Genomic DNA, 72,089 nt, shown 5'->3' with positions numbered 1-72,089 from the left:
ACGAAAGAGGAACAACACGGGTAAACTCTAGTCTTAAATATTCACTATAACATGGAGGGGTTATTTATCACCCAATTTTTTTTTTTAAATGTAGCTATAAACTTCGTGTTGATCCAATTCAAAATTAGGTCTCTTCAATTCCCCTAATTATGAATATTTATAGGTTGATTTAGACATGCCCCTCCAAGCTTTGGTGAATATTCGAGATACACCATGTTTTCAAATTGATGACATGCCCCTTGACTTCGGTCTTCTTGATAGATTTTTATACAATAACCTAAATTCCCTCATCTTCAACAAATCAGTGATCTTCAAGTTCTTCAATCTCTTGAGTAAATCAATTTTCTAGAGATAATTTCTGACCAATTTCACCTCGAGATGCACGATGCTGTCACTCTTGCTGATTGTCCTAATACCATCATGATACAGGAACCTATATGAATATGGACCATTCTCAAATCAACCTCCAAACTCTCTCTTCTAATAAGCGGGCACGTGTTGAGGCTCAATCTAACTTTACTCACTCTATTGTCGTACCACCGAATACTACACCTTTCTCTGGCGTGGCTTCAAATGCTCGGCCTTATAACACTCCTCACTCTATTGTCGTACCACCGATTACTACACCTTTCCCTGGCGAGGCTTCAAATGCTCGACCTAACGCTCCTCACTCTATTGTTGTACCACCGATTACTACACCTTTCTCTGGTGAGGCGTCAAATGCTCAACCTAACGCTCCTCACTCTATTGTCGTACCACCGATTACTGCACCTTTCTCTAGTGAGGCTTCAAATGCTCTATTTCTCCCAGCGATCACCCGTGGCTGGGTAATTAAATGTTTGCCTTTTCTAGTTCTCTATTTTATTTTGAGAGATTCTATTGGCAAACTAACTTTTACTTATAACACACCAATCCTTTTGATACTAGACAATGGTTTGGTTTATACATAGATTGGCGCGTTATAAGCAATAGTTGGTGTGTTAATAGAAGCTTTTTTTGGGCTCTCTTGATTCCTTTGGTTTTTACCCCCCTAGGAACTAGACTATGTAAGGGAATGCAATGCTCGGCTGATTTCTCTGAGGGAGGAGTATGTTACGTACGCACAAAAAGCTAGTTTATTACAGACTTCTTGGGTGAAGTACGCAAACTTCTATGTTGACAAATTTAATAAAGCTGAAGTTGAAAGAAAAGAAGCTATGTTATACTTTAAGTATCGAGAGGAGCAACATCAGGAAGAAAAATCACTCCTTCAACGGCTAATGGAGCATAATCGCAAGGAATTTCAAGCAGCACAAGCCCGAATCAATGAGGCTGCTGAGGCTGCTATCGAAAGGGTTAGGCAGGAGTGTAATGCTGAAGCTTGTCAAGCAGTCAATATGTTGCAGGCATTGTCACAAAAAACTTAATTTTTTTAAAGTCTCATTTAAAACACGTTTTATAATTCCAACAATTAAAAAAAAATCGTTAGGTTACGTTTTTTATGTTTTAATTTTTTTTTTTGACGTATTAGGAACAATTTCAAATGCAAATGGATGAGGCAATTCATGCAGCCCATGAAGAGGCTGCACGCGCAATTCATGCTGCCAATGAAGAAGCCAAACATGCAATTCATGAAGCAAGAGAAGAAGCTAAACGCCTTTATAGTACTAATGAAGCTGCCCATCCTCAAGTTCAACCTGAAGGTCATTTTGATAGCTTTTTCCCAAGACTTCATCACACACTTACATTTATGAAAAATGCTCGTTTGTCTCGGCTCATCATAGTTTATTTTCTCTTTCAGGCAACAATGATGAAGCAACGCTCAATCCTCCCATGAACATGCCAGTGGAAGATGCCAACGTTGTTGCAGCTACCGAGGAAGTTGAAGTCTCCGAGACTTCCAAAGCCTAGACTTTTTTCTCTCTATCATTCCTTTTGATTTTCTGCATTTTAAGTGTGGTTTTTTTTTTTTTTTCTGTGTGTGTGGGGTTACATTTGAACACCAAAGTCCTTCCTTCTGAGAGGGCAAACAATTTGCACTAAAGTCCTTCCTTCTGAGAGGGCAACTTTAATGTTTTTCTGGTACTATTATTCTAGTTTGATTATGCTATTATGAGCTTGCTTGATTTAATTTTTCATTAACTAAAATTCGAGAATTTTGTTACTTTGCCAAGACATGTCATGGGGCCTAATGCCCGTCTTTGAATGATGGCTAGATACCTTGGTCTTCTGGCTTTTCGAAAGGATTATAGGTCATGACCTTTGTAGAACTTGATTGGGATCTTTTGATTCTTTGACATTTACCATGGATGAGGGTACATATTATTCATTTACAATTTTTCGTAGGGTACCTTAGCATATACATACCTTAACTTAGTAGATACGTCTATCCCAATTACCATCATGGCATCTTAGTCAATGCCTTGACTAAAAATGACAGGATTTACCATCCTCTTATCAATTACCTCCAAGGCATCTTAGTACGTTTCTTGACTAAGGATGAAGGGATCTCCGACTGAGCAACAAATTTAATCCAACAAATATAACAATTTATATATTCGTTGAAAATATATTTTCAAATTGAAAGTGTTTCCATCGGTGATGTATAATGTCCCCATGTATATACTTACATATATAATGTCCTTCCCAAATTGTCCCCGTAATTTTTTGTTTTTAAGCTCTTGTGGATTCTAAAATGCCTTTCAAAGTAATATGTACCCCAATTTAAAGCTTATTTCCTTTAAACATGTTGTATTACTTCTGTATTGTTGATGGTATAATGCCAACCTCATTACCTCACTAGTGCTTCTTGTCTCCTTAATCCTTCATACAAATCCAACTAGCCCCCCTTCTGAAACCCATTTGTGTTTGATCCCATTACATAAGATATTATTGTGAGGATCACTTTTGCATGCCTATGGCATTTGTTGCACTTTCTCGTGAGTTTCTGTGTTTTTCGTTTGTATCAATTGGCTTGCATGTAAGGCCAAAAGTACCATTGTAAGTCTTTCCTCCAAAGTGGTTTTTGCACTCCCCATTTGCGTATCATCTTATATTTTTTTACGTTTCCTCATGCCATAAACACTTTAGATATGACCCGCTAAATGAATTTCTATAATGTAGTTCTCCATCCACTAGGACATACTTGATAGTTTGTTTTTTTTAGTTTCCTTGCTTGGATTGCATCTTCTGATAACATTATGTTGTGGAGAAAAGCTTGTACAGAGGATTGACTTAGCTGGTTAGTCATAATTTCAACATTCTAGTGTTGCTTAATAGAGGGTCTTGTCTATAATTCCTAGAGTCCTACTTCTACTTCAGCTTACCACTCCTTTAGTGCCTCATCCTTCCATTATGGAACTCCATATTTTATTAGGAAATTTACTAATGATTCTACCAATATTTTCCCTCTTATATACTGCCACCCGTGGCTATTCCGAATGTTATACTTTGCAAACTTTACCACCCATTTTGTCATGCTTTCTAATCTCTCCACCCTTCCAAAATTGACGTCAACGGGTATTAGTAACTACCTAAACTACATTGAATACCTACTTTTAAATCTATCAAGGCTTTAAGGATGAAATATATTGGCCTTTCATTCTTTTCCTTCATCAAGAGTATGTACCACATTGAGTTAATCGAATAGTCAAGAGTGGTCTAAATGGAGCCCTACTTCTTCATTTTCATTCGATTCAAAAGGTATTGATGGTTTCATGAGGTACTCTTTTAGTGAGAAAAATGTTGCCTCACACTCCAAGTCCCAACATAAGTTGTATTTTTTCGGCAATAAATTCAAAAGTGGTTTTCAATTATCAGATGCGCACTTGAAACATGAACTCATTCAAGTCAACAATTAATCTCCGGGTTAGTTTAAGCACTTTTATTCTTTTCATTGGAGGATCCATGTCGAGCAAGCCCTTGATAAAATCTAGATTTGCCTCTAAACCTCTTTCTGTAACCAAGTATCCAAGAAATTTCCTTGTCGTAACTCTGAATGCACACATCTTAGAAGCTAATGTTATTTAGTTTTCCTACATTAATCTTTCAAACACTCATTCCAAATTTCTTATGTGACCATCCAAAATTTTAGACTTCTCACCATTATATCATTTATGTATACCTACACCTTCTACCCAAATAGATCTCAAATACATTTTAATCACTAGCCTCTGGTAAGTTGCTCCGTCACCATTTAGTCCAAACATCGTGATGATCTATTATAAATATAGTCATTGCATGGTTGTTTGAGGATATATATAACATGAGCATCCTCTTTGGGGTTAGAGGGGTAAAAGACAAAATATAATAAAGTTGGAAGAATATTATTAAAAATCTGGGGGTTAAGGGGACGAAAGAGAAAAATTAATAAAGTTGGAGAGGTATAATTAAAAAAGGGAAAAAAATAGCAAAGACAATAAATTTGGAAAAGGGTAAAAGAAGAAAGAGAATAATGTTAGGGGTATTTTTAGAAAAAAAAAAGGAAGAAAAGAAATGAGTGGGATCCACTGTTATATTTTAAGACAAATGAGTAGGACCCACAAAGAAGCGAGACCAATCGAGTTATAAGTTTATGGATTATTAATTTGGAGAGTAATGAGTGGGAACAAAATGCGATAAAGGAGTGGGAGCCATTGAACTATAGTTTCTTGAGATAAATTAATGAGTAGGAACACAATGCGACAAAGGAGTGTGACCCTTCGAACTACAACTTTGTGAGAGAAATTAATGAGTGGGAATACAATGCGACAAAGGAGTATGGCCCATCGAATTACCATTTTGTTAGAGAAATTAATGAGTGGGAACACAACGCGACAAAGGAGTGGGACCCATCGAGTTACAATGTTGTCGGGTAGAAATCATGAGACAAATGAATGGGTATACAACGTGACAAAAGAGTGGGACCCATCGAACTACAATTTGTAGAGGATAAACATCCCCAACGACTATAATTTTGGAGTGGCCATATTACTCCATCGTTATTCATTTCTTCTTAATCCCCTTGATCAAATCAAGATTTGCTTCTATCCCCCTTTTTGTAACCAAGTATCCAAGAAATTTCCTTGTCGAGACTTTGAATGCATACATCTTAGATCTAATCGTATTCGGTTTTCCTACATTAATCTTTCAAACACTCCTTCCAAATCTCTTATGTGGCCTTCCAAAATTTTAGACTTCTCACCATTATAATATATGTGTACCTACACCTTTTACCTAAATAAATCTCAAAATATTTTCATCACTAGCCTAAGTTGCTCCGTCACCATTTAGTCCAAACATCGTGACATCATAACAATATAACCGATGATCTAATATAAACATAGTCATTGCATGGTAAGGATAAACGTCCCCTCCAACTACAATTTTGGAGTGGGGTCCACATTACTCCCTTGTTATTCATTTCCTCTTCAATCCCTTAATAAAATCTAGATTTGCCTCTATCCCCCTTTCTGTAACCAAGTATCCTATAAATTTCCTTGTCAAGACTTTGAATGCACATATCTTAGGATCTAATCTTATCCGGTTTTCCTACATTAATATTTTAAACACTCCTTCCAAATCTTTTATGTGGCCTTACAAAATTTTAGACTTCTCACTATTTATATCATTTATGTATACCTACACATTTTACACAAATAGATATCAAAATATGTTCATCACTAGCCTCTGGTTAGTTGTTCCATCACAATTTAGTCCAAACATCATGACATCATGACATCATAACAATATAACCCATGATCTATTATAAACATATTCATTGTATGGTTGCTCGAGGATATATAGGATGAAAGTCCCTTTCAAGTTGGTGTGTCATTTTTTTAATAATGTTAGGGAAGATGCTCTTTTGGTGCAAAATGTAAAAATCGATCGATTTAAAAATAAGACAATCAGGTTAGCCCTAGCTTCACGAGAGGCTATTGACGAGGAAGTTGATAGGTTGGTAAAAGTTTAGAAGGTATAGTACCCTGATTGGATAAGGATTATCATGGCAGTCCCAAATATTATTGGAAATGCAATAGTTTGCATTTATTTCATGAATCTCAATAGACGTGATTTATGATCACTTTTAGCTTGAGATGCCTAATGCAATTGTCCCCTTTTGCCGATTGATGATTTAAGAACCGATGTGGTAAAACTTCAATGCCAAAGTTAAAATTTCAATCTAATGTCAATTGGAATCATAGAATGATATATTGTCCTTTTTATTGATTATTGATGTAAGAGTCATTATGTTTTATTACATAGATTATAGTGTCACGAGCATCCTCTTTGGGGTTAGAGGGGTAAAGAGAAAAATTAATAAAGTTGGACAGATATTATTAAAAATCTTGGGTTTAAAGGGGTGAAAGAGGAAAATTAATAAAGTTGAAGATGTATTATTAAGAAAGAATAAAAAAGGGAAGACAATAAATTTGGAAGGGTAATTTTAGAAAAGGGTAGAAGAAGAAAGAGAATAATGTTAGGGTATTTTTTTTAAAAGGAAGAAGAGAAATGAGTGGGACACACTATATTTTAAGACAAATGAGTTGGGCCTACAAAGAAGTGGGACCCATTGAGCTGCAGTTTCATGGGATATAAATCTTGAGAGAAATAAGTGGAAACGCAACATGACAAAGGAGTGTGACCCATTAGACTACAATTTCATGAGAGAAATTAATGAGTGAGAACACAATGCGACAAAGGAGTATGACACATCGAACTGCAACTTTGTGAGAGAAAGTAATGAGTGGGAACCCAACGAACAAAGAAGTGGGACCCATCGAACTATAGTTTTTTGAGAGAAATTGATGAGTAAGAACACAACGTGACAAATGAGTGGGACCCATCGAGCAACAATGTTGTGGGGTAGAAATTATGAGACAAATGAATGGGAATACAACGTGACAAAATAATGGTACCCATCGTACTACAATTTGTGGAGGATAAACGTCTCCTTATATTACAATTTTGGAGTGTGGACCACATTACTCCCTCGTTATTCATTTCTACTTCATCCCCTTGATCAAATCTAGATTCTATCCCCTTTTTTGTAACCAAGTATCAAAAAAATTTCCTTATCGTGACTCTGAATGCACACATCTTAGGATCTAATCTTATTCGGTTTCCCTACATTAATCTTTCAAACACTCCTTCCAAATCTCTTGTGTGGTCTTCCAAAATTTTAAACTTATCACTATTATATCATTTATGTATACCTACACATTTTACACAAATAGATTTCAAAATATTTTCATCACTGGTCTCTAGTAGGTTGCTCTACATTTTAGTCCAAACATCTAGATATCGTAACAATATAACCCATGATCTATTATAAACATTGTCATTGCATGGTTGTTCGAGGATATATAGGATAGGCATCCCTCTCAAGTTGGCGTGTCATTGTCCTAATAATGTTAAGGAAGATGCTCTTTTGGTGTAAAATGTAAAATCCGATCAATTTAAATATAAGACAATGAGGTTAGTTGATGTCGTCGTTATCTACTTAAAAATTAATATTTTTATATTTTTCTTAGCTTGTGGGCAAGTAAGGGGATCAAACCCAAGAGAAAGGGAAGATGTTACCAAGTTAACAAAATGAAGTTAATTTAAATTACAAATTTAAATTCTATTTTTGTATTTTTGTGAAACAAAATGGAGAGTAAATATTACTAGAAATTAAAGTAATAGAAATGAAATTTATACTAAGAAGATAAGAGAAATAAAGTCATTAGTGATTAGAGTAACCTAGAATTAGCAAATAAACTTAAATTTAAATATATCATCCTTTGCAGTCAACCTCAAGGGCTTGGTGTGAGCTCCTTGGGTTGAAAGATATGACATGAAGCTTGGAATAAAACTATAATTAAGGTTTTTTCACTAACTAATGTGTAAAGTCCCTACCACCAAATATCTAGATTAAACATGTTCTATCTTAATCTTATCTAAGCATAAGACATCTATGTCAAACATATGAGAAATAGAGATTCATCTAAAGCTTTGATACATTGGAGTTAGATAAAATCTTGAAGAGAACCCCATAAATAATATGAAGAACACGGAAGGATAAAGAAATAAACACATAATTAACGCTTGCTCCTAGGCTTCTTCCTCTCACTAATGGAGGGAGTCTAGCCTATGGTCATCGCAAGGATACAAGAAAAAATAATAAAAACAACACTTGTATTCATGTGATAACCGATATACATTATCTCCTTCTTGAGAAATTACAAAAGTTGCTGAAATAAAATCTAATTAAAATATAAAAAAATATAGAGAAAATGTCAAAGGAATTGGGGGAAGAAAAAAGAAGGAACAAAAACCCAAGTACTCTTATCTAATTGGGAAAATGATCTATTTATAGACTTGAGGTGGTCTGAAAAGGATTTAAAAATAGCCATCATTACTCTTATATATAATCTCACGTGCGAAGCAATCTATAAAATTTCTAGGACAATCCATTCGAGGTGGACTGCACCACATTGCTCTTTGACTACGCCACAATGATCTGTATAGTGAACACACGTGATCAATTTTTTGATAATTACATTTATTTTGTGCAATTAAACTTAAGCATGAAATGTGATAAATTGAGGCTTAACATAATTATTTATCTAATCTAATGAAATAAGGATGAAAATCGAGATAAATATCTGGGAAAAGTGCAGATAAAACATTGATTTCACGAGAGGCTATTAACAAGAAAGTTGATAGGTTGTTAAAAGTTTAAAAGGTGTAGTACCCCAATTGGATAAGGATTATCATAGTAGTCCCAAATATTAATGGAAATGCAATAGTTTGCATTTACTGCATTAATCTCAATAGACGTCATTTATGATTACTTACATATTAGTGAGACCCACAAATAAATGGGACCCATCAAGCTGCAATTTCATTGAGTATAAATCTGGAAAGAAATGAGCGGGAACACAATGCAAGAATGGAGTGGGACCCATTGAACTATAGTTTCATAAAAGAAATTAATGAGTGGGAACACAATGCGACAAAGGAGTGCGACCCATCTTACTACAGTTTTGTGAGAGAAATTAATGAGTAGAAACACAATGCGACAAAAGAGTGGGACCCATCGAGCTACAATATTGTGAGGTAGAAATCATGAAATAAGTGAATGGGAACACAACGTAACAAAAAAGTGGGACCCATCGAGCTACAATTTTGGAGTGGGGTCCACAGAACTCCCTCGTTATTCATTTCCTCTTTATCCCCTTGATCAAATCAAGATTTGCCTCTATCACCCTTTCTGTAACCAAGTATCCAAGAAATTTCCTTGTCGTGACTCTTAATGCACACATCTTAGGATCTAATCTTATTCTGTTTTCTTACATTAATCATTCAAAAACTCCTTCCAAATCTCTTATGTAGCCTTCCAAAATATTAGACTTCTCACCATTATATCGTTTATGCATACCTACACCTTTTACCCAAATAGGTCTCAAAATATGTTCATCACTAGCCTCTGGTATGTTGCTTTGTCACCATTTAGTCCAAACATCGTGACATCGTAACAATATTACCCATGATCTATTATAAACATAGCCATTGCATGGTTGTTCAAAGATATATAGGATGAGCATCTCTCTCAAGTTGTTGTGGCATTGTCTTAATAATGTTAGGGAAGATGTTCTTTTGGTGCAAAATGTAAAACCCAATCGATTTGAACATAAGTAAATGTAATTAGCTCTGGCTTCACGAAACATAGGCTATTAAAAGTTTAGAAGGTGCAGTACCCTGATTGGATGAGGATTATCATGGCAGTCCCAGATATAAAAAGAAATGCAATAGTTTACATTTACTTTATGAATCTCAATAGGCGTGATTTATGACCACTTAAGCTTGAGATGCATAATGCTGTTGTCCCCTTTTGTTGATTGCTGATCTAAGAATCGATGTGGTAAAACTTCAATGCCAAAGTTAAATTCTCAATCTAATGTCAATTGGAATCATATAATGCTATATTGTCCCTTTTGTTGATTCTTGATCCCAGAAGCGTTTATGTTTTATTTCATAGATTAGAGTGGCACGAGCATCCTCGTTGAGGTTAGTTGGGTTAAAGAGAAAAAATAATAAAGTTGGAAGGATGTTATTAAAAGTCTTGGGATTAAGGGGATGAAAGAGGAAAATTATTATAGTTGGAGTAGTGGTGTTAATAAGAAAGAAAGAAAAAGAGGGAAACCAATAAATTTGGAAGGGTAATTTTGAAAATGGTAGAAGAAGAAAGAGAATAATGTAATGGGTATTTTTGGAAAAAAGGGATGAAAAGAAATGAGTAGGACCTATTGTTATATTTTATGACAAATGAGTGGGACCCACAAAGAAGTTGGACCCGTCAAGCTATAATTTTACGAGGTATAAATTTGTAGAGAAATGAGTAGGAACATAATACGACAACTGAGTGGGACCAATCGAACTACAGTTTTGTGAGAGAAATTAATGAATGGGAACACAACGTGACAAATGAGTGTAACCTATCGAACTATAGCTCTGTGAGATAAATTAATGAGTAGAAACACAACTCTACAAGGAGTTTGACCCATCGAACTACGGTTTTGTACAAGAAATTAATGATTGAGAACACAACGCAACAAAAGAGTGGGAACCCCATTGAGTAACAATGTTGTGGGGTGGAAATCATGAGATAAATGAATGGGAATACAATGTGACAAAAGAGTGGGACCCATCGAACTACAATTTATAGAGGATAAACATCCCCTCCAACTATAATTTTGGTGTGAGGTCCACATTACTTCCTCTTTATTCATTTCCTCTTCATCCTCTTGATAAAATCTAGATTTGTCTCTATCCCCCTTTCTGTAACTAAATATCCAAGAAATTTTATTGTCATGCCTCTAAATGTACACATCTTAGGATCTAATCTTATTTGGTTTTCTTATATTAATCTTTCAAACACTCCTTCGAAATCTCTTATGTGGCTTTCCAAAATTTTAGACATCTCACAATTATATCATTTATGTATACCTACACCTTTTACCCAAATATATCTCAAAATATTTTCGTCACTAGCCTCTGGTAAGTTGTTCCATCACCACTTAGTCCAAACATCGTGACATCCTAACAATATAACCCATGATCTGTTATAAACATAGTCATTGCATGGTTGTAAGAGGACATATAGGATGAGCATCCCTCTCAAGTTGGTGTGTCGTCGTCTTAATAATGTTAGGGAAGATGCACTTTTAATGCAAAATGTAAAACTTGATCGATTTAAATATAAGACAATGTGGTTAGCTTTGACTTCATGAGAGGATATTAACGAGGAATTTGATAGGTTGTTAAAAGTTTAAAAGGTGTAGTACCCCGATTGGATAAAGATTACCATGGCAGTCCCAAATATTAATGGAAATGCAATAGTTTGCATTTACTTCATGAATCTTAATGGACGTGATTTATGATTACTTACAGCTTCAGATGCATAATGCTATTATCGCCTTTTGTTGAATGCTGATCTAAGAACTGGTGCGGTAAGCCTTCAATTCCAAAGTTAAATTCTCAATCTAATGTTAATTGGAATCATATAATGCTATATTGTCCCATTTGTTGATTATTGATCCAAGAATTATTATGTTTTATTACATAGATTAGAGTGGTACGAGCATCCTCTTTGGGGTTATAGGGGTAAAAAAGAAAAAAATAATAAAGTTGGAAGGATATTATTTAAAATATTGGGTTTAAGGGGGTAAAAGAGAAAATTAATAAAGTTGGAGAGCTATTATCAAAAAAGAAAAGAAAAGAGGGAAGTCAATAAATTTGGAATGGTAATCTTGGAAAAGGGTAAAAGAAGAAAGAGAATAATGTTAAGGGTATTTTTGGAAAAAATGGAAAAAAAAAGAAACGAGTGGGACCCACAAGAAGTGAAACCTATTGAGTTGCAGTTTCATTGGGTATACACTGGAGAGAAATTAATGAGTGGGAACACAACACGACAAAGGTGTGAGATTGTAAATATCCCATTTTGTGCATGTGCCTAATTCGATAATTCGTCTCCCGGTTGCGGTAGATTCCTAATGATGAGTGCAAAGAACTCGAAGACTTGAGAGCACTGTCTGCGATCTTTCTATTTCTAGTCCCTCCATGTCCCTTACTTGTTACGACCCGATATAGAAAATTACACATGTTTATGATCACTACACCTTACACCTGATTTAGCAAGTACGTACATTTAGGTTTACTACATATTTCGATAACTTAGAGACATCATGATGTAGGAAAATGTGACCTCAAGATTTAAAAATAATCACGTTGGGATTGAAAGAAACCTCACGCCAAAATTCATAAACAATTTGTAAAAATCAACAAAATGATAAAAATATCCCTCATGAATTTCGAACCTTCGAAAAATCTTAAAAGTACCTTCATGGCATTTAGAATATGATTTCGAGTATAATGGGATCTAAATCAACAAAAATGAAAAAAATTATGAGAAATCATAAAAATAATTGAAACACCCCTTAATGTCCGACTTTTACCTAGAGACCTTGATTATTAGGAAAACATAATATAAAAAAATTGAAAATTGAAAATTTCTTGACTAATCAAAATTAAATAAAAATAAAAATTTAACCGACCAATAAAAATTCAAAAGCAAATTAAAAGTTAATTGACTAATTAAAATTAAAACTCAAAATCAAATTAAAATTTAATCAACCAATAAAATTCAAATTAAAATTAAAATTCAATTGAATAATTAAAAATCAAACAAAATAAAATCGACCAATCAAGATTTAAAATGAAATTAAATCAACCATTCAGAATTAAAAATAAAATTAACATTGACCAATCAAATTAAAATTAAGACTTAATTGATGGAGGACTAACAAGCTACAAGCAACGTGGGATCGTCACTCCCATTCTCCTAAAAGAAACATGGGAAAGAGGAGAAGAAAAAAGAAAGAAAAAGAAAGAAGAGAAAATCGGCTTGGATGTTCCAATCTAAAATTAAAAAAGAGGAATCGAAAATAGAAAGAAAAAAAATAGAAACTAGAAAAGTTTATAAGGGGCTAGATCAGTGGAAATAATGGGGCAAAAAGGAAACAAAAAGGAGATCGATAAATCAACAAGATAACATAGCCATTGGTTTTTTTGGCTTTTCTTCTTTTAAACGAAGGAATAACAACTCCACCTTCTTCTTCCTTGAAACATCAAAATAGCTCAATAACATCATCTTCAATGTCTTCTTCTTCTTCAAAATATCAGCATTGCGACATCGGTGTTTAGATCTCCTTCTCTTTAATATAACGATAAACAACAATGTGGTTGATCTCGAATGCCATAGGAGTAGTGCCTTTGTTTTGTTTTTTTTTCTTCTCTCTCTTCTCTTAAACACCCTACAACTCAACCATGCCTCTTCTCTTCTCTTAAGACCCTCATAACACAATCATTACCATCCATTTTCTCATTTCTCTTGAATGTCCCATAACAAATCCATTGTTGTTATTTCTTTTTCTTTCTTGAATAATGTTCACCACACATTTTTCTTTCTTTTCTTGAGCCACTCAATAGCCACACAGCGAGACCATCTATATTTTTTCCTTTTTTCTTGAGCCACCCAACAGTTGCAGTTATCACATCAGCTCTTCCACGGTAGCCATATCTCCAATTTTTGCCTTCTCCACAATACTCACAACACAGTCATTGGGTTCTTTCTTCTTCTATTCAACATCTAGCGTCATCTCAAGTAGCGCTTGAAGGAAAGCATCATAATCATCGTCCCTTCATGAAGGTGAGTCTCATCATGTTTTGTTCAATTTTGTTCTATTTTTTTCCTTCTTCCTCTTCATGATTTATTTTTACTTTTTTATTTATTTATCATTCTATACTTCATTGACGTTTTCTATTAGCCTTGGATTGTGTTCATTGCATAGCTTATGATTCTCATATCTCTCATTTTATTTCTTATATTAATAGGGTTAAGGGGTGTTTTGTTTGTGCAATTTCGTGATTACCATGCTTGAGTTAATATTATTATGCTAATAGAATTTTTATTTTGTTTATCCAAATTATTTTAGCAATTATGCATGTTTAGGGATAAATAATGATTCAGGTTAATGATTGAAGGGTTATTTGTTAGATTAAGAAGCGTTCACAATTTAACCATTAAGTTGGATGCTAATTACATATGAAGATTTTTTTTAATTTAAAGATTTCTAATACATGAGCTATTGATTAGTTTGGTAAGTATTGTTAATTTTCAATTTGGTAAACATGCTAATATGAGATTTTTCCAATTTAGAAGTTTTGTATGCATTACTACTTTGTCAATTTAATGTGGACTTTATTGATTTGGAAATCATGCATGCAATCATATTTCTTCAATTTTGAAATCATATAATGATTGGAAAAACTTTAGTCGAAGAATTTGTTTAGTAAATCCTGTATGAATTAATGATGATTGGATCCTAGTTTGACTTTAACCTTTGCATGTTGACCGTAGGATAATTTTGGATCATAATAGAGACCAATCATCTCGATCGGACTGGTCGGTGCCTAACACCTTCCGAAATCCATAATCTAACCCCTACCCATTTCTCTTACCCATAGATCAATCCAGACCAACTTTAGACTTATTTTTGGTTCCTGAACCTAAACTAGGTAACGACTCCCAATTTTCAAAAAATCCCCTAATTTACCATTCAGACTCATTTTTTCCATTTAGTAAAAAAGGGTCAAGGCGATTTCAGTGGCGACTCCATTGAGAATTTTAGGGTCAAACTTGACCCGATCCAAGACTATCCTTAGGTTGACTTTTTACTTGAGTCAACTCAATTGACTCAAAAGACGCTTAGATTAGGTTAGATTTTGCCATTTCTTTCATTGGTATGTGTTTGGATGTGGTTGATGATGGATTATTGCATATGATTAGTTTTGATGGATGTATGTGACTTGTATGGTTGGATATTTTTGAAAAATGCCCCGGGTGCACCCAACCCTATTTTCACACACCACTAGAACGTTTAATTTATGATGTATTGTACACTTGCATGTCCTTTAAAACCAATATGGTACTAGTACGTGACCCGCTCTCCTCGTGGGATGAGACGTCATTCATAAAAATTACAACTCTAATCACCTTTATGATATATTAAATTGAGGTATCAGTACCATTTGATCAGGTGACCCTAAAAGGTATATCGATACACTCACACTGGAACAACCTAGGTCTTTATCCTATTATAAGCCGCATAGTCACATATATTGATTGCCAACGTAGTACTAGGATATAGTCGGCCTTTGCCCTAGTATCATACCTATACGGTATATCAAACCAAGTCACCACGTACTATCTGATTGGGTACGTTCAAGAGGTACATAGATGTATTTGGATAAGGGTGGCCAGATATTGCATTACTTGTAGTAAACTTAGAGTCTAGGAACCTTCCTATAGATCTCAAAATATTTTCATCACAAGCCTTTAGGAAGTTGCTCCATTACCATTTAGTCAAAATATCGTGACATCATAACAATATAACCCATGATTTATTATAAACATAGTCATTGCATGGTTGTTCATGGATATATAGGATGAACATCCCTCTCAAGCTAGTGTGTCATCGTCTTAATAATGTTAGGGAAGATCCTCTTTTGGTGCAAAATGTAAAACCCAATCGATTTAAACATAAGACAATGACGTTAACTATGCTTCACAAGAGGCTATTAATGAGGAAGTTAATAGGTTGTTAATTGTTTAGAAGGTGTAGTACCTTGATTGGATAAGGATTATCATGGCAATCATAAATATTAATGGAAATGCAATAGTTTGCTTTTACTTCACGAATCTTAATAGACATGAATTATGATCAATTACAACTTGAAATGCATAATGTTATTGTCCCCTTTTGCTGATTGCTAATCTAGGAACCAATGTGGTAAAACTTCAATTCCAAAGTTAAATTCTCAATCTAATGTCAATTGGAATCATATAATGCTAGATTGTCCCTTTTGTTGATTATTGATCCAAGAACCATTGTGTTTTATTATATAGATTAGAGTGGCACGAGCATCCTCTTTGGGGTTAGAAGGGTAAAAGAGAAAAAATAATAAAGTTGGATAGATATTATTAAAAATCTTGGGTTTAAAGGGGTGAAAGAGGAAAATTTATAAAGTTTGAGAGGTATTATCAAGAAAAAGAGAAAATTAGGGAAAACAATAAATTTGGAAGGGTAATTTTGGAAAAGGGTAGAATAAGAAAGAAAATAATGTTAGAGGTATTTTTCAAAAAAAAAAAAAAAAAAAAGAATAGAAATGAGTGGGACCTACTGTAATATTTTAAGACAAATGAGTGGTACCCATCGAGTTGCTGTTTCATTGGGTATAAATTTGAAGAAAAATGAGTGGGAACACAATGCGACAAAAGAGTGTGACCCATAGGACTACAATTTTGTGTGAGAAATTAATGAGTAGGAACACAACATGACAAAAGAGTGTGACCCATAGAACTACAGCTTTGTGAGAGAAATTAATGAGTGGGAACACAATGCGACAAAGGAGTGTGACTAAATGAAATACAATTTTGTGAGAGAAAATAATGAGTGGGAACACAATGCGACAAATGAGTGAGACCCATCGAGCAATAATGTTTTGGGGTAGAAATTATGAGACAAATGAATGGCAACACAATGTAACAAAAGAGTAGGATCCATCGAACTACAATTTGTAGAAGATAAATGTCCCCTCCAACTACAATTTTGATGTGGGGTCCACATTACTTCCTCGCTATTAATTTCCTCTTCATCCCTTTGATCGAATCTAGATTTGCCTCTATCCCCCTTTCTATTACCAAGTATCCAAGAAATTTTCTTGTTGTGACTCTGAATGCACACATCTTAGGATCTAATCTTATTTGATTTTATTAATCTTTCAAACACTTCTTCGAAATCTCTTATGTGGCCTTCCAAAAATTTAGACATCTCGCAATTATATCATTTATGTATACCTACATCTTTTACCCAGATAGATCTCAAAATATTTTCCTCACTAGCCTCTGGTAAGTTGCTACGTCACCATTTAGTCCAAACATCGTGACATCATAACAATATAACCCATCATCTGTTATAAACATAGTCATTGCATAGTTGTTCGAGGATATGTAGGATGAGCATCCCTCTCAAGTCGGTGTGTCATCGTCTTAATAATGTTAGGGAAGATGCTATTTTGGTACAAAATGTAAAACTCAATTGATGTAAATATAAGACAATGAGGTTAGCTCTAGCTTCATGAGAGGTTATTAATGAGGAATTTAATAGGTTATTAAAAGTTTAGAAGGCATAGTACCCCGATTGGATAAGAATTATCATGACTGTCCCAAATATTAATGGAAATGCAATAGTTTGCTTTTACTTCATAAATCTTAATAGACGTGATTTATGATCACTTATAGCTTGAGATGCATAATACTATTGTCCCCTTTTGCTGATTGTTGATCTAAGAACCGATGTGGTAAAACTTCAATCCCAAAGTTACATTCTCAATCAAATGTCAATTGGAATCATATAATTCCATACTGTCCCTTTTATTGATTATTGATCCAAGAACCATTGTATTTTATTACATAGATTAGAGTGTAACGAGCATCCTCTTTGGGGTTAGAGGGGTAAAAGAGAAAAAATAATAAAGTTGGAAGGATATTATTAAAAATCTTGGGTTAAGGGGGAAAGGGGTAAATTAAAAAAGTTGAAGAGGTCTTATTAAGATAGAGAAAAAAAGGGAAGACAATAAATTTGGAAGATTAATTTTGAAAAAGGGTAGAAGAAGAATGAGAATAATGTTGGGGTATTTTTGGAAAAAAAAAGAAGAAGAGAAATGAGTGGGACCCACAAAGAAGTGGGACCCATTGAGTTGCAGTTTAATGAGGTATTAATTCAGAGAAAAATGAGTAGGAACACAACGCGACAAAGGAGTGGGACCCATCGAGTAACAATATTGTGGAGTAGAAATCATGACAAATGAATGGAACACAACGTGACAAACGACTGGGACCCATCGAAGCACAATTTATGGAGGATAAACGTCCCCTCCAACTACAATTTTGGAGTGGGGTCCACATTACTCCCTCGTTATTCATTTCCTCTTCATCTCATTCAACGTTATTCTTTCCTTTCCTCGATCCTCCTCTTTTTTTTTTCAATAATACCCCTCTAACTTTACTACATTCCTTTTTTACCTCATTCAAGCTACTATATTGTCTTTCCTCATCTTCCTCTTTCTTAATAATACCTCTCCAACATTAGTATTTTACTTTTTATCCCCTCAACCTCAAATAATTTTAATAATACCCCTCTAACGTTATTATGTTTCTTTTTTACCCCTTTAACCTTAAAGAGGATGCTCTGCCGTAGGCATGATTGAACTCTAGTGTGTGTGTGTGTGTGTGTGTGTATCTATATATATATATTGCTTATTGTGGATATCCCCACCCTTCTTGTGAGGCTTGTCCCTACACGCCAGTGGTTGAGTCAAGGGTTAACCAAATCTTGAAGGTTGCCCCCAAGGAATTCATTGCTTTGTGGGATTTCGAACACTTGACCTACCCTTCCAATCAAGGCTCGGCTTGCCACTAAGCCAACGCTTTGGGGTTATATATGTGCGCTCCTTCTTTTATTGCCTAAATTCACATTTTCCTTTCCATAAAATCAATGATTATGCATTAACTAGGGAAATTCCCATTATTGATGTTGGGAGATTGATAATCCCAAAATTCTATTTGATGGTCCTAATGCATTCCCATTTTATGCTCACACAATTTTAAGCTATTAAATCACTTATTCATTCCATTATCTTCAATTTCATTTTATTAACTTTGTTTTCAACCTCTTTTAGAAACCCATGACTTTTGTCCCCCAAATCTTGGATAAATGCACATCTCTAAATACTTTGAAAAACTACATTCAATACCTATTTTCGAAGATCGGAGAAATTTGTTGGTATTTATTGTGAAGATCTAATAAGAATTAAGAGCATGCTTACCAATTGGTACATGCCTACCTTGGGGAGATAAGATCGTAATGTGAAGATCTTAGTGATGGGTTTAGGGACCAAAACAAACAAAATTGAATAAATGGGTCGACGATCGTTAAGTAGGGGAGTCATCTTTAGATAGTGCTTTATTTCATTAAATTGCTTGGACTTCCAAAAGCCAATTAACAAACAAAATGGAAAACAAATCCCTCACACAATTTAAAATAATTGAAAAGAAATCATTCTTATAGTTTGATAAATACCATTACTTAGTAACTATGCAATTAAATCATCTAAACTAAGATAAGGGTCCTAAGATACTCTGATTAGCCCATGGTGGGGGAGGGATGGAAATAATCCAGATCAAAATAGAACCTAATTGCATTTGTTTCACAAAAATTTGAATTCAGGATTTATATAAATAGGGAGCGTTCGGAGGCCTTAAAGAGAGCCAAACATTTTTCAATATATGGGCTACAAGTTTCATAATAGGACTATTTTTTGTGAGGATGATTTCTATGGTGAGGAGATCATCCTCACAAAAAATCAGCCTCTTCTGAAACTTCTAACCCATATATTGACAAATGTTTGGCTCTCTTTAGGTTCTCTGACTGCTTCCCATATATATATAATTTTATTTAAAGCAAGTCTTTTTCATTTTTTTTAAGTTGTGCTGGACTGACATTAAAATTGACATCGATTCACACTTGCTTACGTGGATGTATGTATGGAACATAAATACTTTTCATCGTATCGATGTTAATAGTTGGCATCTTCTTGATCCTTATACTGAAAGAATGGTGGAGGTTTGTGAGCTCGTGAAAAATCAAAGAATCCCTAGGTCTTATGTATGGAGGATAAAACTGTTTGTACACTGACTTCAAATGGCAGTTTTACCTCTAAAAGTGTTTTTTTGGCAATTAGAGGATATGCATTAAATCTGAATTGGAGTTCCACGGTTTAGAGCAAACCAGGGGTATCTAGGTACTTTTTATTTCATGGCTAGTGGTGAACAGGAAGATTGCTAGCTACTGTTGATGTTCTTAAAAAATGTGGATTTCATATTGTATCAAGTTGTAGCTTTTGTTTGAAGAACTTGGAAACAATTGGCCAAGTCTTCTTCGAGTGCGAATTTAGTAGTTGGATTTGGATTAGCTGCATGCTTAAGAAAATTTGGTGTAATTCGCCATAGTGGGGGGAATTTTCTTATGGAAACTCGGGTTATCCAAGGTTTATCCTTCCCTAATAGAGCCATCCGAGAGCTGCTGAATCTTTGTTTTAATGCAATAATTTACATGATTTGGAAAGAGAGGAACAAGAGAATGTTTCAGGGATTTACTTCATCGAAAATGGAGGTTTTAAAACAAATTGAAGAGAGTATGCAAGGTGTGTTTAATGGCCTAAACTTTCTTACGGATGGGCCTACTATTTGTTTATCGTTCTTTATGAATTGGAATTGGCATTGTAACTTTGAACTTTCAAAGGCGAAGCACCTTTTTTGGAAATATCCAGACGAGGGAATCCTAAAGATCAATACTGATGGATCATTAAACTCTAATGGTGGTGGACTGGATTTTATTGCAAGAAATTCTTTAGGAGAACTTAAATTTGCAGGTTGGAGTAATGCAGATCAAAGAGATATTATCTCGATAGAGCTGGATGCGATTCTTGTATCGCTAACTCTTGTGCTTACTTTAGATTCATTATACGCAATCCAATACGCTAAAATGGAGATTGAACCATCTTGGAAATACTTGGAAGTGATCAAAGAAATTCAAAATGTGGCAAATGCTTTCGTGACTTGTGATTTTGATTTTGGCATGAAACTAATAGAGCGGCGGATTTCCTTGCAAAATTGGGATCCTTTGCGGAGAGATTTTTTTTTTTTTTTTTTGTAACCGAGGATGCTTTTTGCATGCCCCAGGAATTAGCGAGAATCATGATCAAAGATTTATGTTGTAATAACTCTCGTTCAGCTCTTGTTATCAGGGTGGGGCCTTTTAACCCCAGCTTATCAATAAAAAAATAAAAAAAATCATTTTCCTTTTTTTCTAGTTTGCTTACTTTATTAAAAGGGTCGAACTATTTGTACACACCAAAAATACTATACATACCCATTTACTCAACATACACACCTAAAATGTAAAAATTCTCAACGCACACACTTAATTAAATGAGATTCTCAATGCATACACCCCAAGAACTACCAAATGAAATAAATGTTTATTTCTTATTCACCCACCCACCGAACCAATCTCGTCTTCTTTTCCTGCCTCTCTTTCTCTCTCTCTCTCTCTCACACACACACACGTCTTCTTCTTCTTTGCATTTAAAAAGGTTTCCAACGAGGGTTTTAAGCTTTGATCTTACTTGTTTCTCATACCGTAACACCTTTAATCGAGTTGAAGCTATTCACATGAGAATGTTTGTTTTGCAAGTATCTTCCAAATCTGTTTTGTAATGTTCGATAAGTACCAGATCTTTTTAGTAATATTCGGTAGATATTTATTAAATTTGCTAAAATAAGTTCGATCTAAACTTACCGAACAAAACCTGTCAAATTTTTTTGAGTTCTTCGATTCAAAATCGTCATTCTAAATGTTTTGATAATGATTTTTCCATTTTCCTTGATGATTAAATGAAAGAAAAAACAACAACAATAACACAACAACAAAAAACAAATAAATAAGATAGCTTAAAATAATAAAAAAAATCCTAAAACCTAATCGTCATTGATTCTAACTCTCATAAAACTTAAAAAGAGCTGAATATGAAGAGAGAGAGAGAGAGAGAGAGAGAGAGAGAGAGAGAGAGAGAGAGAGAGAAATCAAGTTTTTGTTCGATATGTTATGGTGTGTGCATTGAGAATTTAAAAAAAGTAAAAATGTAAATTTTATATTGTCTAATATTTTTTGACGCCTCCCCCCCCCCCTTTCTGACATACTTCCCATCACAAAATCATAGATAATTTGTCTCGGGATACGGATACTCATAAATATTTTTCTGGTGTATCTCGAGGCAACTAATCTACGATTCTGTGATGGGGGTGTAGGGGCCGTCATATTATCACGACTCTTTTATATTTTACATTTTAAGGTCATGTGGATAGAGTATTTTTGGTGTGTGCAAATAGTTGCACCCTTATTAAAAATTAAAAATAAGTAAAACATAAAGGAGAGAGAGTAAACCCTCTCTTTTTTTCGGGGGGGAGGGAGCTGTTTGGAAGAAATTTTGTAAAACTTTGCAAAAAAATAAATAAATAAGTTTTTGAGGTGCTTGATTCCAACAACGTAAAGTGGGGTGGCATGCAAAGCAATGTATTTTCCAGTACGCTTAGTCTTCTTTCCGAAGACTGTAACAAGGTACGATCCTCCCCATCTCTCTCTCTCTCTCACACACACACACATACACACAAAGAGTGCTCTGGGTTTGGATCTCTCTATCTTTCTGAGCTTTCCTTTTTTTTCATCAATGACAGAGACTCTCATTGAGAAAAGTGGGTATGATTTTCAAAATCTCGATTGTTATGAATTTTTATTTTTTTCAATCCATCTTTCTTGAACTTGTTTATGTGTCTCTGACACACACACACACACACACAGAGTCTGGGTTTGCATCTCTCTATCTTTCTGAGCTTTCTTTTCTTGCATTAATGATCAATGGCAGAGATTCTCATTGAGAAAAGTGGGTATGATTTTCAAAATCTCGATTGATATTAAATTAAATTATTTTTTCAGTCCATTTATACGTTAGGGGAGCGAGTTCATTGATCTCATAACCTGTATTTAATAAAATCATTTTTAATAAATGTGAAATGCCTTAAAATATTCCAATGGAGTAATTTTGACGATATTCCCTCTTTCTGAAAGATTTCTTTGAGGTGTGATTCAACTTATACATCACCAACTCGAGTGTTCATGGAACCAATACCAAATCAACAAAGAAAATGTTTTATTCAAAACGTATTCTGATTTTTATTTTTACATCTTGATACTTGATTAGGTCGCCATCTTGGTTTTGTGGTGGAGGACATAATTGGCTTCCTGATTGCTCATATCGAACATAAGGTAAGTGCTTACTTCGACTATTTTTTGCGATCTTTCCATCCCCTAAAATCTTTCTATTTTGCATTTAATTATGAAAAAATTGGCCAATAAAATTAGAGGGTTCAGGGTAAAATGGGGAAGATATAATGGGTTGACCTAAACTCAGCCTGTTTTTTTTTTTTTTCATGAAATTTCATACATTCTTCTTATTTTTCACTTTTATTTTATTTTAATTTTTTTCTTTATTCTTTATTCTTTTTTGCATGAACATACCAAACATCAATTCTAGAAAATGAAGCCAACACTAAATTATCCATAATTTTTTCTCTTTTATTTTATAGTTTGCAAATCAAACACTGACATTAATATGAGACATGGGTTAGCTCTAGGATCGTGGGTTCTTATGATTCTCATTTAAGAGATTTTTGTGCCAAAAAACAATTAGATTAGACAACAAAGAATTTTTTTTTTTTTTCAAACTGAAATTGAAAGATAATCCCTCTCCATCTTTTAGTGAATATTTGAGATACATCCGTGTTTTCAAACTGCTAACATGCCCTCCCTTGACCTAGGAACCTCTAGCAAAAAAGCCCTTGATTTTTCTCTAAAAAATTTGTCATCTTCATGATCTTCCAATTTATATGGTAAATTATTTTTAATCGATACTCAACTTTATATTCAATCCATCGCTCTCGCGTTAATCCTTTGTAGAAAATCCTTATTTTTTTCTATTCAAAATTCCACCATCTTCTAATTCCCCAAAATAACAATTGTCTGCCACGAGACATTTTGTGGTACAACTGTTTCTTTCGATATAATGGCGTGATTTCAAAATTTGGTCCCCTGCCTCTCATAGATATAGAGTTGACTGATTTAAGATGATCATATATAGTATGTGAATGTTAAAGTCCAATTTTTCAAGGGATGTTAACATTTTTCGAAACTTTCATTATTTTTAAATATCCTTGAAATGAATTTATTAATTTGTATTTTACAGTATAAAAAAAAAAAGAGTAAGGGATGTTTTGGTAATCATACAATATTTTTATTTTTGTAAATATTAAAAAAATTAATGATATTTTTGTAAAGGGTGGGTTTCCATTGGCTCAATAAATATGACCCAAGATCTTGACCGTGTAAACACAAAATCCAACGATTGAGATTTTATGCGTATCTCAATAATACATATCTTGTTGACACTTATCTTGAGTATAAATTTAAACCATTTGATACCTGTGTTATATGGTCAAGATTTTGTGTCATATCTTGAGTCATATTTATGGAGCCAATGGAAGCCAACCTTTTGTAAAATATTTATTGTATACGAATTAAAATATCACTAGATTTTGTATTAAAAATTAATAATAAATTCATTTTAAAGATATATTTGAAAAAAATGAAATTGTGGAGACAAGGTTTGTTAACACCAAATTTTCTTTCTAAAATATCTCACAATACATTTGAAGTTACTAATTATTAAGATATTTTTTATGAAAATAAATAAAATTTCAAGCATGTTAGTTAATTTTATGAAAGTGCATAACTACCCTCTAATATTCAATAATATAATGAGCCATGAGTGAATTTTTTAAAACTAAAAGACTTTAGACATCACTATCTTTTAAATAAATATCAAATTTTAAATCTAAAGTGTATTTTTCGTGGGTGGAGTGATCTTGTAAAAAAGTGCAAGACTTTAGACATCGTTTTATGTTTGATCTTTAAACATCGGTTTTGGAAAAATCAGTGTCTAAAAATTCACAATTTACACACAGTTTTTCATCCAAAGAATAGACATTACTTTTTGTTATTGACATCATTTAAGAAGTGATGTCTATAGTCTTTTTTTCTAGTATTATCAAATTATAAACTATGATAATAAATAAATAAATATATATATATATATATATATATATCTTACATAAATCCTAATTTGGATTGGTGTCTGCGCATGCATCCTGCTAGAATAAATAAATGATTTTATTTTTGAGCATTTACTAATCCACATATAATAAAAATAATAGCTAAATATAAATTTAAAAAAATATATTAAAACTAACTTTAACGACTTGACTTGTCCGAAATACCAGATTTGAAAACTCTATTTCCTTAAAATCTTTGCTTAACTGCAACCTTATAATAGAACTCCACTTATTCCATCTACATTCTTAATCAAATTAACTCACTTCTTGAACTATTTTATCTTTTCCTTATTTATTTTATTAAATAAGTATTTGGGTATTTTTATTAAAATGAATAAAATCGAACCGATTAGGGCCGGGTCTAAAATAGAATGGAACCAATAGGAACCATAACTTTTAGGTTCTATCCAATGGGTACCCGAAACCGATTTATTTTATCATTTTTTTATACTATAGATGATTAATGCATATTGTATAAAGTTCTTCAAGTTTTCATATAAATTATCTATTTAAAATGAGCCATCTCTTCCAAAAATTTATTACATAATAGAATGTGACCGTATAGGGACTAGTTCTATCCTAGAAGGGTGGGGGGTTTGCAATATCCAAAAAAGAAAAAATCAAACATAATAAAAAACTACAAAATTAAATATATTATAAATGAAATATGGTTTGAAAACCATACTTCCTTCAAAAACTTTTTTTTAACAACCACCTTACAATAGAAATGCTTTTGAACTGTCCACGGTCCTAAACAAACTCATTTTTTCCTTATTTATCTCTTTATTTCCATAATATGGGAACAACCTCTTCATGTTTTTGGTGCTCAAATCTCTTTTATTCCCAAACTCGACTAAAAAATAGTACCACTTTTACTATTTCATACCTTCTCCACAACTTTTGTAGGACTCCATATGTTTCGTGTTGATTGAATCAAACTGAGAGATAAAGGAATCCCTTTTCTTTCATCTTCTTCTACATATACAAATAACTTGAAACAAAACTTCGAAGCCATGAAATCAAAGCTGAATGTGACTGTTAGTAGTGAAGCTCATGTCAAAGAAGAGTATTATTGTCTAGGAATTAGTAGAGATTTCATGGGTATTACTTTTTCTATATCAAGTATTTGCAAACACTTAAGACTTTGTTTGGTTATAAAGTAAGAAATAAAAAGTAACTCTCGAAGAAAGTAACTTTTAGAAAGTAGAAAGTATATTCATTTTGTTTTTAAAAAAATTAGTATGCATATTCTTAAAAGTAATTTTTCTTAAGAGCCCATTTGGATACACATAAAAAAGTAAATTTTTTTTTTTTGAAAATTAAAAAGTTAATAAACTTGTTTGTATTTATTTTAGATAATTACTTTTAAAACGTAGAATTCTTTAGTTTTAAAAAGCAAAAGAAAATTACTTTCTATTTTTTTAAAGTAACTTTCTCTCAAAGTATTTTTCCTATTTACTTTCTATTTTCTATTTTCTATTTTCTATTCAAACGTACTCTAAATTAATCAAAACAAACTTTTAACTGTAAAAAAAAAAAATTTATCTATATCCAAATGGACTCTTACTAGTCTCATTAATATGTTTTCAAAATTGTAATCAAGGCAAATTTTTTCCAAAGTATAACTTTGTACATACTGCAAAGTTTTCCTTGCCAAACTTTATAGGATTGTAGTTTTTTTGCAGCTTACCAATACGACTTAAATGGGTCGGATACGGGCCGGATATGAGTGTGTCCATATCCATATCTGAATTTGTTTATATTATCTGAATTCATATCCGGATCTGAATCTGATTCGGAACATACTAGCTAAGACCATATCCGAACCATTCTACTTTTATTAAAATCATATCCGGATTCAATCTAACCGAATTTGTTGATTCAGGTCGATCAAGTTGGATAATATCAAACCATTTAAGATTATTTTAAATAAAATTATTAAAATGTGATTAAATGGTGATTTGAACTCAAAACCTCTTCATTTTAAATAGAGGCCTTGACCACTACACCAAACCATTGGTAGTTGATGAAAGATAATTTAAAAAAATATATGAATAAATCTTACAAAGTAATATATCATTTGGATCTTGGCGGATATAGCGATGAAACCGGATCTGACTCGGGTCAGGGGATATCAACCCATATCCAAACCATATTTTAATTCGGATATACTTGACAAAACAAAACCCACTAAATTCGGATTCGGATTACTTGGATTTCGGATAAAATCCGTACCATTTTAAGCTCTACTTACCATGCCATACCATACCATTAATGCCATATTAATAGTGAATTTAATAGATATAATTGAAAAGATATTGCCAAACTTCTCCATTTTTGGTAATTCATTCATTTTTTGCAAAATTTTATAAATACCATTGCTTAAGGTACAATTGTATGAGTTGGGGTGGTGAAAGCTTAGTGTGAATTCATTGGTAGGGGGAAATTTTGAAGGAGTCAACCCGCATCAAATTTTGATAGAACCCTTGGTTTATTATGACATGTGGCTCCTTCTCGTTCCAATGAATAGTTGAGATATCCCTATGTTCTCGAAATAGTGATATGACCTAGGACCTCAGTCTTCTCTTATAGACAAATAGAAAATGACCTAAAAACACTTGATTTTTTCCCAAGAAGATGATGATGAGGGCACACGATCATTTTTTATGTCCATAAGATAACCAAGGTCAAGGATGATGTATCATAGGTTTGAAACATACGGAGGCATCAAATATTCTCGAAATGTTGAGGGTCTAAGGGGCCACGGGTCATGCATAAAAGAGGGTTCTACCAAAACTTTGAAGCAGGCTGACCACTTCAAAGTCACGCCTCATTTGTATGCAAGGGGAGCGAGTTCATTGATATCATTACTTGTACTCAATGCACAATTTAGGTAAAATCGCTTGTAATAAATGTATAATGTATTGAAATATTCAAATGCGTGATTTTCGGGATATACTCCCCTTTTGAAAGATTTTGTCATAATTATATTGAGGTGTACTTCAACAGTTAAACTTATAAATCACCAACTTGATTGTCCATGAACCAACACCAAATCAACAAAGAAGTTGTTTTATTCGAAACATATTCTGATTTTTTTCCGTCTTGATACTTGATTAGGTCATCATCTTGGTTCTTTGGTGGAGGAGATAATTGGCTTCTTGAGTAAGAATTAGGGGTACATTGGCGTGTGCTCATCTTGAACAAAGGGTTAGTGCTTACTTTCACTATCTTCTGCGATCTTTCTTTTTCTCATCTCTTGAATTGGCTTTGTAGAAAAATAAGGAAAAAAAATGGTTTTCGATCCCCTAAAACCATAATTTTGCATTTGATCTATTGAGAAAAAAAAAAAACTAGCTGATAATAATTGACGGGGTTCAATTGACCCACACTCGGCCTATTTACTTTTCATTCGTTAAAATTCATATATTCTTCATCTTTTCCACCATCACCACCTCTATGCACTATGTGAAAACTAAAAATTTTGACAAGAAAATTTGACAAGCCAAGGCCCACAAATTTAAGAAACCAAATTTTGACGGCCCATGGCCATTGAAATTTTTTATGATCTCCAATTTGATGGCTTAGAACCATCAAATTTCTCCCATCCTTCATTAATTTGACGGTTTTGGTCCGTTGAAAAAAAAAAGTTGACAGTAAAATTTTTGACGCCTTGGTATGTTGAATTTTATGAAATTCGACAACATTGGGCCATCAAATATAGGCTTTTTTATGTAGTGATTAGAACATCTATCTCTTTTATTTTTCTTTTACTATTTCTTTGTTCCTTTTCACATGAAACATACCAAACATCAATTATTGGAAAATGTTAACCTCTAGGTAAAGGCTCTCCATCAACATTACTGTTTGGATGATAGGGATTTGTAAGAAAAATGTATCCCTAGGAAAATGTGTATTAATTCCGGTAAGATTGGAGCTCATCTTGAGGAAATTTGTCGCTCAAATCCTATTGGTCATGTTGATGGAGAGCCGAAAAATGTATCCCTAAGAAAAGTGATTAATCCAGATAAGATTGAAACTAATCTCAAGGAAATTTGTGTTTTTCCTCTTCAACCATATGTTGAGGTTAGAAAAGTTCATTTTAGAAAGGAAAATACAAGCTTCACCAAAAGAGGATTTTTTTTCCCCGAAGGGTATGTTTGATTGCATGGAAAGTGATTTTCCATGGAATTTGAAATCCATGGAAAAAATAGTTGTGGAAAATAGGTAGGGCTGGAAAATCAAATTCTATTGTTTGATTTTACTTGGATAAAATCATGGAAAAAATATGAGAAAAAAGAAGAAGAGGAGGAGGGGGAGAGGAAGAAGAAGATGAGGAGGAAGAGGGAGGGGGGAGGATGTGGCGACGGCGGCACAGGTGACGGCGAGGGTGGCTGCGACGGAGACGGTGGTTGCGGAGGCAATGACTATGGTAGCAGTGACGGCGACAGTGGAGGTAAGTGAGGAAGAAGATGGGAGAACGTGGTGGTGATGGTGGTGACAGTGGCGGCGACGGAGGTAAGTGATGAAGAAGATGATGAGGAAGATCGGGGGAGAACGTGGTGGTGGTGGCGAAGGAGGTGGAGAGAGAGAGAGAGAAGGTAGCCGAAAATGATGATAACGGAGACGACGATGGCGACGGTGACGAAGGCAACGACGATGACAACGAGGTTAGTGTAATGGTGGTGGTGATGGTGGTAGGGAAGAAGAAGATATGAGTGGGGAAGAATTGGGGATGGAAAATATGGGTGGATTTCACTTTCCCACCCATATGGGTGGGAAAGTGAAATCCATGTTTTTGTGGACTTTTTGATTAGAGTGGAAAATGAATTTTCATTTTCATGTGCAATCAAACACTTGAAAAATGTCATTTTCCATGGAAATTGATTTTCCACCCTATTTTCCATGTGCAATCAAACATACCCTAAGTAAAAAGGGATTAATGGTTATTGAGGTGAAAGTGGGTTCAACGAGGTTTGAACCTAGGTCATGGGATCAACTCTCCTCAAGCTTTTACCACTTAGCTAAATGGCAGCTTCACCCTCACCAATGAGTTGAGACTTTACATCAACATGATCATTGGGATGGTAGGGATTCCTAAGAAAAATGTGTCCCTAGGGAAAAAAGTATTTATCCCAAGAAGATTGGAACTAATCTCAAAGAAAGTGCCACAACTATGGGTTAAGGTTAAGGAAGTCTTGGAAAATTTGGGTTGAAGCTCTCTATCAATATGATCGTTGAGATTTGAGGACAAAAGTAGATTTCTTAGAGATTGGTAACTAAGGAAACACATTTTTCTAGGTGTATACACCCAACTTGAATGGGCCCCACTTGAAACAGCTTAAAAAATGTATTTTTATTAAAAAAAATCGTCAACGGACTTGAGAGCCAAAATATTCAAAAAATGCTTGTTTTTTTTCAAATAATAACCTAAGTCCTTCTTGCTTAGCCCATAGGCTAAAAGTGGACCATCTCCCATCATAAATCTTTACCCCTTATACCTTCACCTCCTTACTTCTCAAGCCGACTCAATTCTACACATACCCTAACCTAATCAAGTTCAACCCAATTCATAAACCCAATAGATTTAAACCAATTCTAATGCAACTCAACCATTACTCAATACCCAAGCCCAATAGTCAAATCCATAAAACTCAAGCCAAGGACATTCTCTCAACACATGCTTTAAATTTACTTCACCACCCTATCCTATTTCTTACCCCCATCATATCCCTTAAATCACTTTACCACCCTATTCTACTCTATCCCTTACTTTACATCTAACCTACCTTCCACATGTCATTCTCACAACCAATCTCTCAAAATCCTAAGACAAATTCCATTCATACTCTCATATAATTGAAAATTTCAAAAGGAAAATAAAATAAAATAAATGTTATTTCCATTTGTTTTTAGGGTTGAACTCTTTTATCCCTAAAAATTATCCTCCAACTTTATATGAATCCCCTTTTCTCACAAATCCAAAAAAATGCTCTCAAGTTATCTCTATCAAATTCTCATCTAAAAACATACTCTCAACCTAAAATCTCTACTCACATCAATTCTTTCTTTTCTTCTCCAAAAATTTAAGAAAAATATATCATCGAAAACAAAAATGCCAAGATTTCAAGAAAAAGAAGAAAAATAAGTCACAGCTTCAAGGTAGGTCTATGAAATAATTTCCCCTCTCCCCCTTTCCATCTCATTCTCTTTCTCCTAACATTTTCCTTTCACTTCTTCATTTTTGAATATTTTGAAGGTCTACCTCTATAAAAATGTAAATGCTTGTGGTCTAATTACAATAGGGTACATATCTTAATGAGGTGACCCCCACAAGTTAGGTCCAAAATCAATATCCCTTAAAATTTAAGGGTACAAAATTTCATTTTCAATATTTTTTTTTTATAGATTTTCTAAAAAATGAAAAATGACCAAGTCATAAGTTACCATCCAACGTGAAGGAAATAGGGTGCCTAATACCTTTCTTATTTCTTAAATGGACTTCTTACCTAGATCTTAAGTAAGCTAGTGCCAAATCCATATAAAAGTCACTACAAAAAAAATGATTTTTCAAAATTATCTTTCGAATGCCCATTCACACCCTACTCTAAAAAATGATTACGACAACTCCAAATCCAAGTAGAGATTGAGTTTTCAATGAAAAATCCATGTCTACACTATGGATAAATTTCTCTTGAGAATCTCTAACATCCCAACAGTCACGTTGATGGAGAGGCTAACATTTTTTAATTGTCCATGATTTTTTCTCTTTATTTTATTTTATATATTTTTTTTTTCAAATGAAGCATTAACATTAATATGATCCATTAGTTAGGCCAAGGATCATGGGTTCTTATGATTCTTGTTTAAGAGATCTTTTGTTCCAAAAACAAACTCCATTTGACAACAATTTTTTCTCCCAAGGTCCAAGATAAGCATAAGGTCCCTTTCCATTCTCTTAAGCATGTTGTCCATAGGATAGTTTAAAACTCATCGAATCAAATTGAAACTTGGTTGAAACAATTTGACTCATTGGATTTCAAGGTGATTTGGCCCCAAAACTTATGGAATCAACTCATTAAGTCAACTCGTAAAATCACCGAATCAGCTTGTCTATTCTACCAAGTTTGCTAGAATGGCATCAGGGTTAGGTTAGAAACTCGATCGAGTTGTGTGGAGAACAAAAATAAATATTTTTATTTAATTCAAAACATTAAATTTTACTTTAAACTATTTATAAAATTTAATATATTTTTGTTTGATGACTCAACTAAATCAATTCACTAGTAGTCGACTTGACTCAAGTCAAGTCCAACTTTCAAGGTTTAAAACTACGATTTATACTACTTTTGGTATTATTGGCAAGAGCATTGCAAGATATTACTTAAATTATTTTTGTTGATAAAACTATAGATTACTTTATTGTAACAAACTTATTATATACCACTTATCCATCCTTCTTAAGATGTAGTTAATTTATTTTGCTTGTATTTCTCAAAAATAATTTTCTAAGCATCCTTCTTAATGTTTAATGTAGGCAACTTATCCTCTTAGTCACCTATACAATCCTAATCAAATCCACTCCTTGAACCACTAGCTTTTTTTCCTTATTTATCTCACTTAATAATTGACAGGGTTTTTCTGATTAAAATGAGTAAAATTGCAAATGTTCTATGAACATATTAGTTAATTATTGAAATTACAAAAATATATTTTTAATCTTCAATATTACAGTGAGATTACCAAATACTCTTCACTACATTAAATTATAAGCTATGTTATAAAATTAGATGATTTATTTATGAATCTTAAAATAATTATATAATAAATTTAATCTTACTTGAAATTTGAGTAATACATATGCATTTGCACATGCCACAAATCATTTAAAATAAAAAAAAAAGGGATTTTCTAACTGAGCAACTACTAACTCATACATGACCCTCGAACAATCCATTCATGATAAAAACAAAAATAGAGGTTCATTCTCTATTTTCGAAACTGGATAACCTCTTGACTTACCCATTTGCATGTTGGAACACGACCATAAAGACTAATTCCATTTCACAAGGGTGAGGGAAAATCCCGCAATTTTAACATAATAATAATAAAATGAGTCGGCATGGGGGATAACTATTAATTATATTTTTGTTGCATGGCTCATATACCATTCATTTTGCAGATCTGACGGCTTCGACAATGTTATAAAAAATAATGAAAAAGTGGACGACATCGAGGTCGCATTATAAAAAATATTGTAACAAATAGTTATCTCCCAGTTGAAGCATCAATTTAGTTAAGTGATAGTTCCCACATCTTAGGTTCAAACCTCATTGAACTCAACTTCATCTACTAACCACTAACCCTATACCTATTATTAAAAGAAAATAAAAAATAAAAAAATAATTACTTCCTTTGAACGCAATAGTTTAACTGCTTAATGCCTACATTCATTATGGAACTTTACTTCTTTCTTATTTATTTCTTTTTTTTTTTTTTTTACTTATAACGGCAACAAACTCTCATGCGTTTGGCGCCCAAATCTCTTTTATTCCCAAAATCGAATCAAAAACAGTACTTCTGCTACTTCACATAATCACTAAACAGCTTTTCTAGGGTTTCATACATTTCGTGCCTATTGAATCAAACACAGATAAAGTAATCCTATTTCGTTCACCTTCTTCTACAATGGCTGCTTCTACAGATTCAAATCCCCGGAAACGGAGTTTCGAAGTTATGGAATCGAAGCCGATTTTGGCTGTTAGTGGAGATGATCATGCCAAGGGGGAAGAGTTGTCGGAGTTCCCGAAGAACTTCGATCCCAGAAGGTTTTGATTTCGATTTTTTTTTTTTTTTTTTTTAATTTCTTTTGGTTTGAGTTGATACTCTCTAGTTTTGTCTATGAATTTATATTTTCCCCTTTTGTGTGTGTGATTTTAGTTATCAAAAGAAGATTTTTGAAGTTGCATGCAAAAAGAACACAATTGCAGTGTTGGATACTGGTGCTGGAAAGACGATGATCGCTGTTATGTTGATCATGGAAGTAGGGCTTAGTTTGAAGATCAATGGAGATAAAAAGTTGATTATTTTCCTTGCTCCAACGGTTCATTTAGTTAATCAGGTAAAATAACATGGATTTTGAATTTGATTTTTACCATTAAGTGCACTTTAGAACCGGAAAGATTGAATTTTTCCTTCGAACTTTCTCTCTCTCTCTCTCTGTTATTGTTTTGCGGAAAGATAATTTTTTTTTTAGTAAAATATTCGATTTATGTTTTCTGGAAAAACTGTGTTTTTTTACTAGTTGAGAATGTTGGATGTGGATGGCAGCGATTTGAAGTGGTAAAGGTCCACAAAATAATTTTTTGGTGATTTTAAGTTTGTTTTCAGGAATTTTAGTAAATATTATATTTATTTTTTCTGGAAAAATTGATTTTTTTAAAACTAGTTGGGAATGTTGGTTATGGATGGCAGCAATTTGAAGAGATAAAGGTCCACACAAATTTTTTGGGTGATTTTAAGTTTGTTTTCATGAAATTTTAGTAAAGTATCATATTTGTTTCTGGAGGAATTGATTTTTTTTTTTTTAATACTTATTAAAAATGTTGGTTATGGATGGCAGCAATTTGAAGTGATAAAGGTCCACACAAATTTTTGGGTGATTTTAAGTTTGTTTTCAAAATTTTAGTAAATGTTAGATTTTTTTCTGTAAAAATTGTTTTTTTTAACTACTTGAGAATGTTGGTTATGGTTGGCAGCAATTTGAAGTGATAAAGGCTCACACAAATTTTAAAGTGGAAGAGTATTATGGAGCCAAGGGAATCGATGAATGGGATCTTAACTGCTGGGAAAGAGAAATAAGTCAACATGAAGTATTTTTTTTTCTCCTTTCAAGATTTACATCTATAAATTACACATACATCGTATATTTTGATTCTATATGAGAAGTTCATCATTGCAAGGTAGAGTCTTTTTCTAACTATCTAAGGTGAGATAATCGAATCTTCTTGTGCTGTTCTATTCCATAGCCAACCCTAAATTTTCTGGATAAGGTTTTGATTACGACGATATCGATTCGTCTTCAATTTTCTCTCACTGCGTGGTCTTCTTAGGGTCTTCAACCTGCAATGTAGTGGTCTTTCTCCCTAACACATTTGTTATATTTGTTGTACATGGCTAAACCATCCCAATGACCCCTTTTATTTTATCACATACTAGAGGTACCCTTTGATGTGTTCATTTCTAGTTTTTTTTTTTTTTTTTTCCTTTCTTTCATTGTCTTACTACGCATATTTATATGTTGATGTGCACTCATTCTTTATATATTTTTCTCGATTGCCCAATATTCTAATCCATAAAGCATAATTGGTCATTTTGTTGTCTTGTAAAATTTACCTAGCTCTAGTTTCAATAAAAACATCCTCCTCGATGTCTCCCTCCTTATAAGCAAACCGAGAACTGAAATGATTGTTTTGAGATATGTCCTTGCCCTCGATCTAAATTGCCATCTGATCTTTATGCACATCCTTGCTCAAGTTGCACTTAGTTCAACCTATTTTGGTCTGACTTATTTTATCATGAATCTTTCATTGATTAAATGACAGTTTATTGGGATGATTAGCTAAATAGGCATTTTGAATTGAACCATCCAAGAGTTCATGTTTACTTGTTCTTTTTCCCTTAGATTCAATGTGGATAATTCTTAAAATGTATGCTATTGCTGATGATGAAATGTATCTCAACAATGACTATTAAAATTCTTTATTATTAACAATATTATACAGGTACTGGTGATGACCCCCCAGATATTGTTGGATGCATTAAGGAAGGCATTCTTGAATCTAGATATGATATGTCTAATGGTGTTTGATGAGTGCCATCGTGCCACCGGAAACCATCCGTATACAAAAATAATGAAGGTAGAAGTCTCATTGGAGGCTGAATACTCTTTCACATACTATGATGAACGATATCTCGGTCTACTCGTTTCTTTCTCTCAATCATTTCTTTCCTTTTTTTTTACTGGTTAGATGTGATCGTATTTTAGTTTTTCTTTTGGTATAGGAATTCTATCATAAGGCTGGAAACAAGCCAAAGGTTTTTGGAATGACAGCATCCCCTGTGATTAGAAAAGGTAAGATTCTCCTCTAAATAATTTAGATTGATTATATTTATAACTTTTTATTCTCTTATTAATTTTCATCATCATAGCCTTAGCCCTAATATATGGGATTGACTGCACAAATCTTCCATTAAAGCAGTCTTCTTCAGATCTTTCTTCCATTGTGGTTATTTTCAGATTATTAGAATGTAACAATCATGCTGTTCTGGATATGAAGTTTCATTTTTCTCAATTTGCATAGTTTTGTTTGCTTTTTAATATGAGATCTCAGATAAACAAAATGGAACCTCTATGAAAATCTCCTTTTTTGTGCCAAGTTGTATGTCAAGGAGTTGCATTCTTATATCAGTATTAGTAAGCCCGATAAAAATAAAAGTAGGGCACATGTCATTATTGTGGGCTGCCATGTAGTTGTACACTTTTAAAGATGTTAAATTGAGACCTGATTTTTTGCCTATTATTCATTCACTTGTTTCCCCAACTTTGTAGTTGCAAGTTTAAGCTTTCCTTTGGCTTTAAGAGAGTTTGTCTAAGGGAACTGGAAGTAATTGGCATCAGAAAAATCATTTCCATATTATGACATTCAGCTCCTTCTCCCATAGATTAATGCTCGAAAAATCATTTCCATATTATGACATTCATTCTAATGTTTCCCATCTTAGTTTGGGATCTGCATTTTCACTGCACTTGCTTTTCATCCATTGATTTTATATTTTCTAGTCTAGCAGCCACTTGGTATTTGTTTTTGCTATAAGTTAATACTCGTTTTCTTTAATGTGGATCTACATATCAGGTGTCTCATCAGCCATGGATTGTGAGGACCAAATATCAACCCTTGAAAGCATCTTAGATTCCAAGGTCAGTTTTTTTCCGAAATGTGTTTGTGTGTTTTGAAACTTACTAATTAGTAATCATTCTTGATTTGGGGTTTGATTGAAGGAATTTTGCTCCTCCATTCAATTATACCCAGAGCCTCCCCTTGAGTCAAGAATGATTACTAAATACCAAGGTTCAATTTTGATTTAAAGGAGTGAAGCTTGTTTTATTTTATTTGTTTAGTTAATAACTGAAAAATCCTAACTCTGGGTCAGTGAGAATCACAACTTTCTTCGAAAAAACACTTATCCATATATATCCATGATGATTTCGATATCTAACAAAACGATCAATATAAACATAAATATCTTAGCTTTTATAATGAGAGAAGGTTGATGCAAACCTATATTAAGAAAAAAACTTAATTATAAAAGTACTTTCGAGTAAATCTACCTATAATAATATAATTTAAACTAATTTTTTAAAATTCTCTAACAAAATGTCAAAGAGCAATAACTCATAATTTTGAGGGGTCTTTACCCTAGCAGCACATTTAAATTACCTTTAAGTAACACAACATGTTATAAATCTAGACTATTTATTTGAAATTTCTAAAACAATCTAATTTTTGAAATTCATGTGCAAATGCACATGCCAACAACTAATATAATGTAGTCATATTATGAATTATTATTAAATTGTTGTTTTATATAATCTGCCCCTGTTTGTGTGCTTTAAACTTCTTTCATGAATCATAAGTCCCTATTATATGCTTCTTCAGATCTATACCGTTGAGGACAGAACCGAACTGGAAATATTTATTCCCTCTGCTGAAGAAATCAAAAGATACTATGACCCTAACTTGTTTCTTCATGAAGATTTGAAAACGAAGTTGGAATCTTCGTGGTCTAAGGTTATCCTAATTCTCTTTTTGATATATTTTTTTCCTTGTTAGTTTTACTTTTGGTTTGTAAATTTTGTTTTGACATAAGAAAGATATTCTGATATGATTCTTTTGCCTGAACAGTTTGATACTGCATTGGTAGATCTGCAAAAGTCATTGCCAAGTCAATATAAAGATACAGATGAAACATTTAAGGCTTTGAGAAAGAAATTGTCCAAGTATCATGAGAAGATATTACATTGCCTAGATAATCTAGGGTTTATATGTGCTCATGAGGTATGCCTTCATATATTTTAGCTCCATGAAGAATTATATTGCATGGTAGAAGTCTTAGGTTTATTATTAAATTTCTTTATATTGTACGATTCTATTTAGAATTGCATTGTTGATTATGCTCAAAATGATGTTTTTTAAGCCTTAATAGGCAACATATTTTAAGGGGTTTCCTACAGGGAAATTCTACGCATAAGGAGAACATCCTAGGATCAAAATGCTCTATGGAGCATCTATCTTGGATCCACTAACAACATTTTAGATCTCACAAAAATAGCTGGAGTAAATATTATCAAATATCGGGATCTGTGGTGATTGTATCATTTTAAAAATCTGTGGTACTCTGAAGCTACATGCATGGCCCTCCTGACATAGTTTTAAAGACTGATTTTTGGGATTGACTGGTTGTTGCTAATCCTGATTTATATGGGCCGATTCTTGTTTGAACCGATGAGCCAATTCCTCCCGAACTGGTTCTAATCAATTCAACAACCATATTGGCAAAACTAACTTATATTTCAAGTGTAACTAGTTTTTTCCTGCTAAAACCATTGTCATAAAATTCGATAAATTTTTCCAAAAAATTGGCATAGGGACCAACTGATTATTTGTGAATCGACAAACTAATCGTCGATTTTCCAATTAATCCCCCACCCACCCCAGATATAATGGCTAAGACTTTTTCATTTTAAAAATTCCCCCCAATTCTAAACCCCGCCTTTCTTCATCTACTGTATCTTCTTCTTGTTCATTGTCTTATTGCAACCTCGATTTTCCCTAAAAATCCATCATCTTCAACCTTCATTCTTCTTCTTCCAAAGTTTTAAACACTCTCTTATTCTTTCATTTCTAAAAGAACTTTGATTTTTCCCTAAAAAAACCTGTCTTCAACCTCTAGGGCAAAATTTTTACCCTTCTCAAGATTCTATGTTCTTCAACCTTCAAATTTGAAGAGCGAGATAGTTTTTTTTAGGGAGGTTGAAGATCATGGGTTTTTGGAAAGAAACCCAAAGACATGAAGTACCAACTTAGCTAGGTTGGTAAGATGTGTGGATTGTTGTTCCCACATCCTAGGTTCAAATCCCCTAGAACCCAACTTTGCCTGCTAACCTTTGATCTTTTATCTATAGAAAAAAGACATTACTTGTATAATCCCTTAAAATTTCCGAAAATTGTTACCAGATTTATTTGAATCAAATCCAACTGACCCCCACCGAGTAATTGCCAAATCTGAACTTTGTTCCTATGGTTAAAACTGGATTACTACATGCCACAATAATAAAAATCTCACTTTTATATTTAATAACAGAAATTTAAAATCTTAAAATAATTTAAATTCACAAAAAACTTCAAATCCTGTTAGAACCTGGTGACTCAGCTGAGCTTAGAAAAAAATCGGCCAAGTTGGTGGGGAGGGGGGGTCTGATTTTATATTGGGAATTTGCTAGGCACCAGACTGATCTCCATTACGACTCGACAGAGTCAAATTGAGATCGATCAAGTCTTGAACTCATGCCTGTGATTGGATAGTTGGAAAACAATCTAAATCCTAGTTAATATATTTCCTTTAACATGGGGCCCATAGGCCTGCTGTATGGTCAAGTGCTATAAGCCATGCTGTTTATTCCTTGCTTAAGGCATGGTAGGGGCATGAGATACTAGAACAATATAATTAGAATGATAGTCAACTCTGCCCTATAATTCATATGAGCATCATAACTTTACCCTTTACTAAACCATGACATATGTACAATTGGTTACATTACTGTTCTCATCAATTGCTTTTTGAAATCAATTGTTTATCTCTTCTTTTTGGGCTTCTCTCACTTGGTTTTGATTTCTAAAATTATATAATTTTATTTACTTGCTTTGTAGGCTGCTAAAGTCTGTATAGAGACTGTTCGTTTTGCAAATAACACAGAGGAATGCGAATTGTATAGATCAAGTTTTGTGCAGTGCAGATATTTTGTTGAAGAAGTTTTACACATACTCGAAGAATCATTGCCACTTGGTATGATGACAATCGATTTCTATCTTGATTTGCATTTATGAAGTTTATCAAAGTTGAACTAGTTACTACATATTGTGTCCTCATATATATATTTATATATTTTGGGTGTGTATGAGTTAGCATACAATGCTTTGATTCTCTTTATTCTGTTTTGATTCCTTGTTGATATATCATTTTATTGTTTATTGCCAATCAACATAGTATTTATTTTCTATAGTTCCTTTTACATGCTATTTTTTTTTTTTTTTTTGGGGGGGGGGGGGGGGGAGGGGGTTGCAAATCATCATGCTTTTCCCATCCTATCCCAGTAACTGCCCCAGAATCATGGAATATGTCCTTTCATTATGATGTAGAACATCTTGAATTGGAATTTCTTGAAAAGGAAGATAGAAAGATGGCGTGCTTTTTGTACATAACATAAGACATAATTAGGTGAAGATCCAAAGCTAGTTGTCAAGTAGATCGATTTGCTTGTTATTCTTTTTTTGATAAATATAAATTATATAAATTGAAAGGCAAACGGAAGGCTGAGGTAGCCCCCAAACAACAAGACAAGAAAACAACAAGAAAAGAGAAAGAAAGCAAAAGAACACGTCCTACTTGGGACTACAAACCACACATGTTATCCCAATTAAAAACAAAGTCTTGGAAACACACTCCCTCAAATTCTCTATTCAGTTTAGACCAAAGGAAGAGCAAACCCAAGATCTCCAAAATCACAATGTGAGACGAGCTCTCCTTGCTATGAAAAATCCTGTTATTGCGTTCTCTCCAAAGACCCCAAGCAATTGCGAACGGCAGGATAGCCCATAGAAGCTTCTTTCTAGAATCAAATATATTTAAACTCCATCGGATCCATATTTCCGAAACCAATATTTTGGGTCAGCTGTTTATAGGAATGTTTATGCTAATGACTGATATGTCTGGCTATCATCATAAAATCCTTATTTGAAAATTTTGGGGTCAGATAAATGAGTCTTGTTCCTTAGTTCAGTTATATATAAAAAATTCTTTTGGTTTTGTATTTTCTCTTACCTTTAGGGAAGTTAGGCTTCTTGTTTTTATTATGTGCAAAATATGGTATGTGCATTGAAGATGTTTGCAATAAGGAGGTATGTTAGGCTTCTACTTTCTTGATACCATCGTTGTTGCAGTGTTGTGCAAAATATCGTTGTTACTTTTCATGATTGGTCAAGTCATACTTTTACCTGATAGTTTAGTTGTTTACGGCAGTAAACAGATTTGAAATCATGATCAGAAGCTTTTTTTCCTTCTCGATGCTCTATTATACAAATCATTTTTCTAGTTGATTCGCTATTGGCTTTGCAATCGTTCTTCCCTACTAAAACTTATCTTTTGCCATCTTTTCAGGCTATGAAGATCTTTTCGAAATAGGATTTGATCATTTAGAGGCAATTAAAAAGGGTTATATTTCTCCTAAACTATACGAACTCATTCAGATATTTCAATCGCTTGGGTAAGCAACTACTACGCTAGCCCACCCACCTCCTGACTTCTAGCGTCATCTAAGTTGCTGTATTCTTACACTTTTTTTCTGGCTTCAGCAAGTCCAAGAGTGTGCTTTGCCTCATTTTTGTTGAGAGAATCATAGCGGCAAAAGTAATTGAAAGATTCATGGGGAAGGTAAAATATTTATCTCATTTTACGGTTTCATATTTGACCGGAGGGAATGCATCAGTAGACGCACTAAAACCGAAAATGCAAAAGAAGACTTTGGATTCATTTCGCTGTGGAAAGGTATCTGACATAATATTATACTAATTTGAAGTTCTAGCTGTAGTTTTAATTTTTCTCTTTCTAAAGAATAAAACATGTTATTTAGGTAAACCTGTTATTCACTACTGATGTGGCTGAAGAGGGAATTCATGTACCGAACTGCTCCTGTGTGATACGTTTTGACCTGCCTAAAACAGTTCGTAGTTATGTCCAGTCTCGGGGGCGAGCTCGACAAAATGATTCCCAATATGTCCTTATGCTTGAAAGGTATGATCCTATGGATATTTTGTTTCATAATTCATATCAGACTAAGAAGTGTTCTTTTACACCATATTCATTATTTCTTTGATGTTTTGCATCTGTAGCTTAGTTTCACGTTCCTGTTCAGTTGTCAATTGAATATCTTTCTGCTTGATAGTTATTATTTCCATCCTTCTTTGATCCATTTTGTTTTGATGGAGACGAGTTTATTGAAACTAGGAGGAAGCATGTGCATTACACGCTTTGTGTATGTTGTGGAATTGTCCTCATATCCAGTCACCAAGACAGAATATGGTTTTAAAATGGAAAGGGAAAACTTCGGAAAATGGGAAAGAAACAAGGAAAAAAACAATATTAATATATACATATATATTAAAAATTACGAAAACATATATTCATAACTTAGACATTTGTTCTAAGTTTACAATAAATTTTTGAGCAAAAAATTATTATCGAATATCTATGTATGATAACATGTTTCCACACATAATTATACATTATATGATGATAACAAACAAGTTCTACCGATCAATGTATCTTTTGAGCAAAATACACACTACGGAAAAAACTAAAAAAATTATAACATCAAGCCATTATCATCAAATACTACATTTAAAAATAAACCAAAGAACAAACAACCATAAGGCTATAGAAATTAACCATATAGGCCTACAAAACATGGGTTATTTTTTGTATAAAAAAACATAAAAAACACATTTAACACGTAAAAGTCGTGTTTAAAACATAAAAACGTGTTTTATTTATTTATTTTAAAGTCGACTTTTTTTTTATTGTTTTAATAGTTAGAGGTACAAAACACATTTTAAACGAGAGTTTAAAGAAAAAACGGAGTTTTTTTTTTGTTACTATGGCCATGGGTTGATCTGTTTTATTGGCTGTGTGTGCTCAATACTTGGTTTGGATCACTTTAGATATTTTGAACCATGGGTTTTATCCTTTCTAATTCATGCCCCTTTTGTGGAAGGTATTCCCAGCCAATGGGCTCAATTTGGATATGTGGGGACCATTAATGGATTCTAGGGTTTTTTTTTTGGTGGTTGTTATTTATGAGAAATGTAGGGAACTTTCTACAATTTTGATGTTTACGTACAAACTAGGGGATTCTGAAACCTAGTAAACAATTTGGGGACAAAAAGATATGGACTTCTTCAAGTTAACATAGACTTTATCTTGTCTTTTGAGGTCGTATAATGGGTCTCTGAATTAGGACTGTAGATTAAACTATCATCAAAATAAACCATCCCTGGTTTGTTTTATGAAAAGAAGAAAACTTTTGGCAAGGAGCAACTAACTGTCTAACCCTCAAAGGATTTTCGGAAAGAAGAAAACTAGGGAAAGGAAATGGCAGTATAAAAAATATCCAAATACCAGATTTTTTGTGATAATGCTTTGATGATGATTCATGCCTAATAAGGAGGAACTAATACACTAAGGTGAAGTCTAGAAAAAGTACCTTTTTTTTTTTTTTCTCTAGCTTAAGCTATCTGTCCCATATATTTATGAAGTTTAATGAGCCAGTCCAGCCCAGGTAATGTAACCATACAGACATATAGACTTTCATATTCTTTTTGCAATGCAATTTTGGGTTTTAAAGTGCATTAGTCTTTGGAGCTCCTCTGTTGGTATAATTTTATGTACTAAGAAATTGGTGCCAAAGATATTATAAAACGACAAGGGGTTATTTCTTATCAAAAAGTCATTATTGTTAGTTTGTCAGGAACTCCTTATGTTGCTTTGCCTAGAATGCTTTGTATCCTTCTTAGCTAAAAGGAAATTTGTACCATTGCTCTACCTCAAAGCAATTTTCTCTGGGAAGACTTGGTCCCATAGAGGCATAGCACATGCATATTTACCTAAAGTACACCTATTGTTCTGACAATTCCGTAAATTAAACATCATTGAATGTAGGTTGACTCTATGATGTTAACTTGATGAAACTTTTATTAGTTTTTTCCCCAATTAACTATGACAGGAGTCATGTCTAGATATGTGTTCGATCGTGCATTACATTTGGGCCTCTCTGGATATCTCACATGTTTGTACTATATTTTTGTAAAAATAGTTGGTTGAACCTCCAATATCCTTATTCATATTAATAGACATTTTGTATATGATGGTGATCCATATGAACTATTTGCACTCTTCATATTTTTTGCAGCTAATTATACTCTTATATACAGGGGAAATAACAAACATAGGAATATGTTACATGACATTATCCAAAGTGTGCATTCTATGACATATACAACGTCAAATAGAGACCCAGATGCTTGCATTTCTAAGTTATGTTGTATCGAGGAAAAAAATGCCTATTTTGTGGAGTCCACTGGAGCATCAGTTACTGCAGATTCTAGTGTTAGTTTAATTTACAGATATTGTGAAAAGCTCCCTGGAGACAAGTACGAGTTTTTCTTCCCATGTCAACTTTTCAGTTTATAGTTACTTCTGTCTTTTCATTAATAATTTTTTGTTGTTAGACCCTTTTTGTCCAGTACATTCAGGACCTAACCATTCAACATTTTCTGTAGGTACTTCACTCCAAAACCAGATTTTCAGTGGCCATTGTCTGAAGGGTCTTACGAGTGTGTATTGACCTTACCTCCGAATGCGGCATTTCAAAGAATCGTGGGCCCTATTACAAGAAGTCTTCACCTATCAAAGCAGCTTGTGTGTTTGGAGGCCTGTAAGAAACTTCATGAGTTGGGGGCTCTCGACGATCATCTTCTTCCTTTCATTGAAGAGCCTTTGGAAAATGATATCGTCGGGAAAACTAAAGATTCTGCTTCTGGTGCAGGTAGGGGGTCATTATTGTGTTTTTAGTAAAACAAATGTTGTTTTAGACAAATTAATTTAAGCTATTGGCGTATTTGGAGTTATCATGCTTAGCTATTCACTTTGTTTAGAGTCACTCCTATCACTCATTTCTACAATAATTGGAATCGTGATCGCCTTGTTTGGAAGTCTATTTCTTGTAGCATATCAGCATATAGTGTTCATCATTCTGTGGACCTTCTCAACCCAAGAATTTTTGCATCTTGGCATGAAACCCTTGAGTGAAAGCCTCCTTGAACAAACATATGCAATAAACTTAGACTCCTGGATTGAAACTAAATTTCTCCTCGTTCCATACTTCCAGTTGTGGATGATTTTCATGGAACTCTTCTGAAGTAAGCACTTGTTCAAAGAGATGATTGGCATGATATTGATGAAGAGCTTCTAAAGAAATCCACTTATTCACATAAATGGTTGGCTTGTTCTGCTTCACAAAAGTCCTACATTGGATCACATCTCAATTCTCAATAACACATTTGTGGGTTCTTTAATAGCTAAATTCTTCAATAATGTAGGATATTTGTTGAGTTCAAGCTTATGATGATGTTGGTGAATTTTATAAAGTACTTGAAACAATTATTGCGTGCTATAACAATGGCGCCTATTCTAAGAATATATTGCTACTGATGAAGTGTTCATGCCAAACGGTAACACTTGGGAATTTGGGCTACATTGCTATAACTTGTTGTATAATTTAGGACAAAAGAAAAATAATGCTGAAATTGTTATTGGTGGGTTAATGATGTTCATATGGATGCATCTCACTTCGTATTTAGTTTGATGGATGGCTATGTGGGTGTTTCTCATTTTGCTTTTTGTTTGTGCCCTCCAAATAACATGCACTGAATTCTACTTGTTATTTTGGGTGCTTGAAGGAACAACAAAAAGAAAGGAACTACATGGGTCAATTGCTGTTCGTGCTTTATCTGGAGATTGGGGAGACAAGACTGATGGAGTCACTTTACATGCATATAAGATAGATTTCTCTTGTGAACTGGTTGAGGAGTACTATTCTGGATTTGTTCTTTTGATTGAGGCAAAACTTGATGATGATATAGCAAATTCAGCGGTGGAACTTTTCTTGATTCCTAACAAGTTGGTGAAGTCCTCTGTTTCTCCTTGTGGGCAAATCCAGTTGGATACCGAACAGGTATTAGTAACAAACTAGAAAATCTCATTTTGTTTTATCTTAGAAAAAAAAGTCTCATTTATTAATTTATTTCAATATGCTTTTGGTGTCTTAACTTTTCTCTACAACAGGTGAAGAAAGCCAGAGTATTCCAGGAATTTTTCTTTAATGGATTATTTGGAAAATTGTTTATTGGATCCAATAAAAAAAGAGAATTTTTACTGAAGACCAACAATAAATCATTATGGAGCAGTTCAAACATGTATTTGCTTTTACCTCTCGAGTCTTCTAGTCAAAGTCATTTACCTTTTACAATTGATTGGAGGGGAATTGGTACTTCTGCTTCCGTGGTCGAGTTTTTGAAGGAACGCTATTTGGTAGGTGATGAGGATTGTTCTGCATCATTTGAGTCAGATTCCAAAAACTCAGATGCCATCCACTTGGCTACTAGTTCCGTCAGTAGAAGCGATCTTCGAGATATGGTTGTTTTAGCCATTCACACAGGAAGAATTTACTCTGTGCTTGATGTGGTGATTGATAAATCTGCTGAGAGTGCATTTGATGGAGAGTCTGGTGCTATCCCATTGAAGTATAGTTCCTTCAGAGACTACTTCAACAAGAAGTGAGTTCATTCAGTAGATTTTCTTACTTTCTTTCCGTTAGAATAAATGTTTCAATCTTATTAACAGTACCTATTATTTTATTTTTTTGAAAAGTATTAACAGTACCTATTATCCAGGTATGGAATTGTGCTGCAGCATCCTGGACAACCTTTGCTGCTATTAAAACAAAGTCACAACCCACACAACCTTCTTCTTGCAAAGTCCAAAAATGAAGGTTTGTTTATTTGCACAATTGAGATTCATTTAGTTTTTCTACTGTATCATGTATGAATGTAATCCCTTTCTCTTCAACTTTTCTACCATTACTGCATTACATTATTTTTATTCTTATATGTTATCAGTCAAGTTGATACTAGAATTGTAGCTTCACCTTAATAAGTATTTTCTAAGAAGCTTTGATTGAATGACATGTTTGGGACGAGGGTCCATGATAGAAAGAAACATCTGCATGAAGTCAAATCCATTCACTACAAAGTAGCACTCATTTGCTGCTGGGGCTGAAAATGGTCTAATGTAGTATTTTTTAAACCGACTTGTTAGATCACCTTTTTCTATATTTTTGACTTTCGAAAGGTTGAGGCAGTGGGGTCGCACATAAAAAATGTGGGCAACTTGAACCAAATCTAATTGTAACATTCAGTAATATTTGTAGGAATTCTTCGAGAATATGCAATGATATAAAATTCTTGTAACAAAAGATACAACCAGTATTTTCCATAAGTTGATTTTACTACAACTTTTTTTTTTAAAATCTGGTAAGCCCGTTTTTTAATGAGACTAGTAACTTGATGACGACGGTAGTTGAACCCAGGTCTATAGTATGATTACCCATAGACTTTACCAACTAAGCTAGCTGCACTTATACTACTGCATGATGGTGTTATGGCTTATAAGATGATGATAGGAGTGGCATGATACACTGTCTGCAAAATTTTTTACCAAAAGTAGGACATTATAAACGATCCTATTTTTGATGGGCTGTAAATCGCCACCACCATCATCTATTCCTTATCCCAAATTTTGCGTTGGCAACGGAAACCTTTTTCTCCATACAACTATCACATTTTCAATCAAGGCATTCATATTTGCTTATTTCCTTACCATCTCGATCCATGTCATCTCCAGCCTTCCACTGATCTTTTCAGAACCTTCAATTTGCCATAAAGTGTGCCCTCTTTTTGGTTGCTTAATTTGTCTTCATTGTATATTACTCAAAATATCTTGATCAACTCTGTTTCATCTCCTATGGGAAGGTTGGAACTATACTAGATTTCATTGATTGTACTCATATCTTTTTCTTCTTTTTTCTTTCCTTTTTTAACCACTCACCCATGACGCATAGCTGGACTTACTGCTGCCCTGTAACACTTTGATTTGAGTGGCATGCATCGATCACACAACAATCTAGAAATTCATCTCCATTTTAGCCACCCAACACTAGTTCCATGGTCACGTCCTCACCAATCTCCCCTTCTGTATGGACTATCAAACATAAATACCAGAAGTTGGTGTCTTCGGGGTGCTCCTGGCACATTTATTTTAACCCTTTGAATGTCCCTGCTAAAGTTCTACTTTTGCATCCATGTTATTTCTAGTTCCATTCATCATCACTACATTATTTACAAATGACATAGCCCAATGGACCTCTCCTTGGATATAAAAGTTCATTGTAACTAGAAACACCTTTGTCTCATCACTAACGATTCTCACATTAGTTAATGCTCCAACTTACATGTTTTTAATAATGTCAATGTAGTTATTTGGGATTCTTATTTGTTTGCTCGAAAATTCTTCATCAGTTATCTGAGCAAGTAGAAAGCATGTGTCATTTACATAACTTTTTTCTAGCACTCCATTCTATATATTTACAGTGAGACCATGCAACAATAAATAATTTATCACAAAGTTGCAATAACGTAAAAACACCAAAGCTATCAATAATTATCTAACACCAATATCAATTTGAAGTTAGAAAGTAAAGACATCCATCATTGAGATTCAAATCTAAACATCATGGAAATAATAATTGAAATATTCAGTGAATTTGCTTACATAACTCAACACACCAAAAAAAAATTGCTAGATTTCAAATTAAATACCTTTTCTTTGTTGACAAATTAATGCTTCAGTGATATCATTTTGTTCCATTATACTATGAAAGAGCAATGTAGCCCCGATTTTATATGTTAATTACTAATGTTTATAGTTTATTTACAGGTGGTTCCCGTGACGTGGTTGTAGAAAAGCCTTTAAATCACGTACACATGCCCCCTGAGCTTGTAGTAAATATCGATGTACCAATTAGTGTTCTAAAATCTTTCTACTTACTACCTTCTTTGATGCACCGATTGGAGTCCTTATTGTTGGCTAGCCAGCTTAGGGAAGAAATTTCTTGTCATCCTAACAATTGCAATATATCAAGCTCTTTGGTTAGTCATTTATTTATTTTTATTTTCATTTTTTGGGGTTTTTTGGTAATGAATTGTTGTAGTAACGTAATTACTCTACTGAAAGGGATTTTTATGCACAGATTCTGGAGGCACTAACAACACTTAGATGTTGTGAAAACTTTTCTCTTGAGCGTATGGAATTGTTGGGGGACTCCATACTGAAATATGCTGTGAGCTGCAGTTTATTCCTCCAATATCCCAATAAACATGAAGGACAATTATCTGCCCGTAGATCATGGGCTGTTTGTAACTCAACACTTCATAAGTTGGGAACCAATCGTAAGTTACAGGTATGTGGCCTTTATTCACTACCATTGTGCTTTTAAATCTAATTGGGATCCTGTTTAATATCCTTGTTGGCCTAAATTGAATTTCACTGAAATGCCAGAGGAAACATATACATGTATTTTTTTGTCTAACTACATATTTACAATCGTATATAGTCAAGTATTCTAGCAAAAGTTGATACCCAGAATCAGATCGACTAGGGGTAGAAAATGAGCCAAGTCTACATTAGAATAAATTATTGAACTACAGTGATGTTCCCTCCAACTATTTGGAGCTTCTTCCCTATGAACATGTTCTTTATCCACACCATGGTTATGGGAGTCATTATTCAAATTTTCTTTGTTGGTATCTAATGGACAAACCCATCTTTGTTGTACTTCTTGGGGTGGTCATCTCAATCACCCCCCCCCCCCCCTATTTTTGCTAATTAATAAAATCTTTACTTAGCCACAAAAAAAAAAAAAAGACAAGCCCATGACCCCATCCTTTGGCTGTGCGATTTGATTCCTTATGAAACCATATGGGCAAAGACGTTGGATAGATATGAATGTGGTATATTTTCAAATAGACAAAGTAAGTGGAGAGGAAATGCAATTGTAAACAGAAAAATATGCATTTTGGGACCACAATTCTTCCGAGGATGAGACTGTATATCCTTCCACAATTATGCCTAGACGAAGGGACATCTTCTCATAGTGGAAGAGATTCTACTTTATGCACCAAATTTTCCATGGGAGTTTGAACTTTGTGTTTCTGAAATATTTTATTGCATTGTCACTTGTGAATCATTATGCATTTGGCTTCTTAATTTCAGGGCTACATACGAGATAGTGCATTTGATCCCCGTCGTTGGGTTGCTCCGGGACAGCGTTCTTTACGCCCTGTTCCTTGTAAGTGTGGGGTGGAAACTTCTGAAGTACCTCTGGAAAGAAAATTTGAAACTGAAGATATCAATATCGTGGCTGGAAAGGCTTGTGATAGAGGTCATAGGTGGATATGCTCTAAGACTATAGCAGATTGTGTTGAAGCACTGATAGGAGCTTATTACGTTAGCGGCGGATTGAGTGATGCACTTACTGTAATGAAATGGTTGGGTGTCGATGCTGAACTTGAGTTCACATTGATAGAGAAAGCCATTAACAACACAGCTTTGTATTGTTGCACTCCAGAAACCACTGAATTCCAAATGCTGGAATCCAAGCTTGATTATTGCTTTGCCAGCAAGGGTCTTTTATTAGAAGCGACAACACATGGTTCTCAGCAAGAATTGGGGGTTAACTACTGTTATCAGGTATTACAAAAATGAAACTCAGTTGGATGGACTCTAATCACTAGGAGGAATACATGTTTTATTCAAGTTTTAGTTCAAGTGATTGTGTTGGTTGTATTTATCAATTCTTTTTTACACTAGGTTTCTGAATGATAGAAGTGTTATAGATAAAGTATTTATTATAAAGTTAAGTGGATAGGTAGAATAACCATGGTACACTTGTTTATATCTTTGTTGATCAGAAAAAATTACTTATGTGAAGGTATTTTCAGAAATTTCATGGCAAAATTTATATATATTTGTGGATCATTGTAAAAATCTTGGAAAGAGCTATTTTTTGGAGACATTCACAGCAAACCAGCTTATGGATTGAACATTTTGAAAAATCACAACAAAATGGGTAGACATAGTTGGGTTGAATGAAGAAGCTTAGTAGTATTGTAAATATAGGCTACTTAAAAGATGTTGATGTAGATACCCTTGTTACGTCACAAAATTTCTCTAAGTAATGAAATATCACAAACTGATAGTATAGAGGCATCTTTTAGAAAGCAAAACCATAATAGTACAAATGGTATGTCATTCATGTTATACAGTAAGAATTTTTTTTGAAAGATGTTCTATGGTAGAATAGATATCCAAGGTTGACCTAAAGTAACAGTTTGATTGAACACCTGGATTTTTCAATTTCAAGTGAACTTTTTATCAGGTTAGGAATTTCATCATCTCCGTGTAGACCCTGTGCAAGTGGAGTGCAAATGGGTAAATTTTTGAAAATTTTATACACATGTTCTCATTCTTTTTTATTTTGTTTTTGGCTTCATTAAGAAACCAGTTCACTAAATAAAACAAGAAGAAAAATTCATATTAAAATCCTGAAAAATTGAACGGTTCCTCGAATAATTTATGTAGCAAAATTGTTTCAAAAAGATTTTTGTGAGACTCAAAAGATAGATTTCTTGCATGAAATTGAATTTCTCACTCAAAATGGATGATTTTATCCTTCTTGATATCTGGGGGAATATCTTGGTATTCTTGAATGCATGAGACATGATTTTCACAGGGCATGCAACTATGTTTATTATAATCATTCCATTTCGGCTTGCTTATAACTTGTCCTTCGATTATTGGCAGAGACTTGAATTTCTGGGTGATTCTGTATTGGATGTGCTTATCACATGGCATCTCTTTCAAAGCCACACAGACATTGATCCAGGGGAGTTAACAGATTTGCGTTCGGCCTCTGTTAATAATGAAAATTTTGCTCAGGTTGCAATAAGACATAAACTAGAAAAGCATCTTCGGCATTCTTCTGGATTGCTCTCACAACAAATCACAGAATATGTGGAGTACATTTCAGGTTTGCAAGACAACTCTCAGTCACACCAAAAAGTTAAATGTCCTAAGGTAAGCTATTTCTCTGGCAGGTCTTAATTTTTATATCTTGTTATTTTCTCAAAATTCATGAATGGTGATCTTTCATGTCTAGGGTTTCTTCTTGGTGATTTGTATATGTACTTTTTTTTTTCCGAAGTTCTAAGTTCGAACAACCCTTCTTTCTACAGGCTCTTGGAGATCTGTTGGAGAGTATTGCAGGGGCAATACTAGTTGATACCAAATTTAACCTTGATAAAGTCTGGAGTATATTCAAGCCATTACTCTCTCCTATTGTGACACCTGAAAATCTTGAATTGCCTCCCTTACGTGAACTAAATGAACTCTGTAGTCATCTTGGGTATTTTACAAAAGAAACCTGTATCAATGAAGGAGAAATGGTTAATGCTGAGATTCGGCTTCAAATGAAAGATACTCTATTGATAGGAGTCGGATGTGAGAGGAACAAAAAGGCTGCAAAGGGACAAGCAGCTCTTCGTTTATTAAAGGACCTAGAGGTTTGTTGGTGCTCCTCATAATGTTTGCATGCTCTTGCTCATTAATTTTTTCAGGAGATCCAATCTACTGCCATCAAATTTCTTTATTTTCTTGGAAACATAGATTAATTTCTAACTGCTGGATTTTACTTCATTTTTTTATAAGAACCTGTAAAAGTTGACTTGGCGGCGACAAAATAAGTATTTTTGACAGACTAAAGATGTTGTGGTGTCACCCCACAGTTCTGTGATTCTTCTGGCAACTCTAGAAATAAAAAGCCGGAAGCTTTTATCAAAATGATGAAAGTTTTAGAGAGCTGCTATTAACACACCAATTTTTACTTGTAACGCACCAATCTATATGTAAACAACTATTTATTTTCAAAAGGATTGGTGTGTTGTAAGTAAACAATTGGTGTGCCAATAATATCTCTCAATTTTTATCTCAGATTTTTCCATTTAGCTCCCATATTATTTCATTCCAAAGTATTAAATGACAAGTTTCTCAGAAGAAAATTTCTACTGGAAAAATTATTTCCCACTTAAAAACTTATTTTTTTCCTAAATAATAAGTAATGAAATTTTTTTTTAATTTTTTTTTTTGATAACTGATTTATCTTTAGTTTTAGAAAACTGCTTAAACTTTTGCCAATGTCATCAAGTCCAATTTGTAGAGAAAACATGCTGTATCTTGTTTTCACTTTCTTTAACTGATCTTTGTTCTTTGTTACAAACCTGTAATAACAGGGAAGAGGTATTTCGCACTCTCAATGCGTTTCTAGGAGGAAGAAACTTGAAAAAGAATATGTTGACAGTTCCGCTGTCCAAGACTTGGATGTCAGTGTCTGCAGGCAATCAAATAAGGAAGATTATGTGGCACAACCCTCTGTAAAAAAGAAAAAGACAACTGAAACCTCATCATCAGTTGAACCAATTGTAGATCCATCATTCGATGATGATTGTTCTGTAAAAGTGTTGGATCCCAGTCTCGCTGCTCCAGGTAAGCATAACCCCAAAGGTTTTCTTGTTCTGGATTTTATGTTAAAAGCACTTTAGCTAACAATGTAGAGCATGATAGTGCAACATTTATGTTAAAAGAAGCACCTGACTTATTCCAACTTCCACTTGATTGAAATCTCCAAATGTCGTTCCAACATCCAAGTTATGCTGTTTTGAATATTGGATGTTTTTGAGCTTTTGCATGCAATGTGTTGGAGCTATTCAAAAACAAATATGTTGGTGTGGGCAAAATGGTAAACCTAGCATACACAGCCATTAGGTACCTAATTTTTTGCATAGTTGTCTCCAAATTTTTGGGTTTTCTCCAAAATGGCACACACAATCACACACGTCTTCCACTTGCAGTGGCGACAAAAACCCCATATAATAGGTGAAATGGAAAAAAGGGGTTAAGTTCTAAACTAAGTTACTTTTTAATCATCTAATTTTTGTGGAAGACAAAGAGGTGCGATAAAGATGGGTCCGGTATAGGTTACACACACACATATATATTCAAATTTTATTATGTTTCATTTGAAAATATAGTGGGAAGGTTAATTTTTTATTTCCAACTCAATTCTAAAATTAAATGAAATACTTTAACTATTGTATTATATTTGAACATCTAAATTCCATGGAAGCCTTTCTAATATTTGCAAGATTTTGACCATTATGCCGAGAAATTTAATTACTAGTAAATATAATCCCTCTCAAGAACTATGCCATTTAGAGCACCCTTTAGACCAACAAGAGGAGGAGAGGTAACTCTAGGTTTTCTGAAAGGAAAATTGCTAAACTGACTTCTTCAACACTGTGCTGACATGGCAGTGTGCAGAGAACCATTGATTTTTTTTTCCTTGTATCTCGAGGAAAAAATCTATGGTTCTTTGCACACTGTCACATCAGTGCAGTGTTGAGCACAGTATCAAAGGAAGTCAGTTTAGAACGACTCTTTCTAAAATATTAGCTGTTTCTGCTACCAGGGTTTAGAGGAGATTGTACTTAATGATAGGTTGCCAACTTGTTCATATCATGAATCCAGCATCTTAACTACTTGAGTTGTGTGCTGTTTTAGTAAACAAGGACATAAACTACCAAGAGATGTTTTAAATCCATCCGAATTTTCTCCGAAGTGCTACGCCACTTAAATGTTCTTAAGTGATGTGTCTAAATGCTCAAACTGTTCTTTCTAGTAGTTATAGCGATTAAAATGATGAAAGGAGGCCCGCGGACATCTTTATATGAGCTCTGTAAAAGACTGCAATGGCCATTGCCTACATTCCATACAGCAGAACACAAGTCAAGGTAAGTAAAACCAAGTTCTTCATATGCTCGTTAATATTCCTTAATTTTTTGGTTTTAATCCTTTGCAATTTTGTGTGCATGTGTGTGGGTTGGGGGGGGGGGGGGGGGGGGGTGTTGTGCACTTCTCCATTCATGAAGTATTACAACTGGTTTTTGAACACTCTTCTAATTGAGGGTTTTTTTTTTGTTAATTAAACATCTACAGATCTCCCATTGAAATTGGTGAGGGCTCTGACATTAGGAAGGGATTCAACATTTTTGTATCGAGAATTAACTTGCACATACCAAATTTTGGTGCCATTGAACTCACAGGAGATCAAAGAGCTGATAAGAATAGTTCCAAGGATTCTGCAGCACTTGCCATGCTTTATGAGCTTGGAAGACGGGGGAAATGTGTAATCGAGGCTCTGTGATGAGATCAAATGTGTATAATATGTGACCCATTATTATTTATGCAGAAATAGTAAGGTACCTGACCATGGATGGGTTTCTTTTTGTTCCATCTTCGGCTTCAGCAACTTGGAAAGGCACAAGAGGAATGGCTGGCTGGTTTGGGGATTGTCGACCAAGTTTAATGTGTTGTAAAGGTTTCAAATACAGACATGAACATGTTTTCCAACCTCTGCAAATGTGCTAGGTTGATGTATTAACATTTTATAGAAAGAAAAGAGAACAACCATTTTGAATTTTATTTGTGTGGGTGGTGTTTAATTTTGTCTCCATTAATTTGATTTCAGATAATTCAAATATGAATATTTATGTGAAATTAGGAAAAACAATTTCAAAGAAAACAGGAACACTGGGATATTAGACTGGTGGGCTGGCTTAGGGCATTGGTTGGTGCCTGCCAAACGCCCCCTGTTTTTTTTAGAACTGATGAATGCCCCCAAGAGATTAGCATAGAAAGATTGAAATACCCTCATCTTCAACTTATTGCCGCCTTTAACTTGTGATCAAACACAATTTTGTGTGGGTAGGGTTTAATTTTGTATCCTTTTTTTTATTGTCCTTCAAAATGTTTTCATAAAAAACTTGTATTTTTATACTTTATTTATTTATTTTTGGTTCAAGTCAAACTTTTTAGAATAGATTTTTTTTTTTAATTAATATTTTGGTCAAATTTCACTGTTCAAAAAAAATGTTTTCACCAAAATTTTACATTTTTATACTTAAATCAGTTCAGTCAAAATTTATCATTCCTCAAAATATTTTACTAAAATAAATAATAATTTTTATTGAGATATATAAATATAAAAAAAAAAAATAGTGATTAAATTTTATGTTGAAACTTATGAAAATGAAAATATGTCTGAACTTTAATGCTTTGATTATGAATTTTTATTCTTTGTAATTAAAATATCTTGGCAGCTAACATAACAGAAGATGTAAGGACACTTAATTAGCAAAAAAGATAAAAACTTTTTTCTAAATCATTTAAATATGGTGCCGAGTGAGCGAACTCTATTGGTTCTTTTTACGCTTCTCTGCAGAAACACAATTCGTAGCTGCTGGTTACCGTTTGTTTATAAGTATTGATCCCCAAATAATTAGAGACATTGGCTGCCAAGGAAAACGCCTAAATATGTTTGTTCCTCTCTTGGTTTCTATGTCATTATTGCGCAGTTTTAGTTTGTGAAAAAAGTGTCAAAGAACTTCGATTGAGATAGTGAAAGTTAAAAGAAAATGAACTTACATCCACTAACAAAAGACGACAAGATTCTATACAGGATTGAAGGGAGGAACGCCAACCCGAAATCTTTGGAATTACACTTAGATGATGATGATGATGATAAACAGAAGCGGTTATATACTATATTCCCCATTTACATTGTCCAACGCCAAATCTTTTGTTTTTGTGTTACACACAGTAGTAGTAGTAGTAGTAGTAGTAGTAGTAAAATTCATAAAAGAACAATTGCATGGTACCATGCTTTGATTTATGGGTTCTGTTGAGTGTTGTGTTATATGCCTCCGTTCCTGGGTGTCACATGCTCACGTATTGTGTTCAATTCGACCCGTGACCCTCTTATATTCATAATTGCGCCTTGCTCATTAGATTGATCTTTTGAGATAAATGATTTATCAACATGGTATCATAACACTAGTTTAGTATAGATCACAGGTTTGAGTTTCTTCAAGGGAATTTTCCACCCTTATTATGTTCACCACCTCTGCTCTCGGGTGCACGTACACATGTATTGTACCCCAATTCGACTCATGACCCTCTTATATTCATAGTAACACTTTTCCCATCAGATCAGATTTTTGAGATAAATGATTTGTCAACATGGTATCAGAATACTAGATTTGTACTAGTTACGGGTTCGAATTTCTTCGAGGGAATTTTTCACCTTTATGGGTGAGGGGGAGTGTTGAGTGTTATGTTAACTGTTTCTGCTCCTGAGTGTCACATACTCACATATTGTGCCCTACTTCGACCAGTGACCCTTTTATATTCATAATTGTGCCTTCCCCATCAAATCGGTCTTTTGGGATAAATGATTTGTCAACAAATTCAAACACCATGGTTTTCTACAATAAACAATCCCTATATACATCCCTAATGTGAAGGTAAAATTCATGATATAAACCTCTATATTTTCATCAAGTGAGTTAAACCAGTATTTACTGTTGGGGTTGACATGGCCAAAATCTGTTAAACATAACCCAAAAATATGACGAACAACATAAAATAATAAGCAGACAGAGCACCTTAACAAGCAAATTCTCTTTTTTTTTTTTTTTTCTTTTTTTTTAGGGAAAGATATAAGTGTGTTTACATTAATTATAAGAGAAAGATGGTTGAGCTGACCATCAAATAAAAATGTGAAATCTTCTGACAATTTACACCAAATGAACATAAAATCCAAGATGCTAATAATAGATTCCTGAATCAACACCAACAAAAGTAGTAGATACCATAGAATCCTCACTCTTCCTTGAAAAGCTTGGTTTCATCAATTTTCAAAATGCAAAGAGAATTGATAGAGATATCCATCAAAAAATAAAGGGAGAGAAACAACCAAACATATGAAATAGTGATCTAAAGTGAGACCACACAACTCAAGCAAAATCGCAACATGATTAATTAACTCACCAAATTATTTGCATATGAAACAATAATTACTAAAATATAGGGGGAGATAGAAAGGACATGGTGCAACAAAATTAAATTGACTTTTAAAAAAAGAGTTTAAAAAAAACACTTACTACATTAAAACAGTAAAATTGTCATTTTAGTCACTATATTACAAGTAATCTAACAAGCATAAGGGGTGTGGTGTATATGCAAATACAAGATCAATGGGGGAGGGATTTACAGATAGTTTAAAAACCAAACCTATTATATGTATTATTTTTCTCTCTTCTCATGTTTTTTTTTTTTAAACCTTAATAATGACCAAATTCTGCCTATATTGTGTTACATGCTCGCACCTTCTCGTGGCTCTCGGCTCTCTTAACCGATTACCAGAACAGGAAATAGAGGATAAAACTCATGCCCTGATCAACAGCTCATACACATTACTGTTGTTATCACCGCTAACACGCTTCAGCATTTCAAAGCTTGTCCGACTCCCCAAGAAATCAATCCGCTTGAATTGCACATTACCAGTTTCGACTGATTCTTTACTAGCATAGATTGATCGAAGCCTGTCTGCGTGCCTAGAGTCCGTGTGAATTGCAACAGACACCTCATCTACTGACATATTTTCCTGCAAAAAAGCATGGAGTTCAACTGATGATGCACCAATCTAGACCATCAATCAACACTTTTAACATTATTGATAGTTGAAAAAATGTGATTCATTTGTAACAAGGGTATTAGTCCTCTTCAATGCATACCTGATAAAATGCATAGATATGATCTAACACTTGCAAACACGTAAAATCGTTATCGCTGAAGAATGTTCTAGAAGAAGGCCCCATCTCAGCAAAACGATCAATTGGGAACAGAATTGTAAGGAAGTGATTTTTGAATATCTTCTCTAATTTCTCACTGTAACCAACAATCCAATGTAGAAGGAAGACAGTTAACAGAAATGATCTTAGATTGTAAAATGGAAGAATAAGGAAATTTTTGACACCTTTCTCTGAGAGGACGGGAGAAGTTTTCAAATGAGGCTTCCGAGTCCCTTCCATCTTCTCTTGCGTCAAAAAACATAGATGTGTGTTGTCCACTACTGTCAGTAGAGTCTGTATAGATACAAGCAGATGAAGTTGGATCGGATATTGACCAGCATATCGAATCCAGAAGTGTGCTTGGGGTGATTGGACGTATCGGATTTTGACACGTCTGTAGCTTTGGAAAAGAAAAGGCCTGAATAAATGACATATTTTATATCAATAAGAATCACAAATATTGTCCCAAACATGAATACAACAAGTAATAGACAATAGACTATTAAGGAATACTCGGTAAAGCCAGATATCATCACCTACACACTGTATGCACATGAAGCATGCTAACCACCCCTTATAACTTACACCCCAATTTCTTAAACTATTTCTCACCCCAATTAAAGATTAAAACACATCATTCAAACATTACAAAGGTTTGGCTCAAATTTTTATCTCAACATTATAACACTAGTTCAAACACTTTCAGTAGTTGTTTACAATTATGATTAGGCTCATATACAATCTTAAACCCAAAAAATAGAAATCTAGAAGACAAAAAAAAAAAAAAAAAAAAAAAAAACAAGAAAAAGCTTTGATTGGCACCCCAACTTTTACTTATTCTCAAGCTTTCACATATTTTCTTTATTATTATTTGGAATGTAATAAGCAAAAGTTGAGGTGTCAATAGCATCTCTCTATTTTCATATTTTGGGACTAGATAGATACTGCCACCTAGGTGTGGGGGTAAAGTCTGTGTGTGGCAGTACTACAGACCACTGGTCCAATAAATTACACTTATTTATTGGGATTGGTTCTTTGTTGAATATCTTTCATATTCTATTGAAATCCCATCTTGTAGTTGTTGCATCAATCCTGAGACTTCCCTGTCCAAATATGCCATTTTGTGGGGGCAAATAAGAGTGGAAATTTTTTTGTGGGGGTAATAGCGGCAGATTTTCTATTCGACGCTGTTATCTGTTGCAATATCTCATAAATCCTTATAGACTTTGAAAATTCTTGTGGGAGCAAGTGCCCCCATTGTAAATCCGCCCAAGTGTGAACATGGGGTTTTGATCTCGCATTCATACACAGACTTTACCACTTCACCAAGCATTTAAAGATATCATATACTTAATATGAACTCAAGTATTTAAAAATATATTTATCAGCATATAGAATAAATTGGATGGAGGTGGTGGCATATAGGGTTTGTGTGTCTGCTTTCTATTGGTGTTGGAATTCATTGCACAGGAGAAAAAGAAAAAGAGATGCCAATGGTGTTCAATTTATCAACACAGAGATGGAAAAAATACAACATACTGTCTTCATCTTAATCAAATGTGGCTTATTATAAAGGAAACAAACATATGGAGGACAAGAAGTTCTGCAACAAGAATGCAGATCACTTATCAGTTACCTGCATACGGCGACCACGGCGGTTTCTAACCCCAATTTTAGCAACATTCACAATTTGTTGCCTCTCTTCAGAGCTTTCTCTATTCTTTTTATATGTTGGACAATCCTTGGAAGTCCGAGCACATTGAGGGTCATTATTTTCCTGGAACACATTGAGATAAACACAGGAATTTTCATAGAAAAGATCGAGTTCATGGGAGCATGTCCATTTAAACTGCAACCTCTTTCGAATATGCTAGATGTACTTTTCATATTTTGGAATTAAAAATTATAATCTACATTTAAGAGCTATTATTTCAGTGCTATAAAATTCTAGCCACCCCAAAGCTAATGCTTTGCTTCATATAAATTAAAATCAATTCAAACATGAACATCATGACATTACCTGAATATTCTTTTCTTTCTAGTAAGCCTATGGGGAAAACAAAGAGTAAGAGTTGTTTGAGAGTAAGGAGCGGAAGATACCTGTCCAACAAAGCCATTTTGAAAATTTTCTAGGATCACGCCCACCTGCCTAGCTAGGTCAGCAGACAAGTGAACAAGCCTTTGCGCGTAGTTCTCCTGTGCCGTTTTAAGGATCCACGGTGGCTGAAAAAATTCAAGAGTAAGCAATTATTCTGGCAGCCCAGAGTCATAAGGTACTCGCAAAGGTGACTTGGATATCTTTCAACTGGCAGACAAGGCCATTATTCATCGTATGTAAAAAAAATGTATGCCGGCCTCACAATGACTGCCACCCAAACTTTTTACGTCCAAATTGGATCCCTCTATCAGTCTCAATGTATAGGGTGTTTAATGCAATAAAAATATAATGACACGCAACAGAAGCACTCACAGTAACAAGATTGTTTACGTGGCCAAGATATCTCTTGATAGAAGGCCCTTCACATACTACATGAGTTGCACCACAGCCAACAAACCAGTGATTTATGACTGTAGCACCTTCTCTGGCCGCCGCATCAACAACCTACCACAGCATACCATAAAGGTTTATAGAGTTGCTCAACACGCCTATATAACTACTGATTAAGCTAAAACTAGAAAATGAAAATGAAAATGAATAAAAGCTCTACTGTTAAGATACAACCCCCCTTAATTTTTTTGATAATGTATAAGATTTTATTAAAAGCTGAGGAAAAACAGGGAGGTCGAGAGGATCATCCAAATACAATCTTTGCTGATAAAGCCAACTTCAAGATCAGTTTTTCAACTGAAACACAAGTTGTTTAGTAAAATATAAATTCTACCTTGCTTTGCAGCTTGTCTGAAACATTTGAATCAACATAAATGGAGTGACCAGAGAGAACTAATTCCCTACTTTTCACAGACTCCTTATGTAAGCCAACAGAAAGACAGGACTTCTCAGAATCAGCGACTCCAAATATGTGATTCAACTCCTGTCGCAAACCATTTTCTCCCGCACTTTTAACACTGTAAAGTGATTCACTCAGTCTCACTGCAACATGAGTACGCCAAAGAATATCAGTTATTAAAAGAGGAACATCCAGCAATATAGCTCTTATAATATCCTCTGATAATTATTAAAGACCAATATATCCACATTTTTATCTACCATTTTACATTTTTGGTGGAAAATACATGACAACACCATTCAGCTTTTATGATTAGTTATAGCAATGAAATCCCATATAGAGAATATCTCCACCCCACAAAAAGGTTATGTAAACGATCAATCAAGGCCGTCTAATAGTAGGCTATCTCACTTACATTGACCATAGCCTAAAACTGCAATATAATGAAAGATCCCAATTTCCAATCAATGATTTTAAATCAGGGACCAAAGCTTGTCTTCCATTTAAAATCTTATTAGAAATTAAGTGGCGCATCCATGCAAGAGGTGGCCTATGACTTGGAAGGTTCAAACAAGGACAGAAACCATCCCAACTGCAGAGACTGATGACTTGAACTCTCCAAATTAACAGAACTTCTTAGCATCAATGTTTAGAGTGAGCAAGAAATATGTTGGAATAGGAAAATATAAATGTTTCCATGGATTAATTTAAGAGAATCTACCAAAATAGACAACTTTTCAAACTTATTTACCAAAACGGAGCACTATACATCTTATATACCAAAACGGTAAAAATAATAATTTCCATATTTTTGCTACCGAAAAGACCCTTTTTGTCCAAAGGATTCTTCTGACATGAGATTAGAATGTATTTTATACAATGTCAGAAGGAGCCTTCTGACATGAGATCAAAATGTATTTTATACAGCGTCAGAAGAAACATTCTGACCTCATGTCAGAAGGATCCTTCTGACACTATATAAAATAAATTTTAATCTCATGTCAGAAGACTGTGTCTGACATTATATAAAACACATTATGATCTCATGTTAGGAGGATCCTTCTGACAAAAAGGGTATTTTCGGTAGCAAAAATATGGAAATTATTGTTTTTACCATTTTGGTAAATAAGATGTATAGTGCTCCGTTTTGGTAAATAATCGATATGTCGTGCATGTTTTGGTAAATTTGCCTTAATTTAACATAAAATTAGTCAAAATTAAAAAGAAAATTGCTGGTACTCACCATTCCTTCTAACACTATCCACAAGCCATCCCAAGGTGACAACAAAGAGACCATTTCTTAGTCCATGCTTCAAAGCATGCTCAAATTTTTGCCCACCAAAGCTGTAAATAAGGTTAAGAATCCATGTACATTCCAATATTTTAAGAAAACCAAATATAGAAGTGAAATATTTGCATCAAGATGGAATTTGCTCCTCAACAGCATTATGTGACAGGATATCTGGACAACTAGATGTGTGCACTGAGGATGCAGATTGGGACTGTATTGACCACCTAATCTCTCCGTTGCAACCATGACTTGTTTCCTTGCTTCTGTCATGTTACGAAGCATATGAATAAATCACATGTTTAACTACTTGAATAAAGTAGTAAAAATCAATTATGATCATTTATGCATCAATCGATTATACTTTACAAAAATGAGAACCACATGATACTTGCTTCACACCAAAATATCAAGCATCAACAAGAACTAGAGACCTAATGCAGTCCAAAAATACACCGGTAAGGGAAATGGAGATTAAAAATTTCATTTCCAATAGTTCTTTTTTAACTAAAACTCTATTTTTTTTTTTTTCATATTCACACCGTGCCAAATGGAATCAAGCGTCTAATATATTTTTGGTCCAACTTTTCAATGCAGACGGCCTACGCACACTGAATGTCCAATTACCCTAGAGAAAGATATAACAGAAGTAAAGACGAAAACTCAAGTAGGAACAAAGGAAGAGATCCTCCACGCCTTTGACGTGCATGTGGCACACATCCACGGTAGTAGGGATCCATTTTCTGTACTGATAGTCATATCTTATAAGCAAAACACAATTAGTAATTGATAACCTTATGGTCTCGTAATACAAATTGAGTGAGGTGACTTTCATTTATTTATTTTTGGCTCTTTTGATATACATGCAAATATGCATGGTTTAAAATATCAGAATGTTGGGCTTAGACGCATAGCTCAGTTGGTTTGACACATTGCAAAGCAACTTTGAGGTCATGGGTTCAAGTCCAGCTTACCCATAAAAAAAATTTATATTGGAATGTATCAGCCGATACATATCAGTATTGACAAAGACCAATACAATACATTGACCCAGTAATGTATCAGGTATGTATCGGTTTGTATCAAATTTATCGGCTGATATCATACCGTTTTTCTCATTAACCAAAACATTCAATTGATACTACATTTTAAACCTTGTAAGTATGTTCCAATGGCATCAAAGGTTGTCAAAGGTGGTCGTTGCTCAACAACTCCTATCTTTTGTAAGAGAATAGGATGCATCATATCACGATTCATGAGATACATTGTATCATTGTCCATGTATCTCATAATAAAAGGAAGGTTAAGGTTGTGATTAAGAATTAAATATTTAGCAATATCTATTAAGATATCCTACATTAGGAATTATAGATAATTAGTATATCTATATTAGGTTAGTTTCTAATATCTTGGTTGATATAATCTCTATAAATACCCTAGTAGGGTTCATGTATTAATCATCCAAGAATCATCAATAAAATTTTAATTTTTAACATGGTATCAGAGCTCAAGCTCCATTGAGCACATCGATCTTGGTGCGTCATTGTCGAACCTAAATCTCTTTTTTTTTCCTTTACTATTGTTCTAGTTTTCTTCAATAAAAATCACACCTCCTTCTATATATCTACAAATCTCTCATATCGAAACATTCATCTCTTACGATCTCATTTCTTTTTTCTTATCTAAAATCTCTCTAACGAGAGTTATTTCATTTAAATCACACAATCCAACTTTGTATGCTCTTTGGAAAGATCATTACAGATCTGGACTCGTAAGCCACCGGCTCCAACAGACTTTAAAAATAAAAAATAAAAAAGAGAGCGAGATTCGACAATGATAGACTCCACAGATTGACGGTGACCACGAAGAAGTACGATTAGATTTTGGGCAATCTAATAGCATCTCAATTGATGAGATCAAGAGCAACCACTCAAAGAAACCAATTGCATACTCTTTCTTCAAAAGACCATGCAATTGCGGGAGGATGTAAGAGAATAGGATGCATCATATTATGATGCATGAGATACATTCTATCATTGTCAATGTATCACATAATAAAATGAAGGTTAAAGTTGTGATTGAGAATAAAATATTTAGCAATATCTATTAAGATAGAGATATTTACGAAAAAGTGAACAACTTTTGACAAATTTACAATCCAGGCTTACTATTCCTTTTAATTACCAAAATGTGAACGATAATGAATTTGGAGGTTTTTAAAGTGACTATTTTGCAGGTTTAAAGTGACAATTTCATTTTAAACCTGCAAAATAGTCCCTTCGTTTTGAATTTTTTTTTTAATGAAAACGTGATTGTTCATGTTTTGGTAATTAAAATGAACAGTGAGCTGGAGTCGTAAATAACTCATTTTCAGCTCACGAAATAGTAATACACCCATTAAGATATTCTACATTAGGAATTATAGATAATTAATATATCTATATTAGGTTAGTTTCTAATATCTTGGTTGATGTAATCTCTACAAATACCCTAGCAGGGTTCATGTAATATTCATCCAAGAATTCTCAATAAAATTTAGTTCCTTCATCTTTAATCTAATTTTGCTGGACTGGTTTTCGCAAATTGTTGATAAAAGTCTGGTTTTAAAAGCTTATGTTCGTCTGTTTCATTAAGATAAACATAATTGACACCCTAGGATATCCAAAAGTGAATTGTAATAGAAACAAACTTAATCAAAAATATTTCTATAATTTCCAACAAAACTAATCTAAGACACAAGGTTTACAAAGTAAAGATCATAAAACCCAGTAATTAGAACAAAAAAACCTGCTACCCTTTCGACAAAGATTGCAATTAAATTCAAAGTATTTAAAAGTATACCTTTCGACAGTCCAGTAACACATATAACCAGGCCAGAGAAGGGACCACCAGCGCGAACCACGGGCACAGAAACAACGGACAATGCCGGGGACATTGGTTCTATTGATTGCAAGCTTCGAAAAGAAGACAACGACGATGAAAAACCTACAAATAATCTCGAACAGCCCTTGCTGTCGATCACATCTGCTCTACCACCAGTCATAACTACTCAAAGTTACAAGCGAAATTCGCATAAAAAAAACCCAAAGAATCACTCATTGAACCGGAAACATCTTTTTAACAAACGTAAAAACTTTAACTGCAAATGAAACAACAAATATGAGCGGGAAATTTTTCAAAAAATAAAATAAATTATCAGAAAAAACTCAAACTTTTCGGAGTAATCTTCGTAAAATCACAGAAACGACGTGAGTACACGATTCTTACAAAGGTTTTTAAATAGAGAGCAAAGTAACAGTGTAGAGCAACAAAAGTTCAAAAAACGTAACAGTTTTACAAAACTAAAAAAACCTAATTTCGTTCACTAGATTCACAAGAATCATACAGAGAAATTGCGAAAAAACAATACAAGAACACCAAACGACTTCAAATTACAGAGATTCACCATCGAGAAACACCGAATTTTAGGAAAGAAGAAGAATCAGAAACCAATCAAAAAGACGAAAGAAAGTTATAAAAATCGACAAAACTATTCGAGTTTCTTGTTAAAGGAATCAAATCTAGAAAAATCTCAAAAAATGAAAACTTTTTGAAGGTTTCGAGAGATTGAGATTCAGAAATCAGAGAGAAATTGTACAATTCAGAATTTAAAGAAGAAAAATTGAAAATAAAGGCTTTGAGATTTTCAAAAAAAAAAAAAAATCTTCAAAAAAAGCTGTCTGTCGAAATGGGAATCACACTTCTTCACTCGCAGTTTGAAGCGCTTTTTCTTTTTTGTTTCAGAGATGGGAGATATAAAAGTTATATTTCCTAGAAAGGACGAATCTTTCTAAAAATTACAAACTTACCTCTCAATGAACAGTTGTCGTAGACTCGTAGAAACCCCAAAGTTATTAAAATAGCCCTCTAGTTTTATGAAATTACTGATTACACTACATCTTTGAAGGGGGCCTGTTACGTATTTATTGAGGAGTCAAACGTGCGCCGTGTAGTTAGGGTTCGAGACAAAAAGGCTAACGTGCACGACTTTTCTTTTCTTATATTGTGTTTAATTTCAAGTTGTTTCTAAAAATGGAAATATTTAAGAAACATTTTCCTAATTTTGGGTTCATGTGATCAAATATTTGACAAATCATCTAAGGGGTGCCAACTTGTTTACTTGATCAACATTTAGTCTCATGGTGCTTGCACATCAAAATGATAAATTTAGAGAGTTGCAATTGCCACACCAACTTTTACTAATGCCACACCAATTCTTATGTAAAGAATTGCACACAATTGGTGTGGCGTTAGTAAAAGTTGGTGCGGTAATAGTAGCTCTCTAAATTAAAAGTGCTAAAGAGATACTTAAATAATTGATCGAAATCAAAATCAATTATCATTTCTTTATAGTTTTATTTATTTATCACTAAGCTTCTTTTAAAGAGTTCAATAACTCAATGCTAGTGGGATTTGAACACAGGTCTCCGGTATCATCACCCAAGGATTTTACCCACTAAACTAGCCGTCATTTGCAAATATCATTTATATTAGAGGTGGAGACGGAATATGAATTGGAAGTGTTATCGTGAAAGGTAAAAAGATTACTTAGAGTATATTGTCTCTCGATCCCAAGTTCGTAATTCCTTAACTAGTACAAGGAATCGTGACAATAATAGAAACAAGTTCCAAGATCATCGTACTTGGACTTGGACTAAAATTGAGAATAGAACAAATAATAACCGATTTTTACGCCCAAAAATGGTGCTCTAACATTACCAGAAAGTATGCACAATCATTATAGGCAACAATGACGATATACATGAATTGACAAAAGAGTCGAGAAACAGTACGATGTCTCATTCCTATACATTGGAATTGTATCTACTTGGCAAGCTTTGGTTGGAGAATAAATACATTGGCCGCATGCATGGCTTAGTTAGGAGCTTGAGGTGTCTTAAACTCTAACTAAGGTGTGCCACTTAGACATCGTTCTTATAAAATAGGAACAAGACATCATATTGGATCTTGAGTATTGACAAAATAGCCACATGCCACAAGATCACACATGCACTTAGAAGGATCAACCTTTATAACAGTCAATTATCACAATTAACATTTGTCATGACATGCTTATGAGTAACAGACTCAAGAACATCAAGATACGTGATAAGACAAGGAGGAATGATAAAAATGGACAACAAAGCAATACCACCAGGGAGACTACAAATATATTATAGTTGTGTTGGAGTAACATTGAAATTGACATCTTTTCACACACTGGTGTTAGGAGAACCATAAATGCTTCTCACTCATATCTCAATGAAAAACATCTATGATTCTGTACACACATCCATGTCAACAATGTGTGAAACGATGTCAATTTCAATGTTACTTCAACCTTTTCCATTTATTAATATGGAAGAATCAAAAGAGAAAGGTATTTACAACTTAGTTTGTAAAGAGAAGCGTTTAAAGATTCTAATGAGAGGAAATCTGATAGGGTATTCCCAATAATGATAACTGAACCAAAAACTTGGTAAAGATTATTAGTGGTACCACCACAAACCCTTCTTTCCTTCCTTATCTATCAAAACAATAAATTAAGGTTGGTGAGGTCTGAAATTTCTGGCTTGGGTATCTTTCCATCTTTATATATATATTTAATAGGACAAACAATAAACACTAGATAATAAATGATTAAATTATCTATTATGATTATAGACTATGGCTTAAAAACAGATTGGATTTGGGCTAGATCTAAGTATATCCATATCTGAATCCAATTCATATCCTACAAGCTAAAATCATATCCGAACCATTTTAATTTTACTAAATTCATATTTGAATATGACCTAATCGAATTAATTGATTCGGGCCGTTCGGGTCAGATAATTTCAATAAAAATCATTAAAAATATAATTTGAACTCAAGAGCTCTTCTTTTATTACGGGAGGTCATAACCACTATACCCAACACTTGTTATTTGTAAAAAGTACCTTAAAAAATGTAAAACATAACTTACAAAATAATATATCATTTGGATCTAGGCGAATATAGGGATGGATCCATATCCGACCCGAATTCAACTTGGGTCAAGGAACATCAACCCATTTTTTTATTCGGATATACTTAAAGGAATCAAATCTGTTAAATTCGGATTTTCAAATAAAATTGATTCCATTTTAAACCCTATTCTAGATAGGATTTTCAAACCATTTTGGATGGGCCATTGAGCTGTCCTCAAAATGGTTTGGATCAGCTTAACCCATCCACTAGTCACCTCATTGAACAATGCCTTAAAATCAATAGTCTAACCTGTATTCAAAAATATCGATTCTTGATCCATTATTCTATTATTAGATTTGAAACTAGAGTGTATTAGAATTGTTGTATATTATATTATGTAGTAGTGGGTATATTAATGAGTGGTGCTCTCATGATTAGCTTACTAAAGTACATTTAGAAAAAAAAACGCCTTACCAACCTTTATTTGCTATAGATTTTAACTCACCAATAAAGGGTTGCCAATAGGGTACTACTAAGGGTTGATCGACAATTTACAATCTAATAAGGAATCGATCCAATATGGACCCAATCCGGTAATTTGTGAGAAAAATATGTAAATTATGTTATATATTTTGTTTAAATATATGATACATATTTATATTTTGGATATCGAATTGGTCCTGATCCAATCCATACCTGATTCAAGCATCATGGTATCAGATTTGGATTCAAAGGTGTGATCCAATAAGGACATGATGCAAAGTATAAACCAGCTCCGGATCTGATCCGAGTCGATCCAAACTTGATCCATTGAAAGAAGAATCATAATCTTTGACTGGGTGAGAGTGTATTTTAATACCAAACTCAAGGGCATTCAGGTCATTTAAACCACCTCTCTTTTTCCTTACAGTTTGCAGTCCTTTTCCTAGTTTAAAAGCAGCTTCCCGCTTTTATTGGTGTATATAGTTAAGTAATATGATTGAAGAGAAACTATCAGGTGGTGTCTAGCTCCATCAAGCTTCCTTGCATCATGCCTCACTATCGTCAATCATGATTTGTATTGATCAATGATAGGTGGGCCCTCAGAAGTAGCCATAGTAATTTGATCATGGGTTTGACATTCTGGCTTTCAGGCCCACTTGAATTCATAGTGGACCCACAGTTTCATGGAAAGGAAATGATTCTGTGGTTCGAAAATCACTTTAATACATGTGATTGGTATATTGGCCCACAAGGAACCACCAACTAATAAGCTATCTTTCTACTAAAAAAACACCAAATCAAGATTCAGTGCTGCATGATTGATTCTACTTTACGATCAATATGGGTTGTGGGTCCCACGGATTTCGAACATTTTGTTGGACTCTCTACCATAACGTATTTGTTGTATTATATTATGATGGTCCTCAATCCATTTTGGTTTTTATTGTTGGACGAATCAAAGGTAGGATCGTATAATATGATGGTCTCTTTTTAAATAAAGTTTTATTTATTTATTTATTTATGTGTAGTAAAGTTGTACACTAGTTGTGAGTAAGTGGTCTTTGTACACTAGTTTCGAAGGCCGACCACATACTGAATTGATGGAGAGTCGCATTTCTATGTAAAATATCAAAAGTGCCCTAAGGTTAGATTTGGAAAGTGGGATTGAATTGGATTATTAACATCACTAAGAATATTTTCTATTAGATTAAAAAGGATAAAAGAGAAAGTATAGTAAAATTAGAAAGTGATTATTGTAAAAGAAGATAAATAAAAAAAAAGGAAAGATAGTAAAATTAGAAATATAATATTAAAAAATGGGAAGAGAGAAAAGACAATAGAGTATAGAATAACGATTGAATGCACTAGTAAATCATACGCAATCTGTACGTGACTAATGTGGCAAGGGCACAGAACTGCAAATCTTTTTCCTTGTGTATACCGAAGAAAAAGATCTATGGTTATGTGCCCTTGCCACATCAGCCGCATATAGACCACGTATGATTTATCGCATGCATTCATCACGACTCTAAAATATGAAAGGGTAAAGAGGAAAGGCAATAAAATGAAATAATGTAAAGTGTATGTCGACAATAAATTTCAACGGATCTACCTTGAGATTCGTGAAATAAGATTACAAATGATTTTATTGATTTTTTATGAAAAAGGAGATACAGATCTCAATGTTTCCTCTGATTATCAGTTAAATACAAAATAGCGATGATGACGTATGTAGATTTTCTTCTCTCCGGGCTTCGCGCTTTATCGACTGAGAAGGATGCTTTGATGTTGACTTTGCTTTGTGCTTGATCTTCTATAGAGATTTTTGTAGATTTTCTTCTCTCCGGACTTCGCGCTTTATCGGCTGAGAAGGTTTTCTTGGTTTTCAGAGAAGAGCTTTATGCTTGATCTTCTCTTTAGTTGGAGTCCGAATCTCTGAAAAACTTTTGCTTTGTCTCTGGAGGAGGGCTTGAAAGCTTCTTCTTCTCTAGAGGGAGAGCTTCTGTCTTCTAAGAGAAAGTGATCCCGATCCCCTCTCAGTGAGAGAGACTCTTGTATTTATAGACTTAAAATAATTTAGCTTTCCAATTATACTCCAACTTAAATAAGCTTAATTGATTTGTTTAAGAGGCTAAATTTGTCTAAATCTCATTTAAGGATTTTATGGATTATTACTGGGCCAAACTCATTTATTTAGGTATAAGGCCTAATATTTAATATGTGGATCACTTGATTTAGTTTAGATCATGGGCTTTATCTACGAAAACCAAAATCCAAACATATGAAGTTCGTCCCGATTAATAGATCCCTAATTTAGACTTGTGGGCCTAACTGTGAGGTTAAGGACTTTATTTTGACTTATAAAATTTATGAGGGCCTCTTTAAAATTTTGATGCCCACAGTACACTCCACTCCATTGTAGTTGGAATGAGATGTTTATACGCTACAACTGTTTGTCACACCTTGAATGGTGCATCATTGGTCGAACGTGAAAATGATTGCGAAGATCGAGGTGTCGAATTATAACCATCACATTGCAAGATGGAATGATAGAGAGGAGTGTGATTAGTCTCACAATGGTTAGAAGAATATTAAAAACCTAGGTTATAAGGACAAATCAGACCCTACAAACACAACACAATTTAAAATCGTGCAAA

General features: G+C 33.8%; 3 protein-coding genes across 7 annotated transcripts in view; 2 read left to right on the top strand and 1 right to left on the bottom strand.

Annotated features, from left to right (window-relative positions):
* The window catches only part of LOC147410337 (uncharacterized), a 3,846-nt gene extending 1,273 nt beyond the window's left edge, over positions 1-2,573 (top strand). For both annotated transcript variants that reach the window (XM_086440370.1, XM_086440450.1), the window contains exons 2-5: positions 430-827; positions 1,035-1,385; positions 1,511-1,682; positions 1,781-2,573. In XM_086440370.1, coding sequence (XP_086296496.1) covers positions 438-827; positions 1,035-1,385; positions 1,511-1,682; positions 1,781-1,890 — 1,023 coding nt within the window. In that variant the 5' untranslated portion in view covers positions 430-437 and the 3' untranslated portion in view covers positions 1,891-2,573. The remainder of the gene's footprint in view (positions 1-429; positions 828-1,034; positions 1,386-1,510; positions 1,683-1,780) is intronic.
* A 25,460-nt stretch (positions 2,574-28,033) lies between these two features.
* DCL3 (dicer-like 3) lies at positions 28,034-55,511 on the top strand. 3 transcript variants are annotated; one of them, XM_086434037.1, is made up of 26 exons: positions 28,034-28,123; positions 33,618-33,741; positions 33,854-34,034; positions 34,672-34,785; positions 35,698-35,832; positions 35,978-36,047; positions 36,829-36,893; positions 37,633-37,764; positions 37,879-38,031; positions 39,904-40,039; positions 41,411-41,516; positions 41,605-41,797; positions 41,883-42,043; positions 44,239-44,457; positions 44,587-44,852; positions 45,766-46,040; positions 46,151-46,641; positions 46,759-46,856; positions 48,860-49,071; positions 49,173-49,382; positions 50,195-50,671; positions 51,785-52,057; positions 52,216-52,542; positions 53,269-53,521; positions 54,714-54,825; positions 55,031-55,511. In XM_086434037.1, the coding sequence occupies exons 2-26, from the start codon at positions 33,650-33,652 to the stop codon at positions 55,236-55,238; spliced, it is 4,959 nt and encodes a 1,652-aa protein (XP_086290163.1). In that variant the 5' UTR covers positions 28,034-28,123; positions 33,618-33,649; the 3' UTR covers positions 55,239-55,511. The 3 variants fall into 3 exon arrangements, with proteins under 3 accessions (XP_086290163.1, XP_086290154.1, XP_086290147.1); XM_086434028.1 differs by lacking the exon at positions 28,034-28,123 and having other exon boundaries at positions 33,414-33,741; positions 54,717-54,825; XM_086434021.1 differs by lacking the exon at positions 28,034-28,123 and having other exon boundaries at positions 33,414-33,741.
* Positions 55,512-58,017: 2,506 nt separating this feature from the next.
* Positions 58,018-66,711, bottom strand: LOC147410335 (uncharacterized). Of its 2 annotated transcripts, none has more exons than XM_086434010.1 (10): positions 65,803-66,711; positions 63,136-63,227; positions 62,917-63,019; positions 61,608-61,816; positions 61,196-61,327; positions 60,826-60,948; positions 60,362-60,502; positions 58,911-59,125; positions 58,669-58,822; positions 58,018-58,538 (listed from the first exon to the last, which is right to left on the bottom strand). In XM_086434010.1, exons 1-10 carry the CDS (start codon positions 66,002-66,004, stop codon positions 58,320-58,322), a joined length of 1,590 nt encoding a protein of 529 aa, XP_086290136.1. In that variant the 5' UTR covers positions 66,005-66,711; the 3' UTR covers positions 58,018-58,319. The 2 variants fall into 2 exon arrangements, with proteins under 2 accessions (XP_086290136.1, XP_086290131.1); XM_086434005.1 differs by having other exon boundaries at positions 58,911-59,143; positions 65,803-66,709.
* Between the last annotated feature and the right edge of the window lie 5,378 nt (positions 66,712-72,089).

Source organism: Akebia trifoliata, chromosome 1 (assembly GCF_017979445.1).
Source record: "Akebia trifoliata isolate Shusen 1 chromosome 1, ASM1797944v1, whole genome shotgun sequence".
In the NCBI taxonomy this organism is placed as follows: domain Eukaryota; kingdom Viridiplantae; phylum Streptophyta; class Magnoliopsida; order Ranunculales; family Lardizabalaceae; genus Akebia; species Akebia trifoliata.
The sequence above is the reverse complement of the archived record's forward strand: the minus strand, read 5'-3'. Positions and strand labels throughout refer to the sequence as shown.

What these genes read in the sequence shown, in the direction of transcription:
- DCL3 (XM_086434021.1), top strand. Translation starts at nt 33,602, where the DNA reads ATGGCTGCTTCTACAGATTCAAATCCCCGGAAACGGAGTTTCGAAGTT. An exon ending in TATGTCCTTATGCTTGAAAG is followed by an intron (nt 42,044 to 44,238) that starts GTATGATCCTAT and finishes TCTTATATACAG; the next exon opens with GGGAAATAACAAACATAGGA. An exon ending in GTTTATTAAAGGACCTAGAG is followed by an intron (nt 52,543 to 53,268) that starts GTTTGTTGGTGC and finishes CTGTAATAACAG; the next exon opens with GGAAGAGGTATTTCGCACTC.
- LOC147410335 (XM_086434005.1), bottom strand. Translation starts at nt 66,004, where the DNA reads ATGACTGGTGGTAGAGCAGATGTGATCGACAGCAAGGGCTGTTCGAGA. An exon ending in TGTTACTGGACTGTCGAAAG is followed by an intron (nt 63,228 to 65,802) that starts GTATACTTTTAA and finishes GTAACATGACAG; the next exon opens with AAGCAAGGAAACAAGTCATG. An exon ending in GCCGTGGTCGCCGTATGCAG is followed by an intron (nt 59,144 to 60,361) that starts GTAACTGATAAG and finishes TCATTTATTCAG; the next exon opens with GCCTTTTCTTTTCCAAAGCT.